This window comes from Eschrichtius robustus, chromosome 9 (genome assembly GCF_028021215.1).
Source record: "Eschrichtius robustus isolate mEscRob2 chromosome 9, mEscRob2.pri, whole genome shotgun sequence".
NCBI lineage: Eukaryota > Metazoa > Chordata > Mammalia > Artiodactyla > Eschrichtiidae > Eschrichtius > Eschrichtius robustus.
Genome location: NC_090832.1, coordinates 32,844,554 through 32,907,828, shown reverse-complemented (window position 1 = coordinate 32,907,828; position 63,275 = coordinate 32,844,554). Strand labels below are relative to the sequence as shown.

Below are 63,275 nucleotides of genomic sequence, written 5' to 3'. Positions count from 1 at the left end.
ATAGTTGTAAAAATTACCTTTCTTTAAATCAGTGTTTTTACTTTTGCACGCAATTATGAAATGTTAAACAAATTAATTTTCACCAGCATCTTGACTTAATTACCAAAAACGTGTATATAAATAATGGAATTGAAAAATAAAATATATAAACATAAATAAATTAGGTGATGTATTTGAATGACATCAGTCTCATACATCGTGGTGCCCTGTGTGTTTACAGGACTCCAGTGATATCAAAGGAATATGCAGTTATATTGGGGGGCTGTTTGTATGATCTTAAACTATTTATGAGATTATCTTGAGCTTCTAATTGTCATTGAAATAACTGTGGTGCTCTTCAGAGATGAAGGGCTCATTCTATCGATATAAACACTAACCTGGAAAGAGCTCTGTCTCAGACCCTTGCAGTGTCCTCCAAACCCAAAGGTTTTCTTTAGGATTGGCTGAAGAGAGAGTGTATAGATTTTACCCAAGAGGCGAGATTTGAGGGAGCAACCCCAGTCAACACAAAGATTCTAAATGCTCACAGATGAGGGGGGTGACCTTCCCAGAGCAGTTATTCAAGGAGCTCTGTTTTGGAGAGACTCTTTTCTCCTCAATATAGAAGCATAAAGATGCACTTTAAATGAAAGCCCTTGATGACCTATAAACTGATAGCTGGTAGTGTTTCTTTTGCAAGAATGCATTTCCAATGCAAAAGGTAAATTATTTTATCAGCCTATGTATGTAACTTTTAATTCCAGGATTGGATATTTATTTAAGAACTATTTTTAAAGTAGAAAGTAAGTTTGTAGCATGTTGTCTGAATTCTGGGGAAAGGTCCACCTCTTTCATTAGTTGCTTTCATTTTTTTATCATGTAGGATTCCCTTGATACTCCCCCCTGCATTGGAAGTCTATGAGTGGTCCTTTGCTTTTGTCATAATTCAAGGTAAAACAGGGCCCATGACCACCCCCCCCCTTCATTTCTTTGCATAAATCTGCTTTAAAAAAAGTTTTTTGTTGTTAGTTCTTTTCTCCTTTTTTGTTCAGAATTTGTACATTCAAGTTGTACTTGTTATACCTGACATGAATGAAATAAAATCTTAATTGCAGATACTTTTTTATATATGTATGATTCTTAAGAAACCTTGTCAGATAGGAGGGGCGTATGAGAGCAGGAACAATATCAAACATATGGGCACCTGTGTAATGAATGAATCTGTAGGATTTGGAATTGTTTGTCAAACTATGTCCCAGATGATGTGAAGAGTGACAAAAAGGAAAAAAAAAATCAAAAATTTTATGGTTACGTCAAGTAGGACTCACACGCATTGAGGACTTTTCCTTTCTAGTTTAAAGCACGTATTATAACAGAGGAACCTTTTCAATCTTACTGAAAACATTTGCTCATTCTAAGAAGCATGTTGTTGTATGTTAGAGGCAAGGCATTAAGCATCCCTATTGGGGTGGAAGAATCCACCACAAGAAAAGGAAACCTTTCACCATTCCATCCCTGGGATATAGTCTAAGTATAGTCTAAGTTTTAACAGAGGAAATAGGGAGCCGGGATGACAGGGAGGTCCCTGAAATGAGAGAAGCAGGCTTGGAGTAAGACAAAAGGGAGGGATGGGGAATGTGGAACTTGACAGAACCTTCCCATCTATAAAGGCATTTTAAAAAATTACAAACACTCTACAAGCCAAAGGAGTCCGTCCTGTCTACCGGTTGAAATATTACTCCAGGTTGCTATTTTGCAACTTCTAGATTCAGTGGACTCAGCTTCCAAAGAAAACAGGATTAGGTTGGTCAAGAAATATTGAATATTTGCCAAGTGGCATGGCCATGCTGTCCACTGGAGACAGATATACCATTGAAAGAGACAATGAAGCTTATGGGAGTCTGCCCTCATGGTCAGCGCATGTCTGTCATGTTCGAGCCAAAGTTCACTGCAGTTACCCTGCAGCTCCACCCCTATCTCTCCGCCCCCAGCCCAAAGGAACAAAGAGAGGCTTTCTTTCAAGGCTAACCCTAAGAAAAGATGATACAAATGAACGTATTTACAAAACAGACTCACAGACTTAGAAAACAAACTTATGGTTACCAGAGGAGAAAGGTGGGGGGAGGGATAAATCGGGAGTTTGGGATTGACATATACACACTACTATATATAAAATAGATAATCAACAAGGACCTACTGGATAGCACAGGGAGCTCTACTCAGTACTCTGTAATAACCTAAATGGGAAAAGAATTTGAAAAAGAATAGATACATGTATATGTGTAACTGAATCACTTTGCGGTACACCTGAAACTAACACAACATTGTTAACTTTACTCCAATATTAAAAAAAAAAAGGCCAGCCATAGAGACTGTGGACCTCCAAGGGAAAGGACTCTCTCAAGAACTTGGTAAATTCATTTGGGAGAGGAGGAGTAAGATTTTGAAACTTAAAAAATGGGAGGGGGAAGGGTAAGCTGGGACGATGTGAGAGAGTGGCATGGACATATATACGCTACCAAATGTAAAATAGATGGCTAGTGGGAAGCAGCCGCATAGCACAGGGACATCAGCTCGGTGCTTTGTGACCACCTAGAGGGGTGGGCTAGGGAGGGTGGGAGGGAGACGCAAGAGGGAGGAGATATGGGGATGTATGTATATGTATAGCTGATTCACTTTGTTATAAAGCAGAAACTAACACGCCATTGTAAAGCAATTATACTCCAATAAAGATGGTTAAAAAAAAACACAAAAAACAGGAGTGGGGAGAGAACAATTGGAGGAAATAAAAGAAACTTTTTTTTGTAAGGAACTAAAGGCACATTGTAGTGAAAGGGAAGAAATGGAAACTGTAGAATTGGGAATAGTTATTCAAAAATGAAATGTACCAAATTGTTATTGCCTGTCCATTCTCACCTAAGTAGCGAAGAGTCATGGCAGAGGTGGGCAGCTGATCTTTCGTTTTCTTTTATCTCACTGACTTAAGCATTTTAGTGAACAGTTAGAAAGATATTAGTATTTTGCAGTATTTCTAGAGACGTGCTATAAAAATATTTCTTTAGTAATTCATATGAACCCTTTTCTTATTAAACTTTAAAAAAAAATTTTTATTTGATGAAGTAACCCAGGAAATGTCCATCGCATTGTGGTGCAATTATTAGCACACTTAAATTCTTCAGTCTCTAAACCAACCAGTTCTGTCAAAACTAGGTAATGTTAGGGCTTCCCTGGTGGCGCAGTGGTTGGGAGTCCGCCTGCCGGTGCGGGGGACACGGGTTCAAGCCCTGGTCTGGGAGGATCCCGCATGCCGCGGACCAATTGGGCCCGTGAGCCACAGCTGCTGAGCCTGCGCGTCTGGAGCCTGTGCTCCGCAAGAAGAGAGGACACAGCAGAGAGAGGCCCGTGCACCGCAATGAAGAGTGGCCTCTGCTCGCCGCAGCTGGAGAAAGCCCTTGCACAGAAACGAAGACCCAACACAGCCAAAAATAAATAAATTAATTAATAAAAAAAAAAAAACTAAGTAATGTTGAGATTGTGATGATGACAATAAGGGGCACCTTAAAGCTAATGTTGGATGAATTACAACATGGGGCTTTGGGCTGCGTGAGGCACCAGGACCAGGGCTCCTGAGAGAGGCTGGAGAGCCAGTCTAGGAAGGGTCCTGACCTGGAAGCTAGAAGCTGGGGCCCAAGTGGTGCTGGGAGTGAAAAGCAAGATCCTTATTATAGATCAAAACAAGCCCAAGGGGCAACCAGGGCAGATGAGGTCAAGGCGAAGGAAAACCAGAAACCGTGTGGGGAGACAAGGACCAGGCACATCACTGCATCTCAAGGGAGGGAAGCAGAGAAAGATGAAGACGGGTCACAGATGATCAAAACCTGTGCCAGCGAGATTGGCCAGAAGTGAGACCTCAGGAATGAAGCAGCCCGGGTTCTCAACAGGTATGAATGAAGGAAACCAAAACACCCCCCAGGGCAGGTCAGCTGAGGGAAAGAGGAACTGGGGAGCTCGAGCATCTTCTTAAAATGCCCAAAATGTTTCCAAGCAATGTTCAGACCAGAGGCAGAACCACAGGCCACAAATGTGCAGCTCCTGGGCATTAAGTCTTTCAAAAGGGGGCACGTTGACTTAAGTGCAAGGTCATACCCTAATCTGAAGGATTTAAGAAAATGTGAAGCGTAGTGTCTTTTAAAAACTAATGCACCCTTGAAAGTGTTAACTTGGACTGGAATTGCTTAGAACTCAAAATAAACATCTCTTTAAGTAGTATTTTATTACAGAATTTCAATAAAGAATTAAAGTATCGAAGTGTAAGGATAGAAGGCATTGATATTCATTAGAATCCTAGAGACAAGATGATTTTCTAATACCTACCTCTACTAAATCAAAACAATTTTTAATAGTTTCAGCCATCCCAGAGATCAATTCTGATAAAATATTTGGCATGCTATTAAGTGACTGGGTGTTGAAATCCTACTTCCTTTTCCTTTTCTTTCACAGAAGGAAAATATGGACTGTGCGTATCAAAAATCAGTGTCTCTAGGAAGTTGAGGGTTTGGGACAGTCTTCTGGGACACTCGATCCCAAATACATGGAAGGCAGCTATGAGAGTGGCCAAGGCTGTAATACAGTCATCCACCTTTGTGAGTCTCTCTTTTTCTAAATACAAAGAAAATTCACAGACATCCATGTTGAAAGGGTTCTTAACTTCTAACACGGGTGTGGACACTTGCACCTGAAAAAAAAAAAGATTACAGTAGTCACCACCCCATGATGTGTAAACTAGCTAAATAATACAAGATGCCTCAATCTAACCATGATATTACAATATATGAGCTTGTTGCAATTTAGCATATTTGTAAATATGACAAAACATAACTTCAAAATAGGCCACCATCCTGCTTCAAATAAATGATCATAGAAAGATACGAACTCTCAGACCAGTGATCATTGACATACCGCATACCTTCTCATTCACGATGACAAAAAGGCTGGGATCCTCCCCGAAAACATCTGGTAGGAGTAAACAGGTGGCTGTCATCTTCATATCTGTCAAAGCAAACAGGCTCACAGTCTAAGTAAAAGTAAGCTCTTACCAATTGTTGTAAGTAAAGCCAGTATCAAAACATGTGGATTTTTTTTTGTTACCTTCTACAGAGAACAAACTAGCCTTCTTAGATCAGTGTTTCCCTACCATTTTTTAAGCCAACATCCCCTTCTAATAAACATTCAAGATCTCCTGTTCTGCCCTCCAGATCACTGCCAGGAGAAGATAAGAGTTCTGTACTCTCTGTCCCTCACCCAGGGTGATTTCATTGTACTTTACCTTGTGGCTTGTAAATTACCTTGTGTATGAAATTAACAGGTTACTAGTTTCCTAAATATAATTTTACAATATCAAGTGTACTTTTAAAATCTATACCTCAACTCCTCCTAGTTGAGAAATTCTTTTTTGCTTTCCCACATGTTGTTTCACTGAATTCTACTGAATTCTACAAAGCATAGCTTTCCTAATTATCCTGAATTACACAGATAACTGAGACCACATCACCCTATCCCTTAGGTTTACTAACGTTTCAACATGTCTTCATCTGTATGCTGTTTCATTTTTTCTTGCAATGCAATATTGATTGGATTGTCCACCAAAGAAAAAGAAGCCAGTATATTTTCTGAATAGGATTCCAAAATGTGCCTTGTTTTCTTATAAATATCTGTTCTTGTAAGAAGTTGGAATTCTCTGAACAGCTGAAAAAAGAAAAAGATCACAAGAAAAGCTAATGTATAGAATGTAAGGAAGTAAATTACTCTTTAGAATTATATTAAGCTCTGAATGTTAGTTTATATACTAGATATTTGATTAGCTTTAGTGGGGAAGTATAAAGACTTAGGATGGAGGAGGAGAAAAGAATGAAAGCCTGAAGTGAATAGGAAGAAATAAATAATGGACGTGACAAACATCTAAGCCTGTAGAATTAAAACTGGATGCAGACTCAAGTGAATGAGGGTTACAAAGTACTTGGAAAAAAGCAAACAGAAAACAAATCCCTCTACAAAGTATATGACACATATTTTGGCTGTCTGGGTTACCAAGCTAAGATTCTAGGATCTTACATTTCTTTGCTACATTGTTATATTTTGGCACTGTCCAACAAGAAGCACAAGACGAAAGCTGTCAGATTTCAGGAAGCAAACCTTGAAAAATTCCTGACCATGGTATCCTAAAGGGAAAAGAGCTTTAGAAACGCTGTAAGATCAGACAGAAATAAAGGGTGAAAAACAAAATGAGTCTAGGAGATTTGACTACAAGGTGAAAGCAAAAACAGTTTACCTGTATGGAAACCCCTTTACTCAAAACCACCTTTTCTTGCCACTGCCTAAGTTCTTCCCTTCGGAGAAGTCCACCACCACTGTCCCCCTCCCAACTTTTTTGACAGAGTGGCATTATAAGACTGTTCATCACCCACACTAGTAGGAATTATGTAATTATCACTTTCCTTAAAACACTATAAGGAACAGTTATATACTACCCACTGGGTCTCATCATTTCCTGAGTATTTTGGTGGATCATAAATTGCCCAAAGATTAGGTCCAAAAGTTAAGTTATTGGAAAACTGGAATTCACATTCTCATAAAGACATAGCAGCTCTGCTATCAGGCAACACTCAGTGGACGACTAATTTAGATTAATACCCTGCAAAGAACCTCTCTCAGCAGGGAGATGTGAAGTGAGGCATGAGGAAGGTAAATATTGTCCACTTCCTTGGGCTCACAGCTTAGGAATTTTTTTAACCTTTTTTAAAAAGAACTAATTTCAAGTCGACCTTAAAGTTGCAGAAAGAGTAAACAGAGCTCGCAACTTCCCCCAAGGCTAACATTTCTGATCCATTTGAAAGTAAGCTGTAGACCCCTTAATTCTTCATTGCCTATTATTCTTCCTTGCACTTAGCTAGAAGTACACGGATGCTCTCCTATATAACCACAGCATAACCATCAAAATCAGGAACATCTAATCCATTCAAACTTGCCCGTTGCTGCAGTCATGCTCTTTTAAAATCCAGGACCTAATCCAGGAACATGTGAGATTTAGATACCATGTTTCTTTAGCCTCCTTCAATCTGAAGCAGCATCTTGGTTTTCTTAAATTCCCTGACATTTTTGAAAAGTAGAGGCCAATTACTTAGCAGAACACCCCTCAGTCTAGGTTCGTATGATGTTTCTTCATGATTTATGAATTATGGCAAGAATGCTGGCACTTCTCCATCAGAAGGTGGTAACTGGTGCCATTATTGAAGATACTAACTTATCACTCGGTGAAGATGGAATCTGACATGTTAATTAATATGTATGCTATTAATTAACATATAGTTGTAAGTATTTTAAGGGGAGTTTCCCTTGAGTTGATGTAAATATATTTTTTCCTGTCTTTCAGCCATAAGATTTCACATCCACCAATGATTCTTGCCTGAATCAAGTATTACTATTGAATATGATAGTTGCCAAATAGTGATTTTCTAATTCCATAATTCTTTCTCAATTTATTGGCTTTCTACTCTACGGTGTAGCTTTCTCTTCTCCTACATTAATTATTTATTCATTTATTTGTATCACTACAGAATAATAAATTCCTCTTTACTCAAATGATCATAACTCTAATCCTTTTTTTATTTATATTAATGCTCAGATTGTCCAGATTCGGCCAGTAGGAGTTGACCCCTGAATCCTCTTGACATAGCCTCTTGGTCTGTGAGCACTTCCTTAGTTTCTGGCACTACACAATATTTCAGGTTCATCTCGTATTTTTTCTGCCTCAGCCTTGGAGTCAGCTATTTCTCCAAAAGCCCCGGGTTCCTTTTAATGGAGAATGATATTTAAAAACTAAGATTTCAGCCCTTGATGTGCTCATTGCTTCACTGGTGTTCTAGGATTTCTTACAGAACAAAGCTAGGAAATACATATTTGTATATACATGCACACAGACATACATCTATCTGTTTAAATATCTATATATAAGTATTAAAAACCATGAATTCACACTGATACCTTCAATTCCAACCCAACAACACAGGCCTTATTCCAAACTCCGTGCTTCCCTTACGTCCTCTCTCAACAGCGAAAACCTGGCTCCCATTATCCTGGATGTATTGATATTTACTTATTTGCCCAAATCTTCCCCAAACCTCATGTAGCCAAACCCCCAGTCATGAATGGTCAGTCACAGAACAGCCCCTCTCTCTACAACCCCTTTTGTCCCAAAGGTTATGAACCTTAATCCTTTTTCATTTTCTATTCAGATTGGATCATTTCTATCTTCAAGTTCACAGACCCTTAGTTTGTATTTCCCAATAAGCATTTCCCTATCCAATGATGTTTTCATTTCAGATAAATGTTCTTTTCAGTTCTGAATTTCAATTTGGTCCTTTTAAAATATATATTCCATTCTCTGCTAAGATGCCCCACAGTGATGCTGCATGGATTTCACTGGTTTTACCGTGTTCCCACCATCCTGAAGCAGCTGGCTTGATGGAACGGTGAAATGGCCTTTTGAAGACTTGGTTACAGCACCAGTTAGGTAGCAGTTCCTTGTAGGGCTGGGGAAAGGTTCTCCAGGAGCTGTATATGCGCTGAGTCAGAGCCCAATATATGGTGCTGTTTCTCTCGTAGCCAGAATTCACAGGTCCAGGAATCCAGGGATGGAAACTGGAGTGGCACCACTCACTATTACCCCTAGTGACCACTAGTAGGGAGTCGGAATTAAACTGTGTTCCTTTCAAGGGTGTTAAATTTTGTTCTGGCAGGCAATTAAATTTCTGGTTGATCCTTCTGGTTCTGTCAGACTTAATCTTAACTCGTTTGTTTGAACGAGTTTATTTTGGTTTATTTTGTTTTTCATCCTTAGTTCTAGGCAATGGCCCCAACTCAAATCTTGGACATAAAGTATGGATTTTCTGGAGTCTCAGATGGACGCCCGAGACTCTCAGCAAGGTCTTCCCGCTCTGACTGGGCCAGAATTCTTATTTTTCAACACCGTGTGGCCTCTGCTTTCAGGTTGCCGTCCTGTGGCAGCCTCTCTTCGCAGCTTTGTGGGGTCTTGTCCTGTGCAGTCCAGCTCTCAGCCAAAGACCTCTGGGGGATCCCTCCATGGACTTCTGCCCTCCATCTTTCTTCTAGTACCTTGTCTCGCAAATACCAGCTACTTCATCATTCCCAGACTCCCACCTCTAACTGTTCAACTCTGTGAGACCACCATTCTGCTTGGCTTTCACCTTTTTGTGCCATGATCTAGAAAGTAACCCCAAGGAAGAAAACTGAGGCACATCCTGTATGTTCCCCTTTAATCAAGATCAGAGTCCTACAGATACAGAGAACAAACTAGTGGTTGCCAGAGGGAAGGGGATGGGGAATGGGTGAAATACATGAAGGGGACCAAGAGGTAAAAAATTACTAGTTATAAAATAAATAAGTCACAGGGTTGTAAGGTACAACACAGGAAATATAGTCAATATAACTGTAATAACTTTCTATAATGCATAATCTATAAAAATATTGAATCACTACGTTGTACACCTGAAACTAACATAATGTTGTAAGTCAACTGCATTTCAATTAATTCATTAAAAATAATCAATTTCATGAAACAAACAAACAAAAGAGCAGAGTCCTGCGATGCCTACTCTCTAATGCCTGGAAGCAGTTGCCTCACAGATATTTTTCCCAGTTTTATCCATGTTAATGATGGGAAGGTAGGTCCAGGACCAGTTTCTCCATCATGGCCAAAAACAAAACTCAGATTCTTTTGTTTTCCTTTGAAACTTTATTGTATTAGCTGGTGATTCTTAGGCACTTCACTTAAGTTCTAAACAATGATTGCTGAAATAGTTTCTCAGTAAGGTGAAAACTATAGCATTTCAAAGGATTTACTGGAAATTTGAGGAATTAATTAAATTTGTGTTTGGTATTTTCCCCTCCTCAACTTTTCTTACTTGTCTTGTGCCACATCAACTAGGTCTCAGTAACAAATTCCTAGTTGATAATATCCTAGTCTCATGAAGTACATTTTAAAAGTTTAAATTTTTAAATTTTCTGTTGAGAGAAAGTTTCTTGAGAGGAGGACGTTGATGAGTACAGGTGGTAACTGAGGGTCCTGGGACCAGCTTCCCACACTGGCTGCTTCTCTTCAACCAACCTGCATCCACAAGCTCCCTAAGCGCCAAGTGTTTTCACATTGGTAGTAGAAACAAACAGGTAATGGGGGAGGTCTGAAGCAGAGGCAGCTGTCCTACTAAAGGAATTGTTTGTTAACCGGGTATTTGTAAGCAAGGTCAAACTTGCTTTTATTTTCAGAAGCGCCACAAGGATTTTATGAATTGTTAATCCCAGCTAGCTACCCAAGGCTGAGTTAGGGACGTACTTCCTGAAGAAGCCTAAAATGTTTAATCCTTTTGTTTACAACAATAAATAAATCCTTTTGTTTACAACAATAAATAAATAAATCCTTTTGTTTACAACAATATTGTTTACAACAATAAACTTTATTCAGTAAGTACAACCATTGCCAAAACTATACCCCAATCCACATTTTGAATATAAAGGATGAAATACCTGAGGGAATAGGAAGAAAAGACTTACAGATGCCACAATGGGAGACTTAAACAAAGCAGGAGAGATACAGCCTTAGGTCTGAAATGTCTCTACTCTTCATTAGAGCTATAATGAACCCCAGATTTACTATCAACTATAGTTCTTTGAAAGGCCACTGAACCATAGCTCATCTGTTTTAATCACTAAACCTTTGTAGGCTGCAGTCCAGTGAAAACCTCAAAGGTTGCAACATCAGTGACCAGAGCAGCCTTACCAACCACTATTGTAAGTGGGGAATGGGGGAAATACATGAAGGGGACCAAGAGTCCCCTTGGTTTGTGCCCCCCACCAAATTCATATGTTGAAACCTAGCAGTGTGATGGTATTAGGAGATGAGGTCTTTGGGAGGTGCTTAGGTCATGAGGGCAGAGTCCTCATAAATGGGATTAGTGCCCTTATACAAAAGCCCCCAGAGAGCTAGCTTGCCCTTCAGCCATATGAAGTTACAGCTAAGAAGCACCATCCATGAACCAGAAAGTGGACTCTCACCAGACACCAAATCTGAAGGTACCTTGATCTTGAACTTCCCCGACTCCAGAACTGGGAGAAATAAATTTCAATTGTTTATAAGCTACTCAGTCGATGGTATTTTTGTTTATAGCAGCTAGATTGGACTAAGTCACCAACCATCTACTAACTCATCCAGAATTCAAAAAAATCAATACTTCATTTGTATTTTACACACAGTACTCTGCTAGGTACTTTGGGAACTACTACAATGTTCAGAACATGCTCCTTACATTTAAAGAGTTTATAGACTATCAGTTTAACAGTTTTTCACTTTAAAAGTATATTTTGTACGTGTGTCAATCTGGCATACTCTTCTAACAGCTAGAGGCTACCGTATACTACTGGTCCTAGCAACCCAAAGATTAAGGAGAAAGCAAGCAATAAATAAGGTAGGGTTGCTGAGAAAAAATTAAATAAAATAATCCATGTAAAGCACTGAGAACATAGCTGCTATGTAGCAAACACTCAGATGTTTGCTATAGACATTATTATTAAAATAAAGCATGCAGGCAAATTCTTATTTCAGTTTCTTTTGGAAGAAGAAAAGCATGTAAAACTTTTCATTTCCAGTTTGGTTGACTGCACCTACAGAATTCCTCCGTGAAATGTATTCTCAGATAAAAACATTGAACAGTCTTTCATTATATACTACAGCCAAAATTACACTAAAATTGTAATAGGACCCTTTAATGGCCACCTTAAATAAACTAAATGGCAGGGTGTCTGATTTACCCATAAACTTCGTATATTTTAAGACCACTTTATGAAATGATTTGGGATCATAAAGGAAATAGATTTTGAGTAATGTTGCATGCTGACAGTTATCTCATAAACTATCTTGATTGTCTAAATGCATGCAAAGGGAAAATGTTTCCCATTGTCAAAATACCCCAAAGTAGTGGTGCCCCTGCCTCCACAATGTGTCCAGTGATGGAGAACTCTTCAAAGCTGAAGGCAGCCAGTGTGTGTTATCAGAATATGATTCCAGAAATTTTTACCAAATGGTCCTAGTTGTACCCCTTGGGCCTCACGCATTCTCCTGAGATTCATAACCACCATCTTGCTGCATAGTCCTGCTACCACTCCAAGAGGAAAGAGACAAAAATCAATTTGGACATTATAATCAGACTATTATAAGCAAATACCTGATAGGGGCACTTCAGGAAAGGAAACATTTTAAGAATGTCCTTGAGAGGTGTTCTGCTGCCGATCAACTTTCTTCTTATTTCCAAAGTCTGGCTCATCCTCTTATCAATTTCGCTCCAGTCCTTTTCTGTTTTCACATATTCTTGCTGGAACCAGTTAATATGTTCATCTACCTCATAATCTAAACAAACAGCTTCCTCCTGCAAAATATTTTCAAAATATTAATATGTTCCATGTTTCAAGTGGCAGTTTAATGCTTCATGAAAACCTGAATTATGGGCTATTACGGCACACTCAACGATTCACTCATATGGTGAGCACTACTATGTAGCATTATGCTTAGCTTGGAACATGGTTAACAAATGCCTTTGACGCTGTGAACAAATCAAACAGTTAATTACTGACTCTGGAATTATAATCTGTTCTCTTTTTTAAAAAATTTATTTATTCATTTATTTAATTAATTATTAAATTAATTTAAATTAATTAATTAATTATTTAATTTTTGGCTGCATTGGGTCTTTGCTGCTGCACGCGGGTTTTCCCTAGTTGCTGAGAGCAGGGGCTACTCTTCGTTGCGGTGGGTGGGCTTCTCATTGCGGTGGCTTCTCTTGTTGCGGAGCACTGGCTTCTAGGTGCGCGGGCTTCAGTAGTTGTGGCACATGGGCTCCAGTAGTTGTGGCTCGCGGGCTCTAGAGCGCAGGCTCAGTAGTTGTGGCTCACAGGCTTAGTTGCTCCGTGGCATGTGGGATCTTCCCGGACCAGGGCTTGAACCTGTGTCCCCTGCATTGGCAGGAGGATTCTTAACCACTGCACCACCAGGGAAGTCCCATAATCTGTTCTCTTGACAGATTTAAGAGTTATTTCATTTCCTACATACCTTTTTACGTGGAAACCTAGATTATCCAGAATGTTCACACTGAATAGAAATGTCATTTATTCCCATGCATTTAAATTTTAGAAGACAAAATATTAAGAAGAGATAAAAGGTTTTAAATTAAGTTTTTGTTATTGTTATTGTTTGTATTTTTCCTTCTTAAATGCTTTTTTAGGGCTGCAGTACCATGCCATATAATCCAAATTCAAAATAATTATGGTGGGTATTTTGTGATACTAAATCATGAAGCTGTCAATTATATTCGCTATGCATTTGGGTACATTGGATGGGGTGGGGTGGCTAAAAGTACCTCACATAGTCTCATTAAAAATCTAAGGTAATCAATAGGCTTTGAGGAGACAAGAAAAAAATCTTTCTAGAAAAGTTAGTTGAGCGGACACTTGGCTGAACTACACTTGAATCAACAAGTTGACAAACTGTCTAGCTGACCAGAATGTGAGCAGATGTTACCTGTAAAAGATGGAAAAATGGTAAAGAGCCTAAAAGGCTCCTATATCAAGACTTTTACAAGCATATTAGGAAAGCGTCAGGTAGATCCACTATCTGTGAACATAGGATGATTAGCAAGACATAGACCAAGTGAACAAATTCCTAGAAAAATATAACATACAAACAGACTAAAAAGAAATTCCTAGAAACTTATATAAATTTAATTAGAAGACAAAAGTCTTTCCACAAAGAAAATACCAAGACCTGAAGTCTTCACAGACAAATTCTACTAAACTTTCAAAACAGAGGGCATACCAAATTTATGCAGATTTTTTCAAGGAGTCAAAAAAAAGAAATTCTATGAAGAATTCCAACCCATTCTACGAAGCCTCTATGTCTATGAATTTGATTCCCAAACCTGAAAGAACTGTATGAGAGAGGATAATTACAGGTCAATCTCATTCATGAACAAAGTTGCAAATATTAGGAACAAGGAACAACTAACTTGGATTTATCCCAGAAATGCAACAAGGGTTTGACATTAGTAACTGGTCATGCTCCCTGCTAACTATGGTGTTCCCCAGAGAGTGTCATTTAACCCTCTAATTCCTCTAAGGGGGTATTTATCTGAGTTATCTGGTCTAAAAGCCACTAGCCACATATGGCTATGGAGCACTTGAACTGTGGCTAGACCAAATTAAGACGTGTGCTGGAAACACTGAATTTCAAAGACTTAGTATGCAAAAAAAGAATGTAAAACATCTCATTAACAATTTTTCATAATGATTACATGTTGAAATGATAATATTGGGTTAAGTAAACTATACTCTTAATGTTATAATTCTGCCTGCTTCTTTTTACATTTTTTAATGTGGCTACTAGGAAATCTTAAATTATATCTGTGGTTTGTATTATGTTTCTATTGAACAGTGCTGTGTTAGATGCTAGAGTTTTCTTCATACCAAATTCCAGTCATCCCTGTTTCCACTTCTATTATCAAATTGACTTTGGAAACGATGTTTCCCTGTGTAACTTGAACAGTCTCTTTCCTTAACATTCAGTCACGTGTCTTAGTCAATCAGCAGGGAAACTGCTTTGACTTTGCCCCGTGTTTCCAAGTGCACAGCTGACTTGTAAAACTTCACAGTATTAGCAAACGTGCCACCTGCTGATGGCAATAATTGCATTATATCCAGAATGCAATTAACTGTCAACATTTTTCTTCAACTTCTGCTTCTTGTTCAGTTTTGCACCATGAGAGAAACATCTGTGGAAAAGGCTATAAAAATGATTAGTATTTATACAATAAATCATTATGTCAGGTGCAGTAAGAAACAAACAGTAAATGCCCTAAAAGAAATCAAAAGAAACCTAGTGTATGTCCTTAGCATTGACTAAGCAGTTTTTGCATGACTTTCAATTCCATTGTATTTGTAAGCCAAAGAAAGCTAACACACAAAACTACTTCATGACTTTCAAAGTCACTGGGTACATATATACCCAACAAGTAGGAAAAGAAATGTTTAAAGAGAGAAATGAATTACAGTAGCCCCCTACTTATCTGTGGGGGATACGTTCCAAGAGCCCCACTGGAAGCCTGAAACCACAGATGGTACTGAACCTTATATATACTATGTTTTTCCCTTAACACGTACCTATGGAGAAGTTTAATTTATAAATGAGGCACAGTAAGAGATTAACAACAATAATAATAAAATAGAACAATTATAACAATACACTGCAATAAAAGTTATGTGAATGTGGTCTCTCTCTCAACTTAAAACTTATAAATTGTTTATTTCTAGAACTTTCCATTTAATATTTTCAGAACACAGTTGACTGAGGGTAACTGAAACCCCAGAAAGCGAAACTGCGGATGTTGCGGGGGCTACTGTATAAGTATAGTGTTAGTAATTTAACACCCGGCAGTTTGTTTGTTTATTTATTTATCTATTTATTTATTTAACAAAAGTCTGGAGGACTTTGGATGCACCCCACAATCATTTATTAAATCCCTGTGTTCCTGTTCTAGATATAGCATAAGTTTAAAAAAAAAGCATAAATTAACCTCTCTACAGAAACTGCTGCAACATTCCCAGTATATGTTTGATAAGATATTTCACATCAGAATTGGGCAAAATACTGTGTTTTCTTCATGTTTTAGACGCTGAGAAAAGTCCATAAAACTCCATCACTTGATGAAGCCTGCCTTGGAACAGGAGAATCACTGAGATGTGGATCCAAAGCCTGACATGCTGTACTTGGAGCCGCTGGTATTACTCAGGATAGGCAAGATACTGCGGCTCTATCTAGCAACCCCCAAACGTTAGGGCAACAGAAGTTTATCACGCATGTGAATGTCCCTCTCGGGGCCCAGCTCCTCACCCTCTTCACCCAAGAAACTGGCTCCACCATCTAGAATATCAGTCATCATTGCAAAAGAAAGGGGAAAGATGGGGCACTGCATACTGGATCTTCAATGCGCTTGACATTTCTTCTCACATTCCACTGATCAGAGTCAGTCTCATGGCCACATCTCACTTCAAGGGAGTGGAGATGTACAAACATGATGATTGTCTGGAGGAGACGAGCTGATTAAATTGGTGAGCAGCAATCATATCCACACTCATCTACCTCTGGGTTTCTTATTATGTGAGAGCATAGCTCTCCTTATAGTTTTAGCCAATTTCAGACAGGGTTTTCTGGTAGCTATAGCCAAAACCATAATAACTGAACACTGGAACACCCAATTCTCAAACCAGAAATCAATTCCCTAAATGAATTCTATGTCTAGCAAAACATCCTTCAAATAATGGAGACATTTAAGACATTCCCAGATAAATAAAAAGTGAGAGAATTGATCACTAGCAGATCTGCCCTACCAGAAATACTAAAGATGGTCTTTCAAGCTAAAACAGAAGAACGTTGACTGTAACTCAAGTCCACGTGAAAAAACAGAGCAGTGGTAAAGGTCACTACATAGGTTAAGTATAAAAGACAGTATCAGTGTATTTTCTGGTTGTAACTCTTTCTTTCTCCCATCTTGTTTTCAAAACAATTGCATGAAGCAAGAGTTATAAATTCTGTGTTGATGGGCATACAGTGAATAAAAGGAAGACGAGTGTAGTTATACAGGGGCAAAGTTTTTATGTGCTGTTATAATTAAATGGATATTAATCCAAACTAGATTATTATAAATCAAGATGTTAGTTGTAATCCCCAGGGCAACCACTAAGGAAATAACTATGAATGTTTATTTACTAAAAGAAACAATAGGGAACTTAAATTAATACACTAGAAAATGTTTACTTAACACAAAATAAGGCAGTAATTAAGAAATAAAGTAACAAGAAAAAGATGACATATAGAAAACAAATAGCAGACATAAATTCTAACTTATCACTAATCACATTAGGTAATTGACAAAATGGATTTTTAAAAAATGATCCAAATATATACTGTCTACTAGAGACACACTTTAGATTCAAAGACATAAGTAGACTGAAAGTAAAAAGATGGGAAAAGATATACCAGTAAGCAGTAACCAAAAGAGAGACAGAATAGCTATATTAATATGAAACAAAATAAATTTTAAGACAAAAATTGTTCCTAGAGACAAAGGAAGATATTTTATAATGGGAAGAGGGCCAATCCATTAGGAAGATACAACAATTATAAACTTATATACACTAGCAACAGCAACCCCAAAATCATGTGGCAAAAACTGATAGAATGGAAGGGAGAAAGAGACAATTCAGTAATAACAGTAGCTGGAGCTTTTAATATGTCACTTTCAATAATGAATAGAGCTACTAAACAGATGGTAAACAAGGAACTGGAAGACTAGAGTGACTGATCTTCCTGGAGAAGACAACATGGATTTTAAGAACTTGGAGCTGGATGTAATAAATCATGCGTAAAATGAAAACCTCCAAGAAGATGATATCAAAGGGAATTTTGAAGAAACTGATTGATAGGATTAAATTACTTACTTAAAACTCTTTAAAAAAACCAAAATGTAGACTACATTAACTGATAAGCTGTGCACTTAAAGATCACATTAATAGCCTCCAAACTGAGAGAACTTCATTGCAATTAGGAAAAAAAAAAATAGAGAGAAAAGCAAAAGCCCCTGTGGAAAATTCAAAGTCCTTCCTGTACTGCTTCAAGAAACCAAAATAAATGTTCACCAAATATCCATTTCAGAGTTAATCTACTCCATAAAGACAGAGGAGAATCTTTTCAAAGTGGATGAAAAGATCAGGCATTAAATGTGAAAGACTGGACACATGAAAGATTCAAACCAGGTTTTTATCAGAAAAATTTGAAAGAAGCAATGACTATTATTAAAGTCAGCTTATATCCCAAGAGTGAAAAGTTTATGGTAATAAGTCAAAACCTCTACTGGATGAAAGAAACCTCAATAACTTAAGAAAAGAAAATGCGTGCATTAGTCAAAAAGCATTAAAGATGAGTTTAAGCATTTCAAAGTATGTTTACATCCTGATGTTTCAAATGGGGCATGGATGGGGGAGGGATAAATTAGGAGTCAGCAGAGGCCCAAAGGAACCACCAAGGAATCCTCTGCATGAAGAGATTTCCGAGAAATTATGTGCATCAGGCTGGGTAAGTGTGAAGATCGGGGTCCAGTGCCCTATGTCAACCAGCTGCCATCCCCACTCCACCCCAGGGTCAGGATGACAGGAGCAGGATGCCTCCATAGGCCACCTCCATCCTGTCACAGCAGGTTCTCCACAAGAGCAAGACAGAGCTTATCCTGATGCTCCTTGCACAGGCAGATGCTCGGAACCTTCCTTTGGTCCTACCCTGCCACCTGAGCTCAGCACCCCTAGGCCAGGCTCTAGTTCTCCTATGAGAAGGCAGGTGCTACAAAGGAGTCCCAGCGTGGGTTCTTGAGACAAGGACCCCCTGTCCTTCCCCTTATTCCAGTAAATGAGGGTGAACCACCCCAGAAATGTCTGTACACTAAGTGCTAAGTGATACTATGTAATAAACACTAAGTAATCAAATGTAATGTGACAATGGCGTAAGAGTAGACTGAGAGACCAGTGGAATAAGGGACAGTGCCCAGAACACACCCAAGTCTTTTGGGGGAACTTAACATACAATAAAAGTACCACCATAAATAAATAAAAAAAGGATGGATTGTTTAGTAATTGGTGTTGTAAGAGCAACTCACCCTATGGCTATCCTTACTTAATAGCATATACAAAGACAGACTCCAGATGACTTAAAGATCTAAACATGAAAATGCAAACTATAAACTTAATAAGAGAAAGAGTAGGAGAATATCTTTGTGACTTAGGGCATGGGAAGGACTGCTTCCTACAAATTAACAAGAAAAAGATGTCAACCCATTAAAAACTGGGCAATGGATCTAAAGAGGTGATTTTCTAAAAGAAGAAACTCAAAAGTCTAACAAACACATGAAGAGATGCTCAGACTCATTAGTTATCAAGGGAAATGCAAACCACAAGAATCAGATTGCACTTTATACCTATTAGACTTGGCAAAACTCACAAGGCTGGCTAGTGCCAAGCAATGGCAGGAAGACAGGGATATGCAGTATTATGGGAGTGAGACTAACAAAATCATTCTAGAAAGTAATTGGTCAGATTAACTACCTGCATGCCCTCTGCCCCATCAGTTCCACTTCTTGGTGGACAAGCCAAAGGAATAACACACAGGTGAGTCCATAACCAGACAGGTATAATGGCGTTCTCTGCAGTACAATCGTTGAGGGGCTTGAGGCAAGGGCTTGTAATAATCGTTACAATCATGGGCTAGAAATATACATAGTAACATGAATGAGTCTTAGAGGGTGTCAGTGAAAAAGTGAAACACGAATGGGGTATAGAATACCATTTTCACTGGGTCACATATGTATAAACCCAAAATCATAGTACACATTTTAGAACACCTTACAAACAAAAAGATACATATGAAACACAATAGAAGGATTGCCCAAGAGCAGAGGTGGGGAGGAGGGCAGTGAAGAACGAGCACAAAAAGAAGTGAATAGAACAAGAGAAAGGCCTGGCACAGAACAATGACAATAATGTGCCATGAGGTGAGGAGTTTGATTCACTCAACTTTAACACCTGAGGTTTTGCACAAAAAGTTTAATACAGTACAAAGTTAATTCCACTTCTCTGCATGCAGCTCCATACAATTCCTGTAAGCTTTTAAAACCAGTGTGTCTTCATCATTTAAACAGGATAATGTTGTCAGCAACTTAAGAAATTACTCAGTTAAGATACAAATGAACTTATTAACAAGACAGAAATAGACTCACAGATATAGAAAACAAACTTATGGTTACCAAAGGGGAAAGGGGGTGGGGGAGGGATAAATTAGGAGTTTAAGCTTGACATATACACACTACTATATATAAAATAGGTAAACAAGGACCTACTGTATAGCACAGGGAACTATATTCAATAGCTTGTAATAAACTATAATGGAAAAGAATCTGAAAAAGAACATATATATATGTGTGTATATATATATATAACTGAATCATTTTGCTGTACATCTGAAACACTGTAAATCAACTATACATCAATAAAAAAAGAAATTACTCAGTTAATTCTGTTTTGAGAATCTAATTATGTCTCCGTTTATAAATACTAGAAGAAGTATAATAAAAGGCAATTAAGCAAAGCAAACAGATTTTTCAATTCACAGGGCTACAAGTTGCTTGGACCTAAAGCTAAAAGTCAGATGCATAAGAAGCAACGTCACTTATGTTGCACTTGACAGCATGATTTACAAGCAGCAGTGACATGAGGTCGTGAGGTTGGCAAAGGATTTTTAAACATTGCATTTAAAACCAGTATTTTGTAGGACTGATCTGGAAACAGTCTGGTATTCTGACAAGTATAGCCATCTGCATACCATGGTTATAAGTTTTTTTAAGAGTAGAATATGAGGAACCCAGGCATTTTTAAGACTCATGGGTGGATGTTTTGATGCTGCTGAAGCTTTGGGTTTTGTAGCGTAGTTTAAGCAGTGCCACGCTGACCTTGGAGTTTGAGGGAGGAGGAGGGTTGGGGACAAAAGATCTGTGACCTAAGCTCAAACTCACACAAATTCTGCAACTGCTTGGTTATCTGCAGAAGCCCACGTGACAGGACTAAGAAACACACTGTCCTTCGTTGAGGCATCTACCATCAATTCTTTGGTAAATTCCTTCCAACCACCAAAGGACAAACAACAGAAACAAAAGGAATGAAAAATCTCTTCCCCTCCCTTACTCCTTCCCAAAACCTTCCTCCAGTTTAGCCAAACCCACTTCCCTGCCTTTGAGGGAACGGCCTGCCTCCTGGCGTCTTGCCTGCATCAATATTTTCCATCTCTACAGCACAGGAAATAACTTTTTTCTATATTATGGAAATACTGTGCCCAGTCAAGAAATTTTAAAAGATGTGAAAGTTGTCACAGTGTATCTTAATCCAACTATCTTTAATTTTCAGAAATCATAAAGACATTAAAAAGGAGCTATCAGAAATTCAAAATGAAGCCGAAAATAATTTAGGCAATTCATCTGAAGTCTAAAATCCCATGAGATAAGTGGTATGTTCAATGGATTTATCCCTCTACTCTTCTTAGTGTTTTTCCATTTGCTTAATCACCATGGAGGGTACAAACGCAGAAACACGTTGTAATGTAATATTCTAGTGTAAAATTTTCTCCATCCTTCAAAGCTTTTGGCTTTACAGAACATGAGGTCATAAACAGGGATGCTACAGTGTTTAAAAGAATCAGCAATTTGTAGCTCCATTTCTAAGAGGGAGGAAAGTAAATCCTTACGAATTAGATTTGCTTGGCAGGAAAAATGTTGCCTCTTCAGATGTGAACAATGACCTCTTTTTGCCCCAGTTGGCAGGAAGGTCAAAACTAAATTCTGTTGCAACTTAACTCATCTTGGGCCCTGGTACATCAACTCATCTTGGGCCCTGGTACATTCAATCCCTGTTCTTTTTGTAGCAACGACCCTTGCATGGGCCTTAGTAGGATTCAATTTAGAATTCCAGCATGTCTGGGAGACTCCAAGACAGGAACAACAAAAGGTGCAGTTACATGAAGAATTGCGGTGGTTTTGAGAAAGAACGGAAAGACGATTGTACAAACTGGGTCAGTGATGATGTGTCAACATAGGAGAGGAGCTGCCATTTAGCCTGTGTCCCTCAGGGTGGCCTCTGACCCCCTGGGCTTACCCTTGCTGGGGATAAGTGCTACTTTTCCGATTTTACCATTAATATATATATTCCAATGAATTTTGGTGGGACGTGCATCAATTCTGGTGGGATGTGGTGGGAAAGAAAGAAAACTGAATTTAAAATTTGTAAAATTTTAAATTGTAAAATTTGTAAAATTTTAATTCATTTATAAAGGAACTCCATTTGTAGTATATGGAAAATCACATATTTTGAAAATATGCACAATATAATTATGTTCCTTTACAAAGTGGCTTTTTATTTTAAGAATATAAAAGATTTTAAAATGAATGTAATTCTATCTTATCATGATTTCAGTTTATAATTGGAATATTGCAGTTAAAGTTTCTATAAAATTACACTAAATTTAGGTAGCTTTCATCTGTCTTGTCTTTTCATCAAAGAGCAGACATAAAATTATATTATCTTAACTGGCCTGACATTTGAAAATCTCTTTGAAAATTATAATAAGGTATTTCTTTTTATTTATTTATTTGGCTGCCCCGGGTCTTAGTTGCGGCACGTGGGATCTTTTAGTTGCAGCATGCGAACTCTTAGCTGCAGCATGTGGGATCTAGTTCCTTGGCCAGGGATCGAACCCGGGCCCCCTGCATTGGAGTGTGGAGTCTTAGCCACTGGACCACCAGGGAAGTCCCAATAAGGTATTTCAAAATACTCCTTCATCTAAAATGTTTCTTACTTCTAATGCTGGGATGAACAGTTTACAAAATACGTTAAAAAATATTCCCGTCCCCTGGTGCCTATAAGTAGTGATAATAAAATTGAGATGATCTGACAGGTTGCTCTATTAATATCAGATAACTATACCAGCTGAAGAAGAAAACAGCATATTTACACCAAGTACATTCACTGACATAAACGTGTCTGTAGTGAAAAATTATATTTATATATCCATGTTGGATTGATGTGAAAAGAGATTTTGGGGAGGACATGAGATTTAGCTTCTATAACTTGATAGTTTGGACATCCTTCCTAAGGAGCTCAATCTACTTTATTAGCAGGGGACATTTTTGTTTCTGAGAACACTTGGGGGCTGTGAGGTAGATAAGGAATATTTATAGAATTTCAGGTAATTAGGACCCACGTGAACATTATGTACAGCAAACCCACTGCAGAGGGAGGAATCTCCAGGCCCTGCCTGGGGCCCTTTGCCTGTGGCTCCTCATGGCCACCTCTGTACAAAGTGAGAACAGTATGGGGTTTTGGACCCATGCATGTGCATTAGTTTCCACCCTGAAACCTTGAAACCAGAAGCAATTTGACCCCTACAATATGAGTATTAAAAAAACTTTCTGTAGCAGTAAGAACAGCAAGAACGCAGGATACATTTTAGGATGAGAGGAAAAGAAATTATTCAAAGATCCAGAACTTTAGGGTTTCTCCGGGTTTTTTGAAGATTGTGAAAGAATAAACTTGCGATGTTCAATAACACTCTCTGCTCCGTTTTTGGAAGTCCTCTTTTGGAAATATTCTCATTCACAAAAACAAAACAGATTTTTTTTTTAGTTTCTGACCCACACCTCAAATTTTCAAAAGGATATTTTATTTTGTTTTAATTATTTTAAATGCTAGCATTTATTATCCCTTAATCAATCAACCAACCAATACATTGTCAGAACAATTAAAGATTCAATCTTACTTTTATCTGGACGATTTTAATTTCATCAAATCTTATATCAGCAAGAGATTTCCTTGTCTGGCCTCTTCGGTGTCCAAATTTACACTTATTTCTCATCACTTGTTCATCATCTTCTATGGGTCTTCGAACATATTTAAAACGATCTTTGAGGGCTCGTTTCCATAAAAACTGTGTAAAATTATAAAACAGGGCAGTTAATCTTCAAAGAGATTGGAATAATCCTATATAAACAATAAAATCTTTGCCTATCACCTTTGGGCTTGAAATTATTTTCCCATCACAGTAATAGAAATAATATATCTATTCTTCTATTTATCCTCACGATAATCTTGTGATAATGCTATAAATATATACATATATTGATATTTTGTATAGTACATAGCTATATGTGTGTGTGTGTGTGTGTGTGTGTATTTATATACAATGTCATATAGCTAAATATACTGGCTCTTGAGTCTAGATTTCCTAATTCCTAAAATTGGATACTTTCCACTTTACTCTGGTGTCTCCACAATGCACTCCACTTTCCTGTTGGATTCTAGAAAAGAACTGATACTGGCGTATGCATATATGGACTGACGCGCTTTCTTTAAATGCATCATCAGATGAAGCAGTGTGTGCAACAGAGGAGAGGAAGAGATGGTGCCCTTTGGGGAACTGCCAAGAGTTGTGCATGGCAGGAACAGAGAGCTCAAGATGTGGAAGGGTAGGAGGTGTAGAAAATAGAGAAGTCAGCCCCAACCTGAAGGGCATGGTTACCCCAAAAAGAGCTTCAAGGTAATCCGGAACCAGATCCTTTCAAACCCCTCTCTGTGGACAGAGAAGTTCTCTTCTAGAGCAATGGTTCTCAAACTTCAGCCTGAATCACAATTCTTGGAGGATCTGTTAAAACACAGGTTGCTGGGTCCCACCCTCAGAGCCTCTAATTCAGTAGGTCAGGGGCAAGGTTGAGGATTTGCATTTCTTCCAAGTTCCCGAGGGGCGGTGCTGCTGGTGCTTAGCCAGACTCTAGAGATTCTGCTCCAGCAGGTCTGAGAGGAGCCCAGGTGTCTGTATCCTTTAAAGCTTTGTAGAAAGTGGCTGCAGAGCTGGGTTAGGAAGCCCTCTTAGGCCACACTGAGTGGGAAGTGTGGATGGTCAGATTGTGCTCTGGGAGAATCTGTCTGGCATGTGGACAGCTTGGAAGACCAGAGACGTGGTTAATAACTTGGGGACACACCTGGGCTTCTTCCTCAACACACCAACACTGCTAACATTCTTTCCCTCTGCTGGGCCTTTGGTTTTGGCCTGGAAAGCTCTGTCCCTCTCCTCGCCTACCCTGCTGGTATCTAGGTAAAGCTTGCTCTGTTTCCAGATCTCAGCTCAGCCATCACTCCCTTACGGCCTCCCTAACGGCTCACTTCTCTTGGTTATCAGGCTCACCTTTCCTTGTCAACACTTATCACACTGGTAGTTTACCCTCATCTATGTGATGTTTTTGTTTCTTTTCTTTTTTTGTTCTTTTCATTCTTCCTCTCTTCAAATTTCCCCTTCCTTTCTTTCTTGCTTCCATTCTTTCCTTCCCCTAGGCTATGAGCACATGAAGAAGGTCTTGGGTCTACTTTGCTCACCAAACCCAGCACAGCGCTTGGTGCATCTTGGAAACTATAAACACTAGATGCCTTGTGTCTGTCCTCTGTGAAGTACATGGACCCAGGTGTTGAGCAACAGACTAGAAGCAAGACTCTGAGTCTTGGTCTTGCTTGGTAAGTATCTCACTGTGTGAGGAGTGGCCAAACCTGAGCCTCAAGGCTTCTTTTCAGCCCCTCATCTTCCCTGCAATGCCATGCACTTGAATAGGCCCAAGAGTGGGTGCAGGGAAAGAAATGGCCATTTGTAGCTACACAGGCCCATATTTGCCTCCTAGTCTTGGCCACTAGATGGGTTAAGTCACTGGGTGACTTTGGGCATATCTTATGATCTCAGGCAAATGGGAATGCCACTGAGATCATATTAGTCCAGTGTCTGGCACTTAGATTTTGTCATTCCCGGTTCCTTGGTTTAAGTCTCAATAAGAGCTATTTCCTGCCCCTGAAAAAGCACTGGGACCTAAACTGGAAAGACCCAGGATGCTGGACTAGCTTCAGTACGTATTAGCTAAGAAATCTTCAACAAGTAATCCCTCAGCCTTAGTTTCTTCAACTATAATGGAATAAGAAGATTAGTCCTGTCAACTGCCCTGGGTTAGGGGGAGACTCAAATGAAGAGCTACTTCATGGAAGACATTTGTAAACTAAAGTGCTGCTCACACAGGGAGATCAGCACGGTGCTTTGTGACCACCTAGAGGGGTGGGATAGGGAGAGTGGGTGGGAGGGAGGGAGATGCAAGAGGGAAGAGATATGGGAACATATGTATATGTATAACTGACTCACTTTGTTATAAAGCAGAAACTAACACACCATTGTAAAGCAATTATACTCCAATAAAGATGTTAAAAAAAAAAAACAAAAAAACCCTTGGCAGCCCTGGTGAGGAGTACTGGGGCTTGGGGGTTGGGAAGGCAGCTTCGGCCCCAATTAAGCGCCTGGGTATGTATGAGTCAGAGATGCTTCCTCACCTCCCACAGGCTTGTGGGTCTGGACACTGCCACTGCTGTTTTACAACAGCACAGAAATAATGGATGGCTTGTATTTTTCTCAGCCCTGAAATCTGAACTAGTGCCAATACATTTTTTTCCCCCTCATGTTTCCCACAGCTCTTAAGGGCTTCTAAACCTGCGGACTTGGTGGGAGGTATTACAGCAATCAACTGCTAGGACATTTTTTAATTGCCAATGTCTTCTTTCCAGCCTCTCCCTTCTCTCCTTAGCAAGTATCTGATACGAACAAAAAAAGGGCCAGTCAATGCAGTGGTCCACATGAGCAGTCAATCAAGGAGCGTGCCCTGAGCATCTGCTACATGTGCGGCACAGAGAATTCCTGACACAGACGCCACAACAGAAAATCTTTTCATCATCGAACAATCATCCTTCTTCTCCATGCTTTTCCAGCTAGAGGGGGTGTGGAAAGAGCTACATAGACACAGCTCTCCTCCAATCACTCTGAAATAAAACACACCCCTGAAGTTATGGCCTCCTGATTGGATATGTGAAAAGTCCACATATCACCAGCAGATCTTCCCCTAACATTGTAAACCCAAATATAATCATTAGGAAACATTTAGACAAACCCAAAATGTGGATCATCGTACACGGCAACTGGACTAGCCTTGTCCAAAAGAGAAAATATCATGAAAAAAAAAAAAAAAAAGGTAGGGAAACTATCCTAGAGACAAAAAGAAATTAAAGAGACACAGTAACTACATGGAATGCATAATCTCTGATTAGATGTTAAAGTCAAAAATCCATTTTAAAAACTTTGTTTCAATAATTGAAGAAACAGGGATATGGATTGTATATGATATTATGTAATTATTGTTAATTCTTTTGGTATAAAAATGGTATTGTGGTTAGGTAGGAGATTGTCCTTATCCTTGTAAGATATATGCTGAGGTATTTAGGAGTGGCAACTGCGACTTGCTTTTTTTCAGATGCTCAGTCAAAACAAACAAATAAATATGAGAAAGGAAAAGTAAATGTGGCAAAATGGTAATACCTAGTGAATCTAAATCAGTGATTTTCAATCATCGGAGATTTTGCCCCTCCGCCCAGGATACATTTGGCAATGTTTGGAGACACGGTTGGTTGTTACATCAGTTTGGGTGAAGGGGTACTACTCACACTTGGTGAGTGCCAGGGGTGCTGCTAAGTACCCTTCAATGCAGAGGACAGCCCACACCGCAAAGAAGTATCCACCCAAAACGCAATACTGCGCAGACTAAGAAACCTCGAGCTACATAAAGGGTATATGGCTGCCCACTGCAGCAGTCTTTCAACTCCTGGGTAGGTTTGAAAACTTTTGAAATAAAAAGTTTAGAATATCAGTATCTTGTAATAACCTATGGTGGAAAATAATCTGTAATATATATATATACATATAAATATAACTGAATCACTTTGCTATACATCTGAAACTACTACAATATTATAAATCAACTATACTTCAATTAAAAAAAGTTGAGAATAAAGTTAGTCCTAAAAATGACCAAATGCTTCCTTGCTGTGTGCATGCTCTCTCTCTCTCTCTCTCACACACACACATAGTGTGTGTCTTGAAGACACACACTATGTCTTCAAGAAAGTACAGCAAAAAATTTTTCTCAGAGATATCTGCTATAATAAGGTGCAAAAGACATCTATCTTATTTAGATAAGATTACCAATGTATGCATATACGGCATATAGAGATATAAGGACTAATAGACAGCAAATCTTTTTTTTTTTTTTTTGATATGAAAATATAGACAGCAAATCTTATGTACCCAAAGCTATAATTCCCCACAATTGTCCCTTAAATCATATAGTTCCAGTGTCACAATACACTCAATTTTTTTAACCATCTTAACTACTTTTAACTGTACAGTTCAGCAGAGTTAAGCATACTCACATTGTTGGGCAATGGATATCCCAGGCTTTTAAAGCCAAGAGACTTGCAGACCCAGAGAGCAAAGCTTGTATTGAAACCTCTAGAGCAGTGTTTCCCAACCCTGACTGCACATCGGAATCATCTGGGGAACTTTAAGGTGTCAGGGTTTCTTCTCCAGATCAACTAAACCAGAATCTCTGGGGATCCTGATGTACAGCCAGAGTTGAGAGCTGCTGCCCCAGAACACCTCCAGGATCTGTTTTTGTCAGAACAGCAGAGATGTGAGAGGGCCAGGTGAGGCTGGAGGTCAAGACCTCAAAAGCAGACCACTTCTCCACTGGGTCTAAACAAAGGCAAGAACCACTTTATTGATGAAAGCACTGATGGAGGTGCAGTCACAGCCTTCTCTTTCCACGTATCGCATCTCTTAAAGATCCTTCCTAGAGACTCACCTTTACACATGAGCTTCCAAACAGCTTTCAGAGAGAGACAGAACGATGATGACATAGAGAGAGAAAGAAGATGGAGAAGGATGAGGAGGGATGAACAGGTGGCACACAGAGGATTTTTAGAGCAGTGAAAATAGTACACATATACATGATACAATAATGATGGATACATTTGTCTCATGGCATAGAATGTACTACACCAAGAGAGAAACTTAACGTAACCTATAGACTTTGGGTGATAATGATGTGTCAATATAGCTTCATCCACTGTAACAAAGGTACCCCTCTGGTTGGGGATGTTGATAATGGGGGAGGCTGTGCATGTGTGGGTCAGGGGGGGAGATGGGAAATCTCTGTACCTTTCACTCAATTTTGCTGTGTACCTAAAACTGCTCTAAAAAATAAAGTGTTATTTTTTTTTAAAGAAGACAAAGGAACACAGAGAGACACAGAGAAGTCATCAAAAGGAACAGAGCTAGAAGGGAGAGAGAGAGAGAGAAAAAGAGAAAGAAAGACCAAAACTTAGAACAAAACAGGGACTGACAGCGAGAGACAGAAGGGACGGCCAAAGGAACAGAATCAGAGAGAGACCAGACAGAGTCAGAGAAATTGACAGAGAAAGAGAAACAGATAGACCCAGATAAACAGACAGAAAGAGACTGAGGAAAGGGGAAAGAGGCATAAGATTACTGGACAATACTACGTTCTTATTTTAAGAAAGGTTGAGAGAAACAGAAGGGCTCCACGTTGCCACTTACAAAGCCACAGCCGTCCTCATCCAGGAAAGGGTGGGCCTGCAGCAGGGCGTTGACCACGTCGTTATACTGCTGGGTGGTGGGGTACCTGTTCGGTGAGACAGGGAGGACATTTTTCAGTTCAAGAAGCCCACATTCCTCCTCATAAGATGAGTCTAAATTACATTCACTTTTCTTCACATCTTTCTATATGACAACGTAGACATTCAAATATTGGGCAATGTTGGACTTACTACCAATATGTCATGCAAAATCTGAAGAGAATCGGTTCCAAATGAATTCAAGTCTACTCTGAAAACACACCTTCTCTCAAAGCAACAAGTCTGCCCTGTTATTACTCACAGTGAGCCTTCCAGATACTTCGTCATGTCAGCCTGGAGAAACTCAATGATCCTTATCCTCATGCTGTGATCAGGACACTTCTGTTCTGCTAACATGCATTTGACATCATAAGGAAACTCCGGTAAAACATAGGACTTAGTCCATTGTAAGGCTTTATTCCCTGTTAGAACCTGTTTCACATTCCTTCTGTTAAATAAAAACACACAAAGAGTGAAATTCTGTTTCAAATATATGCAACTTATTAATTCTCTACACCCTGAGAACTTATGACAGAAACCACTTTCTTGAGACCTAAATATATGGAAGTCATCAATCCATCTTCCATCCAATTATCTACCTGCAAATGTCTGAGGCCTCATCGGGTATCTCTGTTTTCTTTTCCTTTGCACACACACGAATACTTGTCATCCTGGAGAAAAATGTCATAACAGTATAGACTATAGAATAAAGTCTGAAGTTGGAAAGAATATTGATCCATATATCTTGAAGAGTTAATATGGAATGCATAGCTCAAAACTGAACAAGGTCTCTAACTAAGAGAGAGTAAATTGCAATTCAGCAAAGCAAATGAGGCATATGATAAAGTCTTAGCACCTGATTCAGAAAATTTCTCTAATTAACTTATTTGGCTTCTGTTTGTAGTGAAATACAAGAGTCACTTAATTTAGTTGTTCTTGGCTATTTTAATAAGGTAAACTTGGTCTCTAAATTTAAAATAAGTATCAGATATTCTGATCCATTCAGATGAAGTTGCTACAAAAGGCTACAGAAAATGATAGCTACAGAAAGCAGATCAGTGGTTGCCTGGGGCTGGGGGTTGGAGTGAAGATTGACTGAAAAAAGGACACCAGGGAGTTTTTAGGGTGATGAAAGCATTCCAAAATGGATTGTGACAATGGCTGCACACCCGCATAAATCTGCTAAAATTAACTGAGCTGTATAATTTAATGGGTGAATTTTATGTTATGAAAATTACACCTCAATAAGGTTTTTTATAAAATTAAATATCAGAACCACTTTAAAACCTTAAAGTTAGTGATTGATCCAGTGTATAAAAAGTAAAATTTCCAAGCAAGTTACCAGAGACAATAGATAGATTTTAATCCATTTCACTAATAGGATTGATTGGAATGGAAGTGAAGCAATAGAGGCAAGCCAAGCAGAAGACAAAGAAAGATTTCCTAAGTTAACTTAAGTAGGTTAATTTTCTGGTACAAGCATGGAAGCCTTAGTAGTCCAAATAAAATTCAGATGAGCTTCGAAAGGCCAGGTTTCCTTTAGAATTTTAGGTCATATTTTGTAAGAATGCAAGAGGTATAATGAAACATGGGGAATAAAGAAAAGAGGAGAAAGAACTCTCCTCTCTTTTCATGATAAGCTCTTTCTCCTTTTTTTCCCTCTTTGGCAATAACTGCATCAGCGATGAAAAGATGTCCTGGCTAAAATGAGCACACCGATATTTTCAACACTGGCTTCAGTACAGCAACAGGCCGTTCCCAGAAGAAATTTTTGCCTCAGCCCAAATTATTTTCCAGTGTTCCTCTCTCATTTCATTCATTTACTCAACCAATATTTATTGGGGGTGTACTAGGTGGCAAATACTCTTCTACAATCCCTGTTTCCTTTCCTGTTCTATTCAATGATTTCTTTCTCCCATGATCTCTCCCTTATCTACTTAAACCGGGGGTGTAAAGTAATGGCAAGTTTTGTTTGCTGTATTTTGTGCCTTCCCAAGATTTTTGAAAGGTGCTGCAACTGTGCAGGTGTTTAACTTGGTTTCAGTACAAGATTTTAACATCTATCTCCTTTTCCTCAGGCGTTTCAAGCTAATTTAGCTGCATGATCCCTTTAGACTTGTGAGGTTGCCATGTCTTATTTAGTACCACATCAATGGATAACTTCCACATTCCAATGCTATAAAATAGGGCTGGAGGCAATTTTTACCTTCTTGTTCTATATATTTTTTCTGTATGTCTTTTCAACATCAGGGTAGGCACTATATAGCATGGTCTTATTTTTGTCAAATACCTAGAATGTAACTAGACACATACAAGCTCTATCAAAGCCAGATATTCCATCTTGCTCCTAATTAGACAAAATCAGGGGCATCAAATTATCCTTTTCTTTACATTAAAACAATTTAACAAGATATTTGGGGAGTGAATAGAATACAAGCTATGCTAACTAATACAAGTCAAAACTAGTATTACACAGAATACTAGAATCAGAAATTAAAAATACACTCTAATTTAGGTGCAGATAACTGCAGGCACAATCACTTCCCATCCATAAAACAATATTTGCATTGGATTTTAAAAACTTTACTGTGAGGTTAAGATTATTCATATCTTTATTGAGGTAGAGTTGGGCAGAACACCCTAGAAGTCAACTTAAAGTAAGTGCACAGAGCAGAAAAAATTCCCAGACTAAGAGGATGTTGATATTTCTGTTCCTACCTCAGAGCCAGTGCCCTTCACCAAGATACCACCACAGAACAAAGATCTTTAATCCAATGGATCTCAACCCTGGGTACACAGTACAATCATCTGGAGAGCTTTTAAAACATGTTAATGGCTAGGATTGTTCCCAGTCTAACTAATCAGAGTCTATTGCACTGAACACTCAGTATGTATGTAGAGTTTATATTTGTAATAAAATAAAACTTACAATAAGGGTAAGCTGACACATATGATAATAGTATTATTACTGCAGTATGCGCTAATTAAAAAAAATTATGAGGTGGAGGTTCTCATGAAAAAGCTCATTGACTGAGTGGAGTCAAGATGGCGTACTAGGAGGATGTGGAATTCGCGTCTCCTCACAACTAGGGCACCTACCAAGCACCGGTGGGGGACCACGGACACCTAAGGGGACGGGAGGAACCCACAGCGACCGGGTAGGATGTGGGGCGTGGGGGGAGTGCAGGGGGAGGAGAAGTGGAGGCGGGAGGGGACTGGCGTCCCTGAGGGGTGGCTGGGGGAGGGGAAGGGATCCCACGCCCCAAGGAGGAAATTGGGGAACCACTGGGAGGGCAGAGGATCAGAAGGGAGTGTGGACAGGTTCCCCTGCCCACTTGGACCCCCAGGAAACTGTTGAGATCCCGGGCCTGACCTTCTGCCCACCGAGGCCCCCTCCAGCCACGCGGGTCCTGAGGGAGTGGGAGGGAGGGAAGGAGGAGCAAAAGTAAAGGCCGGACCTCTCGGACGGCACCCTGAGGGGTGGCTGGGGGAGGGGAGGAGTTCCTACACCCCGGGACCCACCCATGGTTAGGGGTCCAGTGTCAACAGGGGAGACCCTGGGGGAGATGGTGGGGGAGGCATGTGAAGGAATGGAAAGGAATGGGGCCAGCGCTTTCCCTGTCCACTTAGGCACCGGGGAGCCTGTTGGACCTAAACCCCACCCACACACCCTCACCCAGGGCCCTACCTCCAAACTCGGAACTCCACACTCCAGAAGCCCTCCTTTCCCCATGCTGCCTCTCCCCTTCTGCGCAGGTTCTAAGCAGAGGCCCCGCCCCACACTCAAAGGTCACCCCCCCACACTCAAAGGTCACCCCCTCCACCCGCCTAGGTCCTGCCCCACCTTAAACCCCGCCCCCACCTAAGTTCCACCCCCTGCTTAAATTCCCCCCCATAGCCAAGGTTTTATTTTTTCTTTTTTTTTTCTTCTTTTAGATTGGGGTTCTGATTCATTGTTGTTGATACTCTTATATTTTTATTTTTCCTAATAAATCTCTTATTTTTCTAATTTTATTTTATTCTTTTTACTTTGTTAGTGATCTCTCCTTTTGGCTTGTTCCCTGCCCCACCCCCCCCAAAACCTTTTTTATATTTTTTTTTTCCTTTTTTCCTGTTGTGGTTTTATTTTACCTTGTTGCAGTTGTTTCAATTATAGTTTTATTTTTCCTAATATATCTTTTATCTTTCTAATTTTATTTTGTTTTTTATTCTTTGATATTGTACTGGTCCTTTTTTTCTTTCTTTCTTCCTTTTTTTTTAACTGTGCCAGGAAGCTTGCGGGATCTTGGTTCCCAGGCCGGAGGTCAGGCCCGAGCTCCTGTGGTGGGAGCTCCGAGTCCAAACCACTGGACTAACAGAGAAACTCAGACCCCAGGGAATGTCAATCAGAGTGAGGCCTCATGGAGGTCCTCATCTCAGCACCAAGACCCGGCTCTATCCAACTGCCTGCAAACTCCAGTGCTGGACGTCTCAGACCAAACAACCAGTAAGACAGGAATACAGTACCACCCATCAAAAAAAAAAAAAAATGAAATGACAAAAAAATTTGTAACAGATGAAGGAGCAAGGTAAAAACCTACAAGACCAAATAAATGAAGATGAAATAGGCAACCTACCTGAATTCAGAGTAATGATAATAAAGATGATCCAAAATCACGGAAACAGAATGGAGAAAATACAAGAAACATTTAACAAGGATCTAGAACAACTAAAGAGCAAACAGTGAGGAACAACACAATTACTGAAACTAAAAATACTCTAGAAGGAATCAATAACACAATAACTGAGACAGAAGAATGCATAAGTGAGCTGGAAGATAAAATGGTGGAAATAACTGCCAGGGTGCAGAATAAAGAAAAAAGAATAAAAAGAATTGAGGACAGTCTCAGAGACCTCTGGGACAACATTCAATGCACTAACATTCAAATCATAGGGTCCCAGAAGAAGAAGAGTAAAAGAAAGGGTCTGAGAAAATATTTGAAGAGATTATGGTCAAAAACTTCCCTAACATGGGAAAGGAAATAGTCAATCAAGTCCAGGAAGCACAGAGAGTCCCATACAGGATAAACCCAAAGAGAAACAAGACAAGACACATATTAATCAAACTATCAAAAATTAAATACAAAGAAAAAAATATTAAAAGCAGCAAGGGAAAAACAACAAATAACATACAAGGGAATCCCCATAAAGTTAAAGCTCTCTTAAGAAAAAATCTCAATGTACAGAAGGCAGATGTTGAGCCATGGCAGGGAGCAGAAGAGACATACATGAGGGTAGGGACTACTTGTTTTATCTCCAGTTACATAACTTAATAATTAGGACAATTCATAATATGGTCCAATTTTGTGTGCCATTTTATTATCAGCTAGTATCCAATGTGAATTCTCAGATCCAGCCAAGGTTCAAGCCTACTAAGTCTCCAGGCCACACTATGCATGTGTTAGCAGTTGTTTCTCTCACCCCAATGCCCTAAGTTTCCCTCGATCTTCTTGGCTCATCTTAGCCCTCTCCCCAGGTGGATTCTCTTCCCCACTCTCCTGCCTCTTGGGTGGTCTTTCTTGTCTGAATCTCCCATGTGGCCTGGTCCAACACTGGCCCTGTGAGTAGTCATCTTATGTCTTGGCTCCTTATCTGTTTTGATTTCCCTATGTCATTGTTGAGTGGAACAGTTTGTAACAAAAATGTTGTAGAAAGTTTTAGGAACATTTCAGAGAGATATAAAACATTAAATGTAACATTCTATGACAGATAAACAAAGGCAGACATTAGTTCCATGAACTTGTGTTTTCATACATGAAATTGAAGTGTCACATCACTAAGCCCCCAAGTTTGAGATATGAAAACTAGTGGGACCCAAATGCAAGAGAGGCAGATCTGGCGATTGGAGTAGAGTCCTCTGTACAAAGCGTACCTAGGAATTAGACTGTGGCTGTTGAGAATTACAAAATGATCAAACATCACTGAAAAAAAGTCCCAAAGAGGTTTTCTCAGTATCTCACCAGGCTTCAGCTGCATCGCATGTGGATTCTTTACAGAACAAAGGGCAGAATTCACATCACACTCAACTGACTTCTGGTTGACTTTTGGAGTCGTTATGAATCATGCCTGCTTTCCTAGAATTTAGGTAACAAATGACACCTTTTTCTAGGGACCCCAGCTTGGAGATAATCTGCTACCTTGAGGGATTGTGATGCTTTTCTAGTCTTGTAAAATGGTATTGCTTTCTGGTCCTCAAGGAAGAAGAGCAAGAGACAAGTGAGGACTTAGCTGTGAAGAACAGCCTTTCTCGCTACCGGTCTTAGTCTTCACATCTAAAGTACCACTACCATCAGCAGTAGTACTCCCACCATCGGAAGAGAAAGCAGCGACAAATACCATGCTCTCCAGGGACCTACCTGAAAGACTGTGTTCCACAAGCCTACATTCATTTTATTCTTTTCCACACCCAAGCTTGCAGACTTTATACACTGAAAATGGTATATATTGGGATGCCCAATTTTTATATTATCAACTCTGAAACTAAATGGCATGTAACCACAGCAACATCTAAACGTTTCAGTGTTTTTGGAACATAGAAGAAGAGAAAGGAAGCTAGAGGAGGCTTAGACGTTTGTTTAAAGAACTTGCTATCATCTTACCATAGGACAGAAAAGGACCTCATAATGCATATCTTCAAAATAGGGACCAAATTTCACCAAACGACAAAGTTAAACAGAAATGTTGCTTCTGTGTTATGATGCCAGTACTCTGACAATTACCTGCTTTACTTTACCTAGGCAAGACTTTCCACTGGTAAGAAAACAAAGTTAACGAGACGTTCTGAAAAGCCCAATAAAGAGATACATGCCAATGAGCAAGGTGAGATGCCATCTCTGAAAATAGTGAACGTCACTGCAAGACATGCAAGGACTATGAAGGAAATGCTGCTTTCTTGCTGCAACTGATGGTAACCACCACTAATTCAGGAAATGTTTGCTCCACATTCTCAGCATTTTGATGATTGCTTTTAATTTATGTTTTATAGCTCTGGGCTATCACAGCTGCTATTTAATCTATGAGACTTCCAGAAGAATTTAGTTTCTGAAAGGCATGTGTGAACACATAATCAAGCATAAAGTAGAGGTAAAGATGTGGATGGCATCAGGCACTCTGCTGTGGCACAAACTGGCACCTCTCAAATCCTCCCGGTCCTTGCTTGCCAATGCGAGACTCAAGAACCCAGGAACTTTTGGGGCCCTGACTAATCAAGCAAAGAAGCATAAAATACATAAATCTTTTATTTCTTCCTATTCCCCAATTCTTCTTGGTATTGAGAGATGGACAAAGACCCAGAAACTTCTGGCTTTTACCCTCAATATTTACACTTATTAGCATGACAGTCACAAAAACAGATCTCAGGGAGCTATCATGTCTGAGTCCCTCTTTCTTTTTAATTCCTCATTCATACCAAAGAAAAAGTAATGAGACATTACCTACACAATTGTTGCAAAATGGTTGAGGACTACTATTTTGTAGTTCAGAATTATCAAAATCTGCTAGTTCAGGGTTGAATGGATCTAGGGCAGCTTTTTATTAATCTACCTGTATACTACTAGCTTTTGAATCCTGACCTCACAGTGAACAGCATACATCCTCAGAGCAACTTCTAAACGGAGATGGAGGTGTAAAATTCACTTCTCAAATCTGGCCCAGAGTGCTGGTTTTATGTGCTTCGTGGAAAAAAAAAAAAACAAAGACTGACAGTCTTCTCCCAACTGTGTGTCACCTAGGCTGTGGCTTGCCAGTTCCTCTACTATGTAGCGTCATAAAAATAAAAGTTTCCTATTTGTAAGGATTCAAGTAACTTGATTTATACCAGATTACCATTAAACTGGGTGGCTTAAACAACAAACATTAATTTCTCACAGTTATGGAGGCTGGATGTTCCAGATGAGGGTGACAGCAAAGTTGGGTTCCTGGTGAATGCCCTCTTCCAGGTTTACAGAAGGCTGTCTTCTTGCTGTGTCCTCACGTGCCAGAAAGAGAGCTAGCTAGCTTTCTGGCCTCTTCTTTTAGTGACACTAATCTCATCCACTAATCCCACCTAATTACCTCCCGGAAGTCATCTCCCTCCAAATACCATCATATTGGGATTAGGGTTTCAACATATGAATTTTGGAGGGACACAAGCTCCAGTCTGTTGTACACCTCCAGAAATGACTTGCTACTACTACACAGGGTAGTCCTAGGACAGCTTGGCATTTCTTAGGGGGTCTGTTAGAAATGCTGAATCTTGAGCCCCACCCCGACCTACTAAATTAGAATCTGCATTTTAATAAGATTCCTGGGTGACCTTTCATTACATTAGAGTTTGAGGAGCACGGTCTAGGGCCCTGCTAAATTTTGTTTAAGTCCTCCAGGAGAATCTAACGTACAGTCACGGTTAAAAAGCACTGTCTTGTCCACGGGCACAGCACAGAGGCTCCTTACCTCCCTAACAGCACCTCTCATCATTCCCAGCAAGTCCATCTCCTCTGCTTCTATCTCTCACATTCCAAAAATACTTATTCCAAATAGAATGCCCTATTCCGTTTCAGGTGCCTGTACCTTTGCACGTGCTGTTTGCTTTGCTGTGAATGTCCTTTTCTTCTCTTGCTTCATCTTCCTTCAGATGAAATTCTAATCATGTTTCAAAATGCTCCCTCGGTTTTTGTGCAGACTTCCCCCAGGGGCATTCTCCATACTCACTTCCCTGAAAGTCTTATTTATCCTTCTTCTGTGCTTTTTCTGTACCCTGCGCATATCTTATTTCTGCATCTCTTTCTCAATATTGCAGTTATTAACTTATGCATCTTTCTTGTCAGACTCTGAGTGCCCCTAGGCAAGGACAAAATTGCCCCCGCTTCACCCACTGTCCATATAATACCTAGTTCATGGGATATATTTAGTAACTTTTGGACTGAACGAAAGGGAAAAAGAGACTAGAAATCCAGCTTATTTTGATCTCTCCAAAGACGTCCCATTAGATTTAATGGGAATGGGCAGGAGTCAGAGAGTTATTTATCAGTCATGTCAGCCCAACTGTCCCTGATTTTGTAATTCCTGTTTGGCTGGGTCCACAGATATCTTCCACTGAAGGAAATTTCGGTTCTAGCTCATTTCATGTGGGTCTCTGCTCAAGCATTACTTAGTCAAAGTTGAAGGACTTAACTGAAAACCCCATCTGGAATAGAACCCTCCTGTAGCTAACACACACATATGCACATACACACGCCACTCACTCTCTATTCCCCCCTTTTTTCTTGGCATTATTGGCCTTCATAGCACTTAAACATATTTACAATGTAATATCATATGTATTTGTTATTCCCCCCACCATTAGAACGTGAACTCTGTGAGCCGGGAGGTTTGGTCTGCTCTGCTCACCCCTGTATCCTCTGTGTCTACCAGTGCCTGGCACAGAGTAAGCACTCAGTAAGTATCTACTATGGAATGAATGAATGAATCCTGACTTAAGTAAGACATCTTTAAGTCAGTATTTCCTAAGGTGTTTCCTGTAATGTTAATAGCTGTTACACAAAGAAAGAATTCTGGGCCAGACAGAGTGAAAGGGGTTTTCTTACTGTAGGACTCCTCATAGCATTTACTATGTTAATGTACACTGGGAGTCTCCAATCAAGGGATAGAGTTACAATATAACACTTCCAAACACACAACCCTTAGGTATGGGGTGTTCTCTACACCTGCGGGATAGGAGATGTGGGATCCTGCACTTCACTCTGAGGGATCCTTGTTGTTTCACTGACCTGGGATTCAGCATCTAAATGTGACAATTTATCACCTATGTTGTCTTTGGTGCAATTCACTGAACCTCCCTTTGTTACGACGTGCTGGATAAGATGCATATGTAAGTGTGCTGCCCCTTATCTGGGCTGTGTGTGTGGCAGTGACTACAAACAATACATCAAGTGCGGACCCACTGACATTTTCCCTCCTGAGCATAGGCAGGTGGGTAAGATCGCTCTACAACATCTTACAGCAGGAGCCAGACCCAGAAAAAAATCATCGTTAAAATAATTTTTAAATATGAGTGAAACTGTGACTAATTTATAATTACACCCAAAGGCTGAAGCAAAATATCTGCATGCATATATTTAAAGTTCAAGCCAAGTGTTTTTAAAGTGACATTTAGGAAACCTCTACCTGTTTATCTGATTTCATGCCTTACTAGGTACTAAAAGGGAAGCAAACAGTTTCAAATAGTGTAGAGGCAAAATGAAGAATAGCATGGAAAAAAAGTCTTTCTAAAGGATCGCCAACACATGTTGAGGATGGGACCTTATAAGCCTTCCATCAAGAAAGGGCATTTAAGCAATTCGGTAAAGAGCACGGGGTCACCTATCACCAAAGAAAACTGCATTGTGTCACAGCACCCTAGTGTTTCCTTGGGACTTGGAATTCATCCACTGGGACACACACATCTTTTCAAGGGCCAAAGTCACATGAATGTCCTGCCTCTAGAGCCTTCTTTGACTTCTTGTCTGCAAATAATCTGGATGGAAAACACATGTTCATTTTAGGGAATTTGGGAAAAAATATCACAAGAATGATGACGGCCACCTTGTATGGTGTGATGACAGCTGCCAATACCTTAATTGTCATCTCACAAGCAGGTGGGTGTGCCCATCACACATTGTTCAGAGACCCCTGGAGAACAAGTGAAGAGTCGGGATTCCCACCCAGGTGTGTGAGGCCCCAAAGCTGGCACTTGGTCCACCATCCCTCCCTGCCTCGTGAAAGCAGTAGCCAACCATCAGCTTTCTAGCCTGTTATGTGTGAGTGGCACATAAACTCCTGGAGTTTAATTCTGTTAAAAAAATTAGCATATTCAGCAGGAATTGTATCAAAAAGGTCTAAAAAGAAATTGATGCTATTCGAATATTTATCCTGTCCCATGAAGATATATTCAGTCTTTCATTGGACCATGCATCCTCATTTCAATTAAAAACTCCTATTTAGCCTCTGTGTGTCAGGAACTATGCCAAATGCTGTGTTTACAAGGACAGAAGGGTATGGTCTTTGTCCAGGAGGTGCTTCTAAGGAAGGAATACAAACTTTAAAGTGATCAGTTCCGTTAACTAGTTTTACAAGTAAAGCAAGAGAAACGTAGAGGATGCTATACATAGAAGGGCGCCTTGCCGGACCTGGAATATCAATGGAGGGGCTTCCTTCCAACAGAGGGATTTTCAGCAGAGTCTTCAAAAATGAGCAGGTAGGGAAGGGAAGGGAACAACACAGCCTGACCCAGGAGCCATGCAATAGGCTCTTAATCAACACCTGTTGAATGAATAGCACCCTAGCCAGAAGGGCAGGAGGAGGGGATCAAGGGTGGCTCCAATGATTTTAACTCACACGACTGGATGACAGAGCCGCTGTCTGAGACAGGACTTGGGAAGGGAGAGAATCTTCTGTCCCACTCCATTCCACAGCCCTGGACAAAGGGCAGGACCAGAGTGAAAATATTTAAAACAGGTACCCCTGCCTTGTCCTCATCTGCCCACACATAGCTGATTGCCCAGGAGGGGACATCTGATCCACAGGAGACCCCTCAGTTCCTCTTCCCCAGATACTGAACTAAGCAACACTGAAAGGCTGAGTCCGTTGGCTGGAACGAGCTGAGCTGTTTTCAGGGAGAACTTCCTCTGGAGGCAGTGCTATGGCCAGCCAGTCAGAAAGGGGCAGAGCAGCCATGAGTAGCAGGGTAACCCATCCTCATAGGAAGAAGCAAGGGACTGAAACAGATGAGGAAAGCAGAAGAGAGACGGCGACAGCCATCATGTGGCTCCACGAGAGGGAGGGACAGCTTCACCCCGGGCTTTCCAGCACCAGTGCTTCTGTACCCAGGGCACTGGGTTTGAGTACATTTGCATTTCTTACACCTATATATATGCTAAGGCAAGGGACATGAGCTCATTGCTGGACACGTTTAACTCTGCGGTGCTTGTGGATAGTGATGGGTACCTTGGTGGTCATATAGATTAGGAGAGATTTTATGATTAGAAGAAAGATATGAGAGTATTGGCCCTGGTTTCCAAACCCTCTTATTTCTCTCCATGTCTAACCCAATTCTGTTTTTTTCCATGCCAGACACTATAAAGAATGAGAAATACCCTGAAGCAAAGGCTGTGTCTTTGATCAGCCTCGTGAAAAAAAGGGGAATAATAATCCTGCCTGGCCAGCATCACAGGACCGTATGAGAATGGAATATCACCAGAGGGCTGAGGAAGGGAAACGACCTAGAGAACTTGTAGAAGGTGGCATCCTCCTTTCCCACGGGCAGCAAGCAGGGAGAGGAAAGAAGTCCTCGGGCACGTGGGATTACCGCCTGGAGCAGTGCTGCGTAGATGGCGACACACTGAGCGCTTTCCAGGTGCTTCCACTGTGCTTAGCACTGAGCAGGTATTATCTGTTTTTAGACAGTGGTCCTCACAGGAGCACCATGAGGAATGTACTGTGTTTATTATTCCCATTTTGGAGTTTGGATACTGACTCACAGCGGTGTTAGGGTTGGACCACTGGGACTAATCATCGCTCTTCCTGTCTCTGCTGAACAGTCAGAGAAGGCCCGGCTGCCTTTGGCAGCTTCCTGAAGGGGTCGCTGAGGACGTATGGCTGACTCCGCACACCTGGAACCACATCAAAGACAGCACTTGGGACCAACAAGCTCCCATGAGTAGAAAGGAGGTGAATGAAGCCACCATTAAAATGTATTTACATCTTCTGAACCATAGTTCAGACCAGGAAGACCATGTAGGACATCGCCCTCTACCTCCTCGCTCACCACCCCGAATGGGAACCAATGGCACGGAGGAAGATGGACCCTAACACTGGGACATTTTGGGCAGCTGGAGACTTTGAGCCCAGGGGTGAGAGTGCGAGGTTGAAGGTGGTGGAGCGAGAAAGAGAACAGAGAGGACGCCCAGAGCTGAAGCGCATTTGCAAGAGCTCCTGACCAAAGGTGCAGTGTTTCCTGCACTCACGGGGCCTCTGGGAGCAGGCAGCCAGGGGCTGAGGCTGCTGCCTTTGGTCCCCTGAGCTCCCACACTGATGGCGGTAGATTCTGTGCTGAGGTGAGAACAGCCCATTTGGGAAACCTAGCTAGAAGCCCCTTGACTTCTCTAAATCTCAGTTTAACTCATTCACATAAAAGAGAATAATGCCCACCTTGCAGGACTTCTGTGTGGACTAAACAAGATGATAACGTAAAGGGCTTGTAAAAACTATAAAGGACCACACCCTGGCTTGACTGTTGCCTGACTATTCTTCCACACCAGCTGACATCTCTCCTTTCAGTGACAGTACATTTAAAGAAAAGCATTTGCTCATCAGCTGCTGCAAACAATAGGTATCACGAGTGATGGGTGAACCGCACAGGCCAGGTGGCTGGAAAATGCTGCATAGGCCGCCATGACTCTCGGACCGTATCTTACCTACAGTCCCCCTCAGAACTTTGTCTGAGCGCCACATTTCTGGGTCTGGTTCTCTAGGTCTATAGTTTTCCTCTGTTCCAGCGTAGCCTGTATATTGAAATACTACAGCCCAAAATCCCAGTGTAGGAATATGAGGAAATGTTTACCAAAGCAGTGCTTCCATCAGGAGCCGTCGAGTTAAGACACCAACTATAAAACTCAAATCCGAAACTCAAAGACTCCACAAAAGGCATATTCTATAGAACACTATTTACTGAATAAATTCCGTCTCTGTGGCTACTGCCAATCACTCTGGACAGTGTAGGGCACAGAAATCATCTTTTTCCTTAACAACGTGTAATTGAAAGATGCATGATATCATCTCAAAACTTTACTCTTTCAATGTGAAGATCAAAAAGTTTAACCTTCACCTCTTACCAAATATCTTCATCACTTGATTTACAAAAATCCCTTCCAGAAAAACAAATAGCTTCCACTCAGAAATACATTTAAACACACGAAACCTCACAAAAATAAAGGCAAATATTATCATTTGGATTTCAAATGTTTAGAAGTTGTCAATCCCACCTCTGTTTCAGTACTCTTTGGTCAATCGGATCATTATTATGGTTTTCAACCGGATAGAAAGATGGCACCTGCTCCCCACGACTGGAGTACTCTTCATCCCTGTCACCAAGAAAGAAAAGGTGGGTCAGGGGCTATTCAACAGGGGTCACAGCTACTGCTCTCACAGAGGCTCTCACAGAGAGTAGGAGTCAGCCCGTAGAAACACTATGATCTGTGTCCACTTTTAAGCTCCACTTCAGAGTCCTGACTGAGAGAACTGAAAGAGAAATCCTCTGAGGTCATCTCACTCGGTTCATACATGCCAGGAGACAGACAATGCCAGTTCACAGTGCTGTTTTCCCCAATCCATCACATTTATAAATGGTGTTATGATAATCCTTTCCTTTATGAAATAATAGTGATAGCAGAATTCACTTTTATTGGTTAATATTCTTATTTGGCAAAAAAAAAAAAAAGAACTCTGTGTCAGATCCTTTCTCTATTCCCTGTCATTTTGGGGGACCTTTTATTATCTGTAAAATTTCATGATCTTTGAACCACACTTCACTAACAAACACCCTCATTTTCTTTCTTTTTAAATTTTATTTATTTATTTATTTATGGCTGTGTTGGGTCTTCGTTTCTGTGCGAGGACTTTCTCTAGTTGCGGCGAGTGGGGGCCGCTCTTCATCGCGGTGCGCGGGCCTCTCACTATCGCGGCCTCTCTTGTTGCGGAGCACAGGCTCCAGACACGCAGGCTCAGCAATTGTGGTTCACGGGCCTAGTTGCTCCGTGGCATGTGGGATCTTCCCAGACCAGGGCTCGAACCCGTGTCCCCCTGCATTGGCAGGCAGATTCTCAACCACTGCGCCACCAGGGAAGCCCAACACCCTCATTTTCTAAATGATACAACTAAAGCTCTGAAAGGAAAACAACTTGCTCACCACCACAAGCTACTCAGTAGCAGCACCAGTTGACCTCAGTTTTCCAACTTCCAACTTTCCAACTTCCTGTCCAGTGATTTTTCTACCAGCTTCAACAAGAACGACACCAAAAAGCAACTGCAGATACTCCTACCTATTACATATTCCTATCATTTGCCTAAGTCTGAATAGGATGCCAAATATCCTGTCCAGATGTGGCCTGTAAAGTTTTTTTCAAAATAACATACCAGGCAACCATTAGCCATTAAAGGAAATGTATACGCAAGTTGAAACCCATCTGCAATCTCTGATCTAGAATGCCATTTTATAAACCATTTAGAAGGAGTCTTAAGCATCATTTATTCTACTCACTTCATTTTACAGTTGAAACTAAGAAAAGTCAAGCAAATCTCCAAGGTTAGATGAGTAGCTAATATCAGAACAGGGATTTAAAATCAAGTGTTTTAATACCTAGCTTCAGGGTTCTTTTTACTACACCAAGTTTCCTATCTTTATTAAGCACTTCCTAAAAGGGTTTAATTAAATAGCGTATTAAATAAATAGCATATTCTCATACCTTTTTCTATTATCATGATTCCCATAGGACAATATATTTGTCAAGTGACTATATATTTGACAATAAGCAAATATAGCCAATAAACATTTTAACAAACTATAATCTATAAGCCCACCTGCAATCGTGATTTTGCACCAGAATAATTTAATTTGAATGCAAGACAACACAAACCTTAGAGTCAACTATTTAATGGGTGAAAAGCCCCCACTCAGTCCCTGGAAAACCAGTGTTCCAAGTCTTGGTTACATTTGAAAATGGCTTTCTTAACCAGGTTAACACAGCTTAATATTTAGCAAAAGACTATTTTGGTCTGGGAGAAGGAGGAGAGATTTTCTCAAAGACTGTGATACTCCTAAGATCAGTGTGAATTAACACGGAGTTAAGTACTGCATTACTTTTCACAACCTACAGATGAAGCAACAGGAGTGTCAACATTTAACATAATCAATCCAAGTCAGTGGTAGAACCAGGAATGATGCCCGGGTTTCCTGGCAGTCCAGTTAGTCCTCATTTACTAGAGAACATTATAAACTGATTTGCAGTGGAAACAAGGGTGTCTGTTTTCTTCCAAGCTCTGCCTAAGGCAATATCAAGATTCCAGTCAACTGAGGGGAACTTCCAGCTCAAAAGTCCAACTCATCCAAGAACGCTGGGAAATTACTTTGAGCTCTATTTGAGGTTTACACCCTCCCTTTGCTGGAAAGGAGTAAAAGCATACAATGGGAACTTCAACAAAAGTCACATATCTTTTACATAGATATGTCAAAACAATGTTTAGAAGAAATCCTTTAAATAAATCAAATGGTAGAATCTCCAGACCAACTGTGGACCATTCCTTCAAGTCTACCTATCCCCCTCCTTGTCCAAAATATCCAAATATTCTAGAAGTCAAATTACTTAAGCCAGGTCTGTCTAACATTGTATTGCTTATAACAGAGCAAGACAGAAATATATAGTTTGACAGATATAACCTGAAAAACTTAAAGTAAAAACTTAGAATGAATTTCACCAAACATCATAATCTTACTTTAAAAATTAATAATTGGTCTGCAGTAATTATTTAAACTTAGAAACCTTGCAAAAAGTCTCAAATACAGAAAAACCAAAACAGAATGCCTGAGATGATCCTGGGGCATAGAATTGCAAAGTGAAATTTTAAATTTTATAATTCCTGTCATCATTCCTTTTTATTGCAGAAGTCAGTGATAAAAAAACAAACAAAAACATCCCTAAACCTCAAAACCATCACAAATTTTTCTACATGACTTTTGTGGGATGCAGTCATAGCATTCAGTACTCCAAGAATACTCTTGAGAAATTTAAAAAATCCATTGCAGCAAGAGTCTTTAGCAAATTACATTATGAAGGCCTCTAGAGGAGAATATAAATTAGTTACTATAAGGAATCCTTGGCAAATAAATAAATACACAAATAGCTTTGGGAAAAGCAAAGGAGCAGGAAAAGATGCCTTTCTCAAACACTAAGACCTAAGCTGCAGGAGTTCATTTCTGCTGGTGTTATATGTACATTTTAACTGCTTGTTATAGAGCTTTCTATGTAGGAACTCTGGGCTTATAGGTCTTCTTAACAAACGGAGTCAGTGTTTAAAAAACTGGTGCATTTAAAAAAAAAGTATCTTGACTCATAAAACTTTGCAAAAAGTGTCACTGTACACACAATCTGAAAATGGCCACAATTTTCAAAGAGGTTTAAACCCCAAATGTCACGCTACAGCCATCATCAGGAGAGCACAGCAAAAATAAAGCCATTCATGAACACTTACTCTGGCGGTGCTTCTGCTTGCGTGACCAGGGCTGTTTCTCCAGGGGACTTCAGTTCTTGACTCTTCTGCTTATATTTTTTAATTAAATCCATTAGAACAGCCTGGTGCCCAATTTTCTTTACTAGTTGCTGAACCATTCGATCATTAAGCGCTAGAAGAGCGGCCCCACTTACTTCTTCCTCTGGGAAAAAGAAAAAAAAATGTCTCTACCTCTCTGCTGGGTAAAGCGCTGTAAAACACGGCACTCTGAGCGGGCAGAATTATTTCCGGTATTAAAAGATGCATCTAAACTTGTGCTCTGCAGTTATAAAATTATCTGTGCTTTTGACAAAAATAGAACACTAATATTGCATAATTCCAAATACGTTTGCTCCTAAGAAAGTACCACAACCTAGAGTCACAATAAAAACTTTTTACTTCCACATTAATGCCTCCCCTCTCCCGATTCTTTCTTACAGACACTGTTTTGATAAGGAAAAAATATTTTCGGAAAAGTATTCTTCATGGTACCTACCAGGCAATATTCCATACTTGTAAATCCAACACTACGCAACGCTGCACAAAAAATGCCCAAGCTGCATATTTATAGACAAAAGCAGTATCAAATGCATATATCAAATATGTATTTTAAGTTACTCAAGATTTATCTTATTTGAGATCTTTTTGAAATACTAGATTCTCTCGTGGATATTAGGTCAAACGCAAACTCTGCTACAGTCAGTAGAGAAATGAGTTTCCCACTGCAGCAACTCCACATGCATTAGGAAAAAAAAAAAAACAATAACACAGGACACTCAATATCTAGGCTGCTCAATTAACATTTCTGAAAGTGTAAACAACTCACCTTGAAACCTATGAACTAGCTCTCCTAAGTTTTTCTCCACCAACCAACTGCAGACCTGATCAACTGACCAAGTTTCCATTGCTGTAGCCTGTAAATACACCTGTAGAATAAAAAGAGGAGTCTTCAGTTTTTCTTTCTGACTGTTGTTCTTCTATTTCTTTCTTTATTTTTACCAATCAGCTCTCTAATCTCAGCCCTTTCTTTGCCAGACTCTTTGAGACTCTCAATGCTAAGCTTCTTTAAAATTATTCTTTTCCTAATACACATTTAAAAGTTGCTAATAAAACAAACACTCTTTTAAAAAATGAGACCAATTTGAACCTATTTCCTGGTCTCATTTCTCAAATTTCTTCACCTTCTCCTACTTTTTTTCCACAGGCATCCCTCAGCTTTACTCACAGACGGCCAGAGTCATACAATGGTACCCAATCCTGTACCATTAACACCCAGGTTTCTTCACAAAGAAAAGGAAGGTGTGAAATTCACCACTACCAGGCTCATCAGGAAGTTGTTGACATTTACAAAAGGGGTGGGCAGGGGAGGAAGGGAGGAAGGATCAGATAAAAGCCTGACAGAGATACTTAGTAAACCAAGACTGGTTAACCCCTTGCTGCTCCCCATGGAGGAGAGAGAGCTTGCAGCTGCTTCTGATTGCTTTGCTTTAACAAGATTAGGAAGTAGGAGCCAAATTCTCAGCAGAATCTGAGTGTTTCTCTCCTTCCTTTCAATAATATTCTGACATATTCCATTCAGTTCTAGAACTTAATTGAACACCATTATGATTGGTAAAATAACTAGTACAAACTAACACGTTGATTGAAAACTTAAAAAAAATTAGTCGGTAGATTCAAAATGTGAAGACAATTCAGTATGTCAATAATTATAAGTGAAACGAGTATACAAAGTTTGCAAGATATATTCTTTAACTATTCAGTTATGTTTGTATGCCACTATTCGTCTCTACCACTTAGAAAACTTAAAACAATATGCCAATTACAATAATTTTTCTAATTTCCCTTAGGCAGCTCATCCCTGTTTTTTACAATTCAATCCAAATGACTTTCAATGGACTGGGGAGAAACTGAAAAAACGTAAAACATTTAAATCTTTTTAACATTACTTTCGATTTCATCTTTCAAACTAAATGATATAGATTTACCGGTACAGTAAGATACTAACTCTCCCATAAAGACAGAAGGAAAAGCTACTCTTAGAGAAATGGAATCTTAAGGAAAGATAAAAAACACTTATTAAATCATATATTTAAATATTATTGCTAGAAGTTCTCAAAATAAATATTATTGTATTTTTCACTTTTGTGTGTTTGAATGTCACAATTTCCAACAGTTAGAATGGTGGAAAGGGAGAACCTGTTTACCTGTCATTCCTGACAATCTGAAAAAATAACAGCCTTCAAAAATCATTTCCTAAAAAACAAGGGCACTTCAAAGTAATAAGACACATTCTCATAAGTATTCACAAACACCAAGTTGCAAAATTGAGAACAAGGGTTAAATGTAGACAAACATCGCCCCAAATTACAGCAGTGGATTTAATTTGCCAGGACAGTAGCCTCAACACTCCTCCCCTAGGCTAACCAACAAAAGCAGGGTGTGAAAAGTCATTATTTGCGAGACTCTGGTGTAAATTAAAAATCACACCTTCCTGTCACACTTCTGGCTTCCTTGCAAAGAGTAGGACTTAGAAAAAAAGTAGAAGAGGGAGAACAAAAAGACAACAGTTCTCTAAACTTCAAGATTAGAAGGTATGCAGAGCAGAAGATACTGCCCTGCAGCCATTGATGGATAAAAGGAAATTTGAAAATAAAATGAATCCTTGGAAACCTCTTGGATTTTTTAATTCCCAGATTTCTACAAAATCTACTTCTGGGTAAAACAAAACAGTTATCAAATTATAACCTCATACGAAATAATAAGATTAAAATAAGTATAGTATAACCCATTTGTTTTTCTGAATATTTCATAAAATAAAATAATATCACGGCCTAGGCGATGTAACATCTTTAAGTACCAACCTTAAAACTTCCTCTCACATAAATAATGGATATATTATTTATGATCTTATACATCATAAAGGAATAAAAGATATGGCAAATGTGAAAAGATGTATCCAGCAGCTTTACTGCGTATCCAGCAGTTTCAGAAACATCTGAAGATTTTGAAATGTGAGGGCAAGTATGATCACTAAATATTTTAAGACACAATAATAAAAAAAGAATAAAAATAATTAATAATAGTATTCTGTTGGGATACTCCAGCCAAACCAGTCTTATTATTTGATTAAATTATATTTCAATTAAATAAATTGGTATTAACTATTAAAGGATCTCATCTAATGAAAGCCAGGGAGAGGCAAGACTTTAGCTAAAGCAACCTGAACGTGGGCAAGTCTTATTTAATAAGTTTGTTAAAACTCCAAAGGAAGATAATAATGCCAACTGTTGTGGGTGTGGTTTATAATCTTCAAGAGCAATGTAACATGCAACAACATCAGCCACAAATAAACACTTTTTAAGAAAATGTAAAAATATTTTGTCTCTTTCCCTTTTGTTTGCACTTTTACTTTTATTTTCCCAGAGTTCAAAAGCTGAGACAAAACAAAAAGATCTTTAAAAGCGCTAACTCTCTTGGATCAATTCATCGTCCTGCTCTGGGAAAGGACATCTCCTGCCACGGCTGTACTTGAAGGAACCAGCCATTTAGCAAAAATCAGGTCCCGTTGGTGAAAAAGAAGGAAAATTGAGGGACCAGAATAGGGATGTGGCTGTCACGTGGAGCAATGTCCAGACAGCTCTGTTGGGTAGCAGCCTTGCTTTGACATGAAGCAATGATATCATTGAACTCCACTGGAGCATAACATCTCATCTGCTTTGGGCAGTTGTTCATTCCAACTATCACCAGACCAGGAGGAATGAAAACTGGAATCGTCAACTAGAATACCTTGCATACCTTAGTCATCAAAAGGTTTACTGCCTAGATAGCTCAGAGCTAGGTGAATGGTGATACATCAAAGAAGTTAGAAGCCTTACCAAGAAGATAAGACACGTACATAAGCAGAATATAAATATAGAGTCAATTATAATGGGTGCTGTAAATAACACTAAGGGCTGAATTTTCCCACTCTCCTGGAAAGGAATGCATCTTGATTTGGAATCTGAACAAAAGATACAGTTTAGGTAGTGAAAGAGCCAGAAGAAATGGGATCAATAGAATGAACTACAGGTAAAAGGTCAGAAATAAGCAAGTTATGTTTTGGGACCTGAAAATGGACCACACTGCAGAGAATGGTCAGCGCATTGTAGGGAGTGACAGCAGAGAGGGTCGGAAAGATGGCTGGAGAGCTTGGAATACTGAGTTCAGAGTTTATAGATATACTTAAGCTTTGAGAAAGAAGTCATTGAGCTGATCATATACACCATGTTTGAGAAAGATTATTTGTGCAGCTAAGCCAGATGAATTACAGGAAAGGGTGTTCTTTCTTGAAGTAAATTGCAGATGAGAAGGAAAGGTTTAATTTTACTAAACATTCACATATGGACCAATTTTTCTTCATTTTAGAAAGATAGATATTTATATGAGTCTTTCCCAAAATTTTGGAAATAAAAGTTTTAATTTTTTTCATACATCGTGGGCAAAAAGGGAGTGAGATGTACAAAGCTAGCTGACACCAAGCAAGTGAAACACACCAAAAGGAACTGTCAGTATACATTAAGCTAAGCCATATGAAATTGCCACTTTTGTACATACAAGAGTCTAAGATCAGTAATTTCTTATAGTTGAACTTATTGATTGAATCTTGATTTTCTGAAAACTACTAATAAATCTTGGTTAGTTCCTTTTGTTCAGCAAAACTTATCAGAGGTCTCTGTGATTCACACCACCTCCAAAATTTGAGGGAGAGGAGAAGTGGGGAGCACACTAATAGTCATTTAAATTTTTTGTTTTTACACCTATAAGGAAAATAAACAGCAATCTATCTGAGAGGTTTAATTAAATTAATGAACAAAAAATAGCAATGAATCAGAGTTTCAGGTCTTTTGGGACTTCTGAGTCACAAACACCCAGGTCTTTTGGCTTTTGAGTCCGACTTCTGTGGCATCCTTTCTTCTTCCTAGTTGACTGTCAAAGCTTATGGATCAGCAACATGAACTACATCCTCTGGGTTCTGGCCAGAGAGGGTAACTGTGAGCTGTGCTGTCAACTTTTATCAAAAACTGAATCTGTAACTGAGAAGACTCTTCCAGAATTAATCTATAAATTCCAATTAATATTTAAATGTGTTTATATACTGTTACTTACTATGGTACTGGTACTGGATAAATAGACAGAAAGAGCTAGAAATGCCTGGCAAAAGGACTTGCACTCCCAGATGTTCAAAAGTATAAAATTATAATAAATATAAAAACATGGTATTGGAGCAAAAGAGGACAGATCATTGAAACAGAATAGAAACCTGAAAACAGAAATATATGGAAGTATTAAAAAGATGTTTTCTCAAGTTGGTGGTGAAAGAAGGGATCATTCAACAAATTTTGTTGGGACACTACCTCATATCACCTATAAAATAAATTACTTGGATGAGTTAAATAATTAAATATGAAAAATTAAATTTAAAAATTAAATGAATTTGAAATAAGTTTATAAAATAAAAATAAAAGATTGATAGATATGACCACAAAAAAATGAAAAAGTGTATATATACATATATGTCACATAAAATTGTGGAGACTATAATAATTCCTTAAAACCAATAAAAAGATAAATATATCAATAGAAAAATAGGGACAGGCAATTCATGAACAAAATTTTAAGTAATTAAATATCTAAAAATGTGCCACATTTTGTGAAATAAAATAATTAAATTAAATATCATTCTTATTTATTCTACTAGAAAAGGTGAGGAAAAAGATTAGCAAGAGGTCTAACATTCTCTTACACATTGCTAAGGGAGGTATAAACTGGTACAATTTATTCTGACGTATTATTCTCATTTTATAGATGAAAACCTTGAAGTTTACAGAAGTAATTCCCCTAAGACCTCATAGATGGTGAGGGGAAGAGTAGATTTGAACCCCAATCTATCCAACTTTAAAGGCTACTAATATACATCAAAAATCTTCAAAATACTCTAATGCTTTGACCCCAAAATAACATTTCTAAGAATTTACCCTGAGGATATTAACAGAATGAGCACAAAGATGTTTGCCAAAGCAATAGATAGAATTGCAAAGAAATCAGACAAACTAAGTTTCAGCAATAGGAACTGACCAATAAATTGTGGTCATTTATATTTAAGATGGAATATGTAGTGATTAAAGACTGTGTTTTAGAAAAATAGTTGCGAAATATATATAAGTGAAAATCGGTTTAAAATAGTATGATTCAACTTGTACAAAGAATAAAATAAAAATAGAATAACACACAAAGGTAACACAAAGACTGGGAAAACATACCCATAGGTAAAAGTGATTCTTTCATTTTGGTGGAATCAATGTATTTTATTTTTTGATTTGCTACTCTCAAAATCGTTCCCATTAAAGAATGTTACTGTTATTTTCAGGAAAGTTAGGGTTTTAGAGATAAAAGGTAAAAAGTGATATTTATGGATCATTGCTGGAGAGGCCTCAGCCCATCTGTTCTACATCAGAAAATTAAAAGATAGAGCACTGGATCAAATGCAGCCCATCGAAGTGGTTTTGGTTCCTTTATTTCATTTTAAAAATGGAAGATTTCACCTATAAATCTGGAATCTTAGTTTCTTTTGAAAAATCAGATGTTCTTGCAGCACTGGGTTCATATTTCTGAACGTCAAGAATTTGGGTAGAGGCTGCTCCCTTGAAAGAAGAGTAAGACACTCTCTGAGGAGGTGTAGGTTATAGGAAGCATATAGCAAGTTTGAAACAGGCTGGATCTCAGAAAGCTAATGACTGTCAGCTCTTGAAGGACGAAGGTTTTGAGAAGAGTGATAAATACCTATATATACATGTATATATATGTATGTGTATACATATATGTGCACAATAATTATCTTTGAATGCACTTAGTTCTTAATTAACTTTTTGTTAAGTCCTAGAAGAAATAATACCTATCAGAAGAACATGTGTCACAACAAACTTAAGGCGGAGATGATAATACATATATTAGAATTTAGGTCTTGAATCAAAGTCAAGGACGCAAAGCTTTGTGCTTCAGAAAGCCCTGGTATGTTGGGGCTTTTGTTTCCTGGTAACTATACTCTTGAAGTAAAAGGCACTTTATTGATCATAGACCCTGGCTTACTGTAATTCTTCTTACATAGCTCAATGGGTATGCAATAGTACAGGTGAGAACTGCTTATCTTACAGCTCTGTATGGTGGCAAGAACTGATGCTATTAAAACATTACAGTTATTAAACTGTTTCTTCGGAGCCACTCATCTGTTAGAGCACGTGACAGTTGATTTCTGCAGCCTCCTAGAAGGTTTAGCTGGTAGAGCCAAGCTGGGCTCTCTTGATTTGTTACACCAAGTGTTGGTCTGACTTTTTAGGTCCCTTCTGGAGGAAGAGGACACAAGGTGGAGGATCTTCTTAATGCGTTGTCACTGCAGCCACACGTGGGAGGTGTGGGGATGAAAAAGGCACAGGACTCTGTAGCTCTCCTACAAGATTTATACAGGTTGAGAGACCAACGCTCATGCTTCTGTCACCCCTTGGTTTTCTCCGAAGACAGGCTGGAATGTTCAAACGTTTTGCTGATACCAAGCCACTCTTCCTAAAAAATTGGCCAAAACAGTCAAAGTGGTACCAATTGGTAGTCTATAGTTGACTGGTTAGTCTGAGTGTGTGTGCTTGAGTTTGTGTGTGAGGTGTGTGTGTGAGAGAGAGACAGAGAGAGAGAGAGACAGAGAGAATGAAACCAAAACTGAACAAGGGAGCAAGCCAGGCTAGGGGAGAGAGTAAGGAGGAGAGGAAGAGATTAGCATGAATGATAACAATAAATGATAATGTTACCGAACCAAACTTGGGTCCGCTGGCTCACTCACAGTAAAGCCAATCTACGGACACCGGGTTGTGGTGAAGGCAAGTGCAGTGTTTATTGCGGGGCACTAAGCAAGGAGTTCAGGGCAGCTAGTGCTCAAAAAGCCTGCACTCCCCATGGGTTTCAAGAAAGCATTTTTTAAAGGCCAGGTGAGGGAGGGGTGTCCCAGGGTGTGTGATCAGCTCATGCACATTCTCTGATTGGCTGATGTTGAGGTAACAGGGCTGTGTCACAGGGATTAGTTATCAATCTTTAGGCTCCAGGAGGCCTGGGGGCTATGTGCTCATGGTCATCAAGTAGTTCGTGTCTTCCATTTGGTGGGGGGTTTCACATCTCTAAAACAACTGGTAAATGTGCATCAGATAGTATTATCTAGGTACTTCAGAGGGGAACTAGAGCAGAGGATATGGGGCAAGGGTCTGTCCCAGAAAGGCCGCATAGGGTCCTGCTCGGTTACAATAAGATAATCATATTGGAAATAAAGATTGTAGGAATGTAATAAAGTTTTCATGTTAAACGTGGTAAACACGTTTTTAAAATTTGTTTCATGGTAAATTTGTAAAACTCTCTACATTTCAGTCTTAACTCTTATCCTACTCACTTCTACCATTCTTTGATTGCATTTGAGAACAAATGTGGCACACCAGAGTAACGGTGAGAGTACTTTGGGGGAAGAGGAAGAAAAACAAATTGGATTCAGAAATTAGGTCTTCCCCAAAAGATTAAAATATGAAAAAACAATCTATATTTCTGCAACCAGGCCTAAAACTAATTTGTCATTTCAAATTTCTTGGCATTTAGAATACAGCTTAAAAAATGCTTGCCTGGGCACTTGTTCCTAGTAAAATGCTAAGGAGAGATGCCTAAGTGAATTAAGCTGTCAGTCTGCTATTGGCTTAATTGTAGATTCATTGTCTACTGATCACATTACCCTTTTAATCCAATTGCCCAAATCCCCTGTTGAGTTATCCACATCAGGTTGTTCTCTTTCTAGTACAGTTTTCCATCCATTGTTGCAGAAATATTTGCAGTTATTCAGCACAGCATCAACTTTCCCGAGAAAGAGTATTAGTGGAGCTGTCACCTGGTGGGACCTGACAGGCAGACCAGGGGCGGAGAGGGGTAAGAGGTGTTGCTGAGGGGCGTCTGGGTGCTGCTGATTACCTGCTTCTCTCTCATTTGAACTCAGAATTCAGAATTTGATCTCCAAAATGTATTTCCCAACTTATCTAATATAAGAGTCAACTGGGGGGACTTCATGAAAATATTGATTCCCAAGTTTTTTCCCAGAAGGTTCTGATTCAGGTGGCTTGGGGTAACTCCCAGTAATAAATATTTTGAATCATTTCTAGTGGTTCTTCTAATTAGCCAAGTTTGAGAGGCAATTGAAATATTCATCATGACTTATTTCCAATTTTTAGGGTGCAACAGGTCAAAGTTTACAAACCATCCTAACATGTCATTAGGCATAAATTATATCATAGAAAAACTTTGTAGCAATTTATAAAAATAATCATGTAAATATCACTGAAATTAATGTAGTGCTATTGTATTTACAGGGATTTTTCATAAAACTAAGAATGTAAAATAAATGTAGTAACCTAATTTTAAAAAATATTTTTTGTTGTGGTTAAATATATATATATATATATATAACACATAAAATTTACCATTTTAACCCTTTTTGTGTGTGCAGTTCAGTGGCATTACACACATTCACACTGAGCAGAACCATTACTATGATCAATCTCCAGAACTGCTTTACCATCCCAAACTGAAACTCTCTACTCATTAAATAATAACTCCTATCCTTCACCCTGATAACCGCCATTCTACTTTCTCTCTCTATGAATCTGACTATTCTAAGTACCTCATATAAGTGGAATCATAGAATATTTGTCCTTGTGTATCTGGCTTATTTCACTTAGTCTAATGCTTTCTATGTTGTATTATCCTTCCTTTTTAAGGCTGGATAATATTTCTTTGTATATTTATATCACATTCTATTTATCCTTTCATCCGTCAATCGACATTTGGGTTGTTTCCCCCTTTTGGCTGCTGTGTGTAATGCTGATATGGATATGGGTGTACAAATATCTGTTCTAGTCCCTGCTTTAGTAACTTGACTTTCATGGTTTTAAATGTCAGAGGAATCATTCAACATACTCTGATTTCTTTCTACTTCATTAGCAGACATGGAGACCTTACATGGATCACCCAGATCTGGCAAAATCCTCTCATTTCCTAGATGGAGAAAAAAAGGGTTTCAGAAATGTTAAGGGACTTGCCCAAGGATGCACAGCTAGTTGAATGAGAATGCACTTTTTATCAGGCCCAGTAAGGCAAGTAAAATGAATTATATTTAATGAGACCAACCTATAAGGCACTTTCATCCTAAAAAAGACTAGAAGCCCTTGCATGGTGACAACTATGTCTTTTCATTTTTGTATTCCCTCTGCTGAACACTAACAACAAACACATAATAGGACCCAAAGGTTATTGAGTAAACATTTCAATGCACAGATACGCTAACATTTATTGTGTGAATTTGCTTTGAAGGAAAAGACATACAGGTTGTAAACACAAGGGCAGTTGCCTGTCTTAACCTAGAGTGGCCCAGCTGCAGTGTCTGGGCACTCTGGTCGCCTCCAATCTGTTGACAGGCGGTGAGAACTGACTTCTCTCTTTGCCATAGCTAGCATTTCTTCCAGGTGTACAGAGGCTCCAAACACTCTCATATTCAGCCCATTGCTCTCTAAAAAAAATTTTTTTTCCTCTGTATGTCATGATGTGAAAAAGTTTGAGAAGCAAAGGGCAGTCTAGGAAATGGAGCTTGGAAGGACCAAGAGGAGATGGATATAGCAATGCTTCAATCATTACCTCTGACTGCATGTTCCTCTCCAGAGGACTGTGCCCAGCTTCCATGCCAGTCCAGTTAAATGAGAATTTCTGGAGGCGGGGTTCACAGGCATTAGTAATTTGTAAAGCTTTCCCAAGTGATTCCAGTGTGCATCAGGGCTGAGAACTGGTATAAAGCGAGGCAGAGAGAACAGACTTGCAGAAACAAGCAAAGACTTTGTCATGGAAACACTTTCTTTTTGAGCCTCCTCTTGAATTGTATGCCATCAACTCAAGAGAGGCTCTCCTGGAGGCCTGCAGGTGGGAGGTGTGAGAAGACAGTGCTCAGCAGAGGCATTTCTTTGTGCATCTGGGGTAATTCCCAAGCCCACATTTCTCCCTCCTCACTACCAGCCCTCTCCCAAGTAGGCTTTGGGCTCATTGCCACTCGGGAGGAACATGGCAGTGTAGAAACCAGAAATGAGCCCAGGTGTTCCTGTTTATTATAAACAAAAGCTTGGGCCCTAAGGGATGTTTAGGTACTTAGGCTTAGAGAGAGTGTCCTGGTAAAACACGAAGAGAGGAGGACTTTCCCCAGACTGGAGGGAGAGTCCTCTCGGGGGTGGGGGGTTACCTCTGCCATCTCAGTAGCACTGACAGGGAGAGAGCAATACCGGGGACAGCACTGCTGTGTTGTGAGTCTGCACAGATGTGACCTGGGAGGCCTGGGCCAGGTTTCGTGTGCCCAATCGTGGCCCAGATGTAATAGTGAGCCTCTGGACCCAAGGACCGTGTCAATGGGCACAGTGGATGTTGTGATGGGAAATTGTGTATCGAACCACCAAAGGCCAGATGCCACCTGTCCCCTCCCCCTCAATATTTCAGCGCCCAAGTTATGGGATCCATGGCACAGGCCTAGGGATTAGGAGTGTGGTTGGTTGTCTTTCTCCTTACTCTGGTGGAACTGGGACCCAGAGCCTGGTATTTAATTGCTATGAAATAATGAAAAATTGATACCTTACACTACTGATTTATTGGACGGAGGTTTATGCCTGTGTGCTGACACATTTTATGTTAAGTAAGTCATAGGAATTAAGAGAAAAAGAGGGTGGTAAAGCATGAATTCGATGCACTGCAACATCATATTATGCTTCTATTATGACATTCATCACACAGAAATAATATTGTTTGATCATGAACCTGGGTTTTCCCCATTGTATGATTTTTGAGGATAAGGACTGTGTAGTATCCAGCTTTGTATTTCTAGCACTTAGTACTATGCCTGGCACAGAGCAAGCCATCAATTAATTGGAGTAATAAACTGCATAGCTCCTTATGAGCAAATTCATAGCTAGCAAACTGAATAGTTAGTAAAATGCAGAGCTAGTAAAACGCACAGCTCCCTATGAGTCAATGAACTAGTATAGTAGATGCTATGCTAGCTAGTATAGGAGACACTCAAAGAAAAAAAGTCAGAAAACATCCCCACAGCGACAATTTTAATGGTTATCAAACTGCAGACTCTGAAATATAGGCAAGTTTCATGGCTGGAGAAATTATTTTGCTCTAGTCGTGGTTCATAATACAAGTACCTGCTCATACAAATACTACCAAATGTTTGACAATAAATTGTGATCTGTTGAGGAGCCAAAGTTTAAAAATAAAGAATGACTCCATGGTATTATATCTTACTCATGTAGTAGAAGCTGTGATGCAGAACAGTGTCGATTAAATTACTAAAGAGAAGAATGCAGATTTCTTTCCACCAAGTTCCCTAAAGAGTTCCTAAGAACCTAAATGCTGAAGCGATTCCTTTGAGCCCATTGGATGAATGGTATGATATTGGAACTTTTTGCACTTAGAGCATTAATGTCAAACCCAAAGGACACTCTGGTGGGAAGGTTCAGCAGGCTGGGGCCAAGCAGGGGCAAGGGGACAGGGGACTGTCAAACTCCTACAGCCGCGCCCAAGACAGGGTCTGCTGTGCTCACGGCTATGGTGATGTTTGTCCACCTCTATTGTGCAAAACCCCAGGACCCTTCCTGTTCAGCTGGAGGACGACAGCTCCTTAACAAATGTTTGTTGAATAAGCTGAACGAACAAATTCAGTCCTGGTTAAAGAAATCTTATTAACATCTTGTGGTCAAGATATAGAAATATGGGTTGGGTGCCAAGATAGAAAGGAATTTTTAAAATGGGTGAATAATCATACCTGAAAAGTTGTGGTAAGGCAAAATCAAACCTGGGGGAATATCTCCAGTGTCTGTCACCTCAATTCAGCCTGTAGTCACGTTCTATTTAAGAGCATTATCAATGACTTAGAAAAGAAAACAAAGATTTCAAAGACCTTAACAATTGTGTGTATGTGTGTACTGTTTTTATTTTATTTATGACTATAGAGATAACATTATCATTATAGGAAATGTGGAAAACATGTAAGATAGATAGAAAAATATTTAAACCCTATAATGTATATGTTTTAATATAGTTAAGACTATAGTACACAGTTATTTTTATTTTTTATTTCTGCCATTTCTCCTGCTATTAAAAAATTTCTCCACCTTATTCAACTTTGTAAAATATAATTTTTAATGGCTAGCATTTCAACTTATGGAAGTATAATTAGCCCACCCCAAATATTGAATGTTTAAATTGTTTCTGGTTTTGTGTGGGTGTGTTGGCATTAAAAATAATACTACAATAAACATCTTTATTCATGATGGCTCACAGATATTTCAAGGATTAATTCCTTGACCAATTAAGACTGGTCAGTCAAAGGTATAAACAGTTATAAGGTTTTTTGATTTTTTTTTTTTCCAAATTGATTTCTAGAAGGGATATCTCCCCAACTTCCCTACATAACAGCATAGACTAGTGCTGAACAAAAGAACTTTTATTGTTAATGGAAATGTTTTATATCCACTTTGTCTAATGTAGTAGTCCCTAGTTACATATGGTCATGAGGCATTTGAAACACAATTAATGTGGCTGAGGGAATAAAATTTTAATTTTATTTAATTTTAATTAATTTTCACTCAAATAGTTACATGTGGCTTCTGGTTACTGTACTAGACAGCACAGGGAGAGAGTTTCCATCACTATGAGGAATGTATAATAGAACTTGTCAGTGTCCACCCATAACCTCTCATGTCTAACCATTATAGTGTGGGAAATGCTGACTTCCACTTCCCCGGGGGCTTTCTCTAGCAACTAGAGCCCATGATGCCCAAGGCAGGCTGCAAGCACAACAGTCTTAACAATGGACTAATAGAATTTGGTGTATAAATACTCCTGTGGGGTTGGGGAAGGCCACTATAGATATCTCAGAAGCACAAGTTCACTCAGACTTCAAGAGTTCCCAAGCAGGATTAAGTTTGGTTACCTACTGTGGTGACAGGCTTGTTAATTCACCTTTTATAAGCTGTCTTACATTCCCTTTTTCATTTCTCCGCTTCTATCCTCGTGTTTCTTTGCATCCAAATTCTCCCAGTATCTACTTGGGAAACCAAAACTAAGAGTGCTACCAGTTTCAGAAATGTACCTACATGTTGGGACATGTATGTTCTGAGAGCATACAGTGAAAACTGTAAGACAATGAGGAAAAAAATTGAAGATGGCACAGATCAATGGAAAGATATACCCTACTTGTGAATTGGAAGGGTCAATATTACTAAAATGCCCAAACAATCTAAAAATTCAATGTAATCCCTGTCAAAACACCAAAGGCATTTTTCACAGAAGTAGAACAAGTAATCCTAAAATTTGTATGGAACCACAAACAAACGAACAAACAAAAAAACCCAAAAAAAACCCCCTGAATAGCCAAAGCAATCTTGAGAAAGAAGAACAAAGCTGGAGGTATCCCACTCCTGGACTTGAAACTATACTACAAACCTACAGCTATCAAAACAGTAAGGTACTGGCACAAAAACAAGCACATAGATCAGTGGAACAGAATAGAGAGTCCAGAAATAAACCCACACTCATTTGGTCAATTAATCTACACAAAAGAGGTAAGAGTATACAGTGGAGCAAAGACAGTCTCATGGACAGCTACATGCAAAAGAATCGAACTGGACTACTTCTTTAAACCATATACAAAAATAAATTCAAAATGGATTAAAGACTTAAATGTAAGACCTGAAACCAGAAAACATAGGCAGTAACCTCTTTAATATTGATCTTAGAAATATTTTTTGGATACGTCTCCATGGACAAGGGAAACAAAAGCAAAAATAAACAAATAAGACTACATCAAATTAGAAAGGTTTTGCACCGTGAAGGCAACCACCAACAAAACAAAAAGGCAACCTACTACTGAGTGGGAGAAGATATTTGTAAATGATATATCTGATAAAGGATTGATATCCGAAATACATAAAGAACTCATACAACTCCATATAAAGTATGAGTAAATGGGCAGAAGACCTGAATAAACGTTTTTCCAAAGAAGACATGCAGATGACCAACAGGGACATGAAAAGACGCTCAATATCTCTAATCATCAGAGAAATGCAAATCAAAACCACAATGAGATACCACATCACACCTGTCAGGATGGCTATTACCAGAAACACAACAAATAACAAGTGTTGGAGAGGATGTGGAGAAAAGAGAACACTTGTACACTGTTGGTGGAAATGTAAATTGTTGCAGCCACTGTGGAAAACTGTATGGCAGTTCCTCAAAAAATGAAAACTACAACTACCATAGAATCCAGCAATTCCACTTCTGGGTATTTATCCAAAGAAAATGAAAACACTAATTCGAAGAGATAGATGTACCCTTATGTTCACTGCAGCATTATCTACAATAGTTGAGATATGGAAGCAACCTAAGCGTCCATTGATAGATGAATGGATAAAGAAGAAGTGGTATATATATATACAATGGAATACTTCTGAATCATAAAAAAGAATGAAATCTTGCCATTTGAAGTAACATGGTTGGACCTGGAGGGTATTATGCTAGATGAAGTAAGTCAGACAGAGATAAACAAATACTGTGTGACTTCACTTATATGTGAAATCTAAAAACAAAACAAATGAACAAACAAAACAGAAACAGACTTATAAATACAGAAAACAAACCGATGGTTGCCAGAGGGGAGGGGGAAGGGGGACAGACAAAACAGGTGAAGGGGATTAATAGGTACAAACTTCCAGCTATAAAAGAAATAAATCATGTGGATGTAATGTACATGCAGGAATACCATACTATTGTAACAACTTTGTGTGGTGGCTGATAGTAACATTTCATAATGTATAAAAATATCAAATCAACTAGCAAATGTTGACACAGCATTAATTGTTATTTTCTTAACTGTGATTTTTAATAATGGTGTGGAGTGCTATTTGCTAAGCGGGGCCACTTTGTATATGAAAAACTGGAACATATTCTAAGCTATTTAACAGAAGAATTAGCCAGTGGGGAGAGTAAAGAGAGCATTTCACAGATGTGGCACTGGTCTTGGTTCATTCACTGTGATACGAGCTGAGCCTGTACTGTTTCTGATAGGCAAAGACAGGCCTGGCTGGAAGCTTTGGAAGAGCAGTCCAATGAGTTTGTCAGGCCACGAGGTCTGAGGGCACAGTCCTTCATAAAACTGACCTCCCTTCAGAACCAGCAGCAAGTTCAGGGGTCCCCAGGGACACCCTCACTTCTGACCAGCTAGCTACAAATTTGGATGTTCCCACAACCACTTTAGGTTCCATAATTCACTAGAAAGACTCACAGATCTCACTGAAAGTGCTCTACATATGATTACAGCTTTATTATGGCAAAGGGATACACATTAGAAGCAGCCAAAAGAAAAGACACACAGGGCACAGTCTGTGAGGGTTCCAAATGCAAAGCTCTCATCCTCAGGATGTGGTCCCTTCCCAGTATTGAAGTGTGACAATACTCAGAGCGTTGTTGACCAGGGAAGTTCACTCAATCTTTGGTGTCCAGAGTTTTATTGAGGGTTCATT

General features: G+C 39.3%; 1 protein-coding gene across 1 annotated transcript; it reads right to left on the bottom strand.

Moving 5' to 3' along the window:
* Positions 1-4,429: 4,429 nt before the first annotated feature.
* SAMD3 (sterile alpha motif domain containing 3) lies at positions 4,430-47,522 on the bottom strand. The gene is made up of 11 exons (XM_068551318.1): positions 47,429-47,522; positions 46,585-46,765; positions 46,231-46,236; positions 43,323-43,421; positions 29,549-29,734; positions 29,210-29,294; positions 23,501-23,668; positions 12,273-12,473; positions 5,553-5,724; positions 4,946-5,028; positions 4,430-4,714 (listed from the first exon to the last, which is right to left on the bottom strand). Exons 1-11 carry the CDS (start codon positions 47,505-47,507, stop codon positions 4,430-4,432), a joined length of 1,545 nt encoding a protein of 514 aa, XP_068407419.1. The 5' UTR covers positions 47,508-47,522.
* Positions 47,523-63,275: the final 15,753 nt, after the last annotated feature.

Bases quoted from the DNA above. Each gene is read 5' to 3' on its own strand.
- SAMD3 (XM_068551318.1), bottom strand. From the start codon at position 47,507: ATGGAAACTTGGTCAGTTGATCAGGTCTGCAGTTGGTTGGTGGAGAAA. The intron at 29,295-29,548 runs GTGAGTAATAAC...CTCACCGAACAG, and splicing joins AAGTATCTGGAAGGCTCACT to GTACCCCACCACCCAGCAGT. The intron at 5,029-5,552 runs GTTAGTAAACCT...TTGCTTTGACAG, and splicing joins AGATGAAGACATGTTGAAAC to ATATGAAGATGACAGCCACC.